The sequence below is a fragment of the Cebus imitator genome, unplaced genomic scaffold (assembly GCF_001604975.1).
Source record: "Cebus imitator isolate Cc_AM_T3 unplaced genomic scaffold, Cebus_imitator-1.0 Scaffold29, whole genome shotgun sequence".
Taxonomy (NCBI): domain Eukaryota; kingdom Metazoa; phylum Chordata; class Mammalia; order Primates; family Cebidae; genus Cebus; species Cebus imitator.
This window is the reverse complement of record NW_016107344.1, coordinates 5,759,177-5,831,265: the sequence shown is the minus strand read 5'-3', so window position 1 is coordinate 5,831,265 and position 72,089 is coordinate 5,759,177. Positions and strand designations below refer to the sequence as shown.

At 35.4% G+C, this 72,089-nt stretch overlaps 1 non-coding gene across 1 annotated transcript; it reads left to right on the top strand.

Moving 5' to 3' along the window:
• Positions 1 to 32,943: 32,943 nt before the first annotated feature.
• Positions 32,944 to 33,050, top strand: LOC119470395. Its single transcript, XR_005199287.1, has one exon. It is a non-coding gene; the product is annotated as a U6 spliceosomal RNA (small nuclear RNA).
• The last annotated feature ends 39,039 nt before the right edge of the window (positions 33,051 to 72,089 follow it).

Here is a 72,089-nt window from a genome sequence, read left to right as displayed (position 1 = left end):
TTGAGTTATTTTAGGTTGGTATATTATATGTATGGTTGGATGATATGTAGCTTAAGTCTCTTTTTTTATTCATAAGTTTCTGCCTGTTATGAGCTGAATTAGTCTCACCTCCACTGCACTCCTTCAAGATACTTACTGTTAGAAACATTTTCTAAAAAGAAGAAAGCTAAAGTTAGGGGAGGTCAACTGGTTTAGCTGAAATCACACGTCTAGTCATTATTGTAGCTGGGGTACGAACTTATGTTCATTTACATGCCTGTGTTCTTTCTGCTTCATCATTGACTTCCTAGAAGACATAGAAAAATATGAAGAGGGTGTTAGATAATGAGAGCAGAGTATATAATAGAAACATTACTAATAAAATGTTATATTATTATAAAGAAGAATAAATGTAGAAAAATGAAAGCATATCGATTTCATTATGATTAGCCTGATTAAAAGAAAATTTCTCTTTAATTTCTAGTGATATTATTATCTTATTTAAATAAAAAATTGTAGGTATCTTTTTTTTTTTAACCACTTTGAAGAACTTTTGAATGTAGACTAATGTGGGATGCCAGCGAAGTAAACAGATCAAAGAGAAAGCAGTCTTTTCTGAAAAAAGATGAATGCTGAGTTGGACTCCCTGGTTTCATCATTCAGTTATCATTTATGGTACAAATTATAGTTTGACTGATAGGTTTTCTCACCTGTGACTGACAGTGGTAATAATACATAAGTCAAAATGCTAGTGCAAAGTATCAGTTATATAAAAAAGGTAAAACAACCCTATGCTTTAGAAACTATATATATACACATACATTTACGTGTGTGTGTGTGTGTGTGTGTGTGTGTGTGTGTGTGTGTATATAATTGGATTTGAAACTCACGGCAACATTGAGATACAGGTACTATCATATTATTAGTTTGGTGCAAAAGTAATTGTTTTTTGCCACTAAAAGTAATGGCAAGTATTTTACATCTTACAGAGCAAGATTAGATACAACAAAAAAATAAGGTTCAGAAATGGTCAAGGTCACTTTGCTACAAAGTGATAGAACCAAGAATTACAGAATGGCATCCGATAATGTTAGATTACAAAGCATATGCATTACACCATGTGTATTATAAATCACGTACTGCTTTACAAGATTATATCTAGAGCTGTCAGTTGCCTGAACAAAATGTTTCTTCAAGTATTTGGATTATTGTGCCTGTGTAGTTTTAACAGCAATACGAAGGCTATATATTGTGTTTTATTTTAAAATTTGTTAAAAACCATGTCACATTTGGAGGAAGAAATTAATTTCATTAAACATCAGCTTTGCAGAGATATCTGCTTTTTTATACATCAATAATTACATTTAATATTGGGATCCATTCATTTTGTTCAAACTAACAAGTTTATTTTCTGGGAATTCTTCTATGATGGAGTTTAACTCTTAGAAGGAGATCTATAAAACCATAATGGTATGTGCTGTGAAGACCTTTCGTCCTATTACTGTTTATTTATATAAAATTCTTTTATGTTTAGTACTCACAATTTAATGGGAGAGCTGAAGCAGAGAAACGAAAGATGAAACCTTGCAAACTAACTAAATCAACAAATGAAAGTATTTTTTTCTACAGAGAGGAAAATCAATAAAGAACGTAAGATTTTAATGCATACCCTATTATGGGATCTCTGGAGTACTGATTTTTCTGACTGATTTCTGGCCAAAAACCTCTGTGGCCATGGTGCTTTGCCTGAGTTCTTTTCCTACGTCCAGGAACAGTGAGATAAGCAGACAAGTGAAGGGTGGAGAAGCATTTTATTTAGTGTTAGAACAGCTCAGAGGAGTGGGTAGTACCTTGGCCAGCAGGTGGTGTCTTCAGCTCTGAGCAGAAAGGGTCCTCCTCTCTGCATCTGGTTGTCCCATTGTCTCCAGCTATCAGCAGAGAGGGTACTCTCTGCTCTCCTTGTCCTCTGGCCATCCTCTGCCCTGCTCTGGCTGAGCCAGACCTGTATCAACCTCAGAGGGAAGAAGTGTGTGCTGACTGGTCCATGGATGGCCATGGGTGCCGGAAAAGGCACCATGTGTCTGAGAGACTGCCAGCCCAGACCCCAGTCTTCAGAACCTCCCTGGTCTGAAGGTGGGGCCTTACGGGGGACCCACCCCTTTCTGCCCAGGAATCAATCTGCTTCCCACTGCCATTCATGACCCCTGGGCATGGCCCCAACTCCCACTCTGAGATCAGAGCAGGTGCTGGGAGTAAAGAGAGGCCAGGCAGACACCAATGAGCCTGCAGGGATGGGCATTGGGGGAGGCCCTTTCTGGGACCCACAAGGGTGCAGGCTTCAGAGATGCCCAGGTCCTGTACCTAGGAGGACAGCCGCAGCTGCACCTGAGAGCTCCTGCCCTGCCAACTCTGAAGAGGCTGTCTCCTGCTTGTCCCCGGTTCCTGCCTGCTTTGCAGAGCAAGAGGCCTAGGTCTGCAGCTGCAGGTCCAGTGGCTGCAGATGCACCCTGGAAGGCAGACCCTGCCTGTTCCCGACTCCACCAAGAGCACAAGGAGGCTGAGATCCACAGTTGCAGTTCGGGCGGCTGTAGTCCCTCCCAGGAAGGCTGGCTCCTGCTTCCTCTTTAGAGTAGGAGGCCTATATCTGCAGCTCCTGTTTGGGTGACTGCCATAGCACGGGGAGCTGCCATCACAACTCAGAAGGGGCAGTGCTCTCACTGGCTTTATGAAGTGTGCAGCCCCAGCTGTTCTTCCCTGCTACAGCCAGCATGATGGCAACGGCCACTGTCAACAACCACAAACCACATATTTCAGGATATTTTGGTATATTTTAGCAATAAACAACATAAAAATAAAGACATCTTGGAAAAATAAATGACCCATAAGTAGCACCTAATTTAAGAATTTGTCATGTGTATATGTATGTGTACATATTCAGTGAATATAGTTATATCAGCAGAATATTAGTACCTCTCTCAGTTTTGTTTAGAAGCAGAAAGTATTTGAATTTTTGGAAAAGAAATAAAACTACCAGTTTGTCACAGATAGTTATAGAGCTACAAGGCAGTTAAAAAGGCTGAGGAAAAGGTCAGGAGGACTGCTGTCAGGAAATGTGAATGCAGAGATCCAGGGATTCAGGGAGGCTGCTGACAACCATCTTAGCTGCCTCTCGGAACAAAAATTGATCATTTGTCACAACAACTAGAGTCCCTGGAGGTAGAGCTGCAAGATAAAACACAGATGCTCAATTACATGTGAATTCCAAATAAAGAACATTGTTTCTTAGAATAAATATGTCCCATTTATTGCATGAAATATATGCATGCTAAAACTTCATTGTTTATTTGAAATTCTGATTGAATTGAGCATCAGTTTCTTTTTAATTTTGGGAAGAAGACAACATGAGATGCACCCTCTGAAAAGATTTTTAAGTACACAATTCAAAATTATTAACCAAAGGCACAGTGTTGAACAGCAGATCTCTAGAAGGTATTCATCTGGCATTACTTATTCTTTACACTAATTGATTAGCAACTCACTGTTTCCCAGTACCCATTGCCCTGGGTGACCACCATTCTACTTTCTGCTTCTGTGAGTTTGACAATTTACTTTCTATAAGTGATATCAAGCCGTGCCTCTTTGTGACTGGCTTATTTCACTTAAAATAAACTCGTTTCATCTATGCTGTCACATATTGCTGGGCTTCTTTCCCTTTTTGTGAAAACCTGAAAAATATTTCATGGTATGTACATAACACATTTTCTTAATCCATTCATTCATCAGTGAACATTTAAGTTGTATCCTTATCTTGACTATTGTAAATAGTGGTGCAATGCCTATCGGAGAGCTCATATTTCTTTGAGATACAGATTTCAATTCCTTTGGATACATATTCTGAAGTAGAATTGCTGAATCATATTAACTTTTTGAGAAACCTCCATATTGTTATCCACAGCAGCTGTGCCATGTTGCACTCCTATTCACAGTTTGCAAAAGTTTCCATTTCTCCAGATCCTCACCAGCACTTGTTTTTGTCTTTTTTTTGTCACAGCCATTCCAATAGCTGTGGAGTGATACTTAACTGTAGTTTTATTTTCATTTCCTCTATCATTTGTGATTTATTGATATCTTTTTATATACTTGTTGGCCATCTGTAAGTCTTTGAAGAAATGTCTTTTGAATTCCTTTGTACATTTTTCAATTGGATTATTAGTTTTTTGCTATTGAGTTGTAGGATTTTATTATATATTTGGAAATTAACCCCAATCTGATATATAATTTAAAAATATGTTCTGACATTTCATAGATTTTCATAGATTGTATTTTCACTCCATTGATTGCTTCCTTTGCCATAGAAGTTTTTTTAGTTTGGCATAATCTGGTTTGTCTATTTTTGCTTTCTTGTCTGTGGTTTTGGTGTCCTGTCAAGTGAATTCACTTTCTAGGTCAATGTCAGAAAATCTTTCTCCTATGTGTTTTTCTAGTTGTTTTACAATTTTGGGTCCTATTTTCAAGTCTTGAATCCATTTGTTTGATTTTTTGCTATGGTGTAAGATAAGCATCAAGTTTCATGCTTTTGCATATAAATATCCAGTTTTTCCAACACAACTTGCTGGGTAAAGGGGAAATTGTGTATTCTTGGCAAACATGTTGAAGATCAGGTGACTTATATGCATGGATTTATATCTGGATTCTATTCTCTTTCAGTGGCCTCTATGTCTTTATTTCAGTATCTTACTGTTTTAATTACTGTAGCTTTGTAATATATTTTGAAATTGCAAAGTGTGATTTGTTCTTTCTTGTCAGAGTTACTTTGTGTTGGAAATAGATGCTCAGTTCCACAAAGAAAAATTATCACTGAGACAAAGGATCTTTCGGTAATGCAGTTTTTACTTCCTGCGTCTGTTTCCAACACTTTGCCTATTCAACATCTATATTAGTCTGTTATTGTGCTACAAATAAAGACATACCTGAGATTGGGTGATTTATAAAGAAAAAGAGTTAAATGAACTCACAGTTTCACATTGCTGGGGAGGCCTCACAATCATGGTGAAAGACGAAGGAGGAACAAAGTAATGTCTTACTTGGTGGCAGGCAAGAGAGACTATATGTGCAGGGAAACTCCCTTTTATAAAACCATCAGATCTCATGACAGTCATTCAATATCATGAGAATAGCATGGCAAGGACCTGCCCTCATGATTCAGTTACTTCCACTGGGTCCTACCCATGACAACTGGGAATTATGAGAACTCCAATTTGAGATTTCGGAGGAGACACAGACAAACCATCTCATTCTACCCCAGCCCCTGCCAAATCTCATGTCCTCATATTTCAAAGCCAATCATGCTTTCCCAACAGACTCCCAAATTCTTAACTCATTTCAGGATTAACTCAAAAGTCCATAGTCCAAAGTCTCACCTGAAACAAGGCAAGTCCCTTCTCCCCACGAGCCTGTAAAGTCAAAAGCAAGTTAGTTACTTCCTAGATACAATGAGAGTACAGTCATTGGGTAAATGCACCCATTCCAAAGGAGAGAAATTGTCCAAAACAAAAGGGCTCTGGGCCCCATATAAGTATGAAATCCAATAGGGCTGTCATTAAACCTTAAAATTCCAAAATCACCTTCTTTGACTCCATGTCTTAGATCTAGGTCATGCTGATGTAAGAGGTGGGTCCCACAGCCTTGGGCAGCTCCACTCCTGTGGCTTTGCAGGATATAGCCCTTCCCTCGGCTGCTTTCAGGGGCTGGCAATGAATGTCAGGCTTTTCTAGGTGCACAGTCTAAGCTGTCGGTGGATGTGCAATTCTGAGGTTTGGAGGATGGTGGCCCTCTTTTCAAAGCTCCACAAGGCAGTGCCCCAGGGGGAACTCTCAGTGGGAGTTCTAGCCCCACATTTTCTTTCTGTACTACCACAGCAAAGGTTCTCCATGAGTGCCCTGCCCCTGCAGTCAACTTCTGCCTGAACATCGGGGCAATTCTATACAGCCTCTGTAATCTAGGTGGAGGTTCCCAAATCTCAGTTTTTGACTTTTGTGCACCTGCATGATCAACACCACATGCAAGCAGCCAAGGCTTGGGCTTTACACCCTCTGGAGCCAAGACCTGAGCTGTATCTTGGCCCCTTTAAGCTACAGCTGGAGCAGCTGGGATGCAGGGTACCAAGTCCCTAGGCTGCACACAGCAGGGGAGCCCTGGACCAGGTTCATGAAACTATTTCTTCCTCTTAGCTCCTGGGCCTGAGATATGAAGAGCTGGTGTGAAGGTCTCTGACATGCCCTGGAGACATTTTCCCCATTGTCTTGGTGATTAACATTGGACTCCTCCTTACATATGCAAGTTCCTGCAGCAGACTTGAATTTCTCCTATAAAATGGTTTTTTTTTTTTCCGTTGCATCATGAGGCTGCAGATTTTCCAAACTTTTATGCTCTGCTTCCTAAATAAGGGACCCTTATTCCAGTTGCCAACATGTTCCTCATTTCCATGTGAGATGACCTTAATCTGGACCTTATTGTCAATATCACCGTGAACATTTTGGTCACAGCCATTCAACAAGCCTCTAGGAAGTTCCAAACTTTCCCACATCTTTCATTCTTCTAAGCCCTGCAATTGTCTAGGAAGTTCCAAACTTTCCCACACTTTATCGTCTTCTGAGCCCTCCAAATGGTTCCAACCTCTGGCTGTTACCCAGTTCTAAAGTTGCTTCCACATTTTTGGGCATCCTTATAGCAGCACCCCACTCTACCAGTAACTTTTACTATATTAGTCTGTTCTCATGCTGCTAATAAAGACATACCCAAGACTGGATAGTTTATAAAGAAAAAGAGTTTAAATGGATTTGCAATTCCACATGGCCACAGAGGCCTCACAGTCATGGCAGAAGGCAAGGGAGGAGAGTCATGTCTTACATGGTGGCAGGCAAGAGAGAGAGCATGTTCAGGGAACTCTCCACTGTAAAACCATCACATCTCAGACTTATTCACTATCATGAGAATAGCATGGGAAAGACCTCTCATGATTCAGTTACCTCCCACCACAACATGTGGGAATTATGGGGGCTTCAATTATAGATTTGAGTGGCAACACAGTCAAACCATATCGACATCTTTTGTGATCTCACATAAATTTTATATATTTTTTCTATTTTTGTAAAAAAAAAAAGCAATTGAAATTTTGATGGAGATTTTAAGTATGTTGATTGCTAAGGAAATTGAGAAAGTAAGCCCATTTACAGTAACATGAAAAATAACACAATACTTTGGGTGTAAATTTAAGATTCAATAGACATATACTGAAAGCTATAAAACATAAATGAAAGAAATTAAATAATACACAAATAAATGAAAAGACATTCCATGTACCCAGATTAGAAGGCTTACTAATTGTTACAAGGCGTCTTGTATTTCTTGTAATTTTTTTTCTTTTTTTTTTTTTTTCTTTCTGAGACAGGGTCTCACTCTGTTGCCCAGACTGGAGTGCAGTGGCCCTGCTCACAGCAACCTCCACCTCTAAGTCTCAGGGGATTCTCCCGCCTCAGCCTCCAGGTAGCTGGGATTACAGGTGCATGCCATTACCACCTGGCTAATTTTTGTATTTTTAGCAGAGACAGGGTTTCACCGTGTTGGTCAGGCTGGTGTCGAACTCCTGACCTCAAATGATCCACCTGCCTCAGCCTCCCAAAGTCCTGGGATTAAAGGTGTGAGCCACCGTGTCTAGCCCATTTTGCATCTTTATTTGTTAAATGTATTAACTCAACTGGAAAGCTACCACAGATTGATCCCAGCTACCCACAACTCTGCAGTGTGTAATATACCAAAGAATTTCAGGAGCCAGAAGAAATAACTGCCAGTGATCTCAGCTGACTATTTACAAGTGCCAAGAGAACAATGGCTTCTCCTACTCTTCTGGCAAAGGAGTTTAAGTTTTTCTTTCTTTCTTTCTTTCTTTTTTTGGCTACCGAGCCTTGCTATGTCACCCAGCCTGGAGTGCACTGGTGTGATCTTGGCTCACTGCAACCTCCTCCTCCTGGGTTCAAGTGATTATCCGTCCTCAGCCTCCTGAGTAGCTGTGGTTATAGGCTTGTGCCACCACACCAGGCTAATTTTTGTATTTTTAGTAGAGACAGGGTTTCACCATGTTGGCCAGGCTGCTCTGGAACCCCTGACTTCAGGAGATCCACCTGCCTTGGCCTCCCGAAGTGCTGGGATTACAGGCGTGAGCCACTGTCCTGGGCCCTAGTCTTTTCTTTAGGAGAAAATGGGAATGCGGCTGATGAGGAGTTGACAAAAATCAATCTACCATTTTATTTTACATATAAATGTATAACATATAAACATAGCTCAAACACAAATATTTACTAATATATTTGTCTTGCATTCATTATTTCTTTGGTTTTCTACTTAAGAATTATTGTTTTGATAAATGCATATCATTTCTTTAGCCTGAAATAACTGCATTATTGGACATTTAGGTTGCTTTTAGAAAGTATTTAAGAACAATGGAATTATACATTAATGAATAGAAAAAGTACAAAAGTACTATTAGAGATGTTTTTCAAAGTGAAATACAATGTGAGACGGTCATAGCAAATGGAAGAGCAAAGTACAAAAAAAGGCATGGCAAGGACATAAAAAATCAGAGTTAGGAATTACAAAACAGTGATCAAATGTATAAAATGACATGAGCAGATGGGAAAAAAAAATTCCATGCTCATGGATAGGAAAAATCAATATTGTTGTAATGGCCATGCTGCCCAAAGCAATTTNGACAGATGAAGCCATCGAATTGAGAAAGAGTTTTTGTGGCAAGCAGTGACATACCTTAATAAACACCCTTTAAAAATATTAATCCAAGGAAGCTATAGAATTAAGAGTTTCCTAAGATTTAGATGCCAATGATATTCAGCAGAGTTAACGTTTAATGCTAATAATTAAAAATATTTGCAGAGTTAAAATATAGCTTCAGGGAGACAAGGGCTCAAGCCTCAGTTCGCTCATCAGCATTATGGCACTTTGCCAGTCATTTTTTTCTGTACTCCAGTTTCTCTCCTTATTAGAACTATAGCCATGCTTCCCCACAGAGAAATTTAATGTGTACAACTCTAGGAGTCACTAAGAACTTTTAGTTCAAGTTGGTCCTTTGTATAGACATTTGTCCAGTGAAGCCTGAGTGGAGGCTTCAAAGTTGTATATGAACCAGTTGCTGGGATATACACAACTTCACTAAAAATTTAGTTTCTTAAAAAGTTTTATACGTTTGTCTCCTAATAACTCCTAATGATCTCTCTGTTTCACAATTAAGCTCTTTTTAAAGTGAAATAGCACCCACAGTATTTAGAAAAAGCAAAATCACCTTTTCATTTTGAAATGTGTCAGTTTTCTCTATTATGTGGTTTCCAAACTTTCATCTTTCTGCACGTCATCTTTCCAAGGATGTCTGCCTTGCATAGAATATAATAACATTCCTTCAATAGTATGACTTGATCAGTATGACTGATAACAGTAGTATGGGTTCAATAGTATATTCCTGGAATAGCATGGCTTGAATGGTATGACTGATAACAAATAGCAATGATTTACATTTTTTTTTGAATTGTCATCCTTAAGTGCAAAATTTGGCTGTAAAAATAACCCAATACAGGTTTTTAATCTTATTTTTAAATTTTAGAATGAATTATATTGTCATTGAAAGTTATAAAGGTTAGTTTATATTTACAATGTATAGTACTATTATCTGGTGTGTAAATAAATTTTAACTTTAAAATTTTTTTATTTAAAAATTATAACTCATTAAAATTTTTAAAATTGTATTTAATTTTATTCAATGTGAATTACTTAAGGCAAGATTTTACCCTGACACATGACTTTGCTGTTGTGTTCTAGTCACCCTAATGAAGTGAGTGTTTTGGAAGACAGACCAATAGATACCCAGTTATTTCTAATACACTTTTACCTTAATGTCATTTAAAATTACCAAGAAATTTATACCTTGAATATAACCACTTTAAATATATAACATTTTCCTTTCTGTCCTTCGAAAGCCAAGATAAAGCATTTATATTTACAATGTCAAATGTAGTAGATACTTTTGTTTTGCTGAAATAAACAGCATTTGCAATATGTTGTTTACTTAACCAATATTTGTTTGAATTTGATGTAGCCAAAGCTATTATAGTCCATGATGTCTTAATTCTCAAGCCAGTTTTCTCTCTTCTAATCACTGTGGAATCTTCGTTGGTTCCACACATTAAGATTTCAAAGTAGATTTCAGAGTGTTCCTGACCTAGTATCTACGGTAAAATGTGGATCTGGACATTTTCATATGCAAAATATGAATCTACTTTAATAGGAGATCACCTGCTATGGTAGGGAAACTGTAGATATGAAATGCAAACCATGTATCTATGTCCCAACTGAAGTTTTCTCCTATATTTCAAATCCACTTAATTGCATATTCTCCAGTGTTACTTATATCGACAGATGGCACTTCCTTCAAGGTGATTCCCCAGGAAGGATTTCAGAGATAATTCTTGATTGTTTCTTCTCCATGATACCCCTCACCAAGTTTTCTTTATTATGCCTTATGTATTTTTTAATACAGTACTAGGTGCATATTTTTGTGTTCTTTGCTTACATTTGATGGCCCTCACCTCAAGTATAGGTTGACGAATAAAGTCCTGCCATATTTCTCTGCCTTGACTCATCTCTCCTTTATTCCATGAATCACAGTGTAGCAAGAACATTTTTTGCTTTAAATAGCAAAACTGATCAAGCCATGGCCTTGCTTACAAATCTTACTCCTCATATCCCTCATTCTAAATACATTTTAATATATATTTTAAAAACTTAGAACCAATTTCATGCTTATTGAAAAGTTGCAAGTGTAGTACAAAAATATTGTTCTCTTCTTGAGCCATATAAATAGTTTTCATACCTGTTGACCCATCACGATCATCCCAAGGTACATTAATTAATAGGTGTTGTCTACAAACAATCATGTTTTTCTACATAACCTCTGTAAAAATATTGAGTTCAAAATTATGTGTAGTATTTCATTGTCATATTCACTTAATTTCTTTTGATATGCAAAGAGTTGCTCAGTCTTCCTCTGACCTCTATAACCTTGACATTTTTTAAAGAATGCAGGCCAGTTTATTTTGTAGAATGTCCCTCAGTTTGAATTTGTCTGACAGCTCCTTATGAGTAGATTTGTGTTTTGGATAATTGGGCAGAATGCCATAAAACTGATGCCATGTTCTCACTGAGTGAGACATGATTTAAATTTGCCCTATAAATGATGATGCTTGCTTTGATCGTTTGATTAGGTGGTATCTTCCAGGTTTTACCTCTATCAGTGAATGCCTTTGGCCCTTTGTAATTCCCAGGCATATCGTCAACAGCTTGTGGGAGAAATTTTGATGTTAATATCATATTTCTGATTAAAATTTTAATTAATTTATTTATTTGAATATATTATATTATTTATAGTTTGGTATTTTATTCCATAGAGTATAAACCATTACAATAATTATTTCCATTCATATAATATTCATATTTGCCAATAGAATCCCGTTTATGCTGCCTTCTGTGACAACTTTGACATGTCTGTGGGGTATCGTGATGATCAATACACGTATATATTGTGTAATCAAGTCAAGGTAATTAGCATATTCATCAACTCGAACACATCATTTGTAACACTTGTAACACTTTGTGGTGAAAACATCTAGAATCCTCTCTTCTAGCTATTTTGATATATACATTACATTATTGTTAGCTTAGAGTTGTCCTAGTGCGCAATAGAACACCAAAACTTACTCTTCAGATCTAACTCTAGCTTTGTGTATATTGATCAACCTCTTCTCATTCCCCTTTCACCTAATCTCCTGAGCCTCTAGTAATCACTATTCTTCTCTCTACTTCTATGAGAACAATTGCTTTAGAGTCCACATATGAGTGAGATCATGTGGTACTTGTTCTTCTTTGGTTTATTTCACTTAACACAGTGTCCCTAGGTTCATCCACATTGTTGCAAATGATAAAATTTCATCCTTTTTTATGGCTGATTAGTCTTCCATTATGTGTATGTATCATACTTTTTTATTCATTCATATATTGTTCATCATTCCTGGAGCACTTCATCAAATTCTCATCAAGAGTATGTTCCAGGGTTATATGATACTGTCCTGTCCCAGCTCTGGAATCAGAAATTTCTTGAAGAAACCCTAATTTTTCTCGTTGGTTGTAGGACTTAAAAACCATGATTTGGTTGCTCGGTGTGCTCATGGTTACTAGGTTGTTGCTGCTCCCACACTCTCTACGTGGAAAGAACATGGGAATGTACACACACATGCACACACATTTACATTTGTATTTACCTGTATATATCTATATATTGAAAATCATGAAGATACAATGATAACTACAATTCTAATACAAATGACAGGATTCATTAGAGCTTTCTCTTTTCATCTTTATAACCCTCTTCTCAAATAGTGAGAAACTTGGCTCCTAATATCCTTATTGTATTTCCTTATTCGATCATTCACCATGTATGTATCTCATTTCTCATTGCTGCTGCCAATTCTTCCTTTGTGATATTCAGACTGTGATACCCCTCATTGGGTCAGTTTCCAAAACTCTGCTGATTCTCTGTTTACTCTCCCATTTTTTTTCACAGGGAAACATCCTGTAATGTGAAAGTGCATCTCATTTTATTTTGCTCTGATAATCTCAGTGCCCACTCCATGAGCATCCTTATCACCCAACATCATTCTACATAAATTTGGTAATTATAATGAAAATATATGAGCTTTCCTTACTGAGATATTTTTTAAACATTTACTGTATACCAGACATTATGCTTCACTGTACTTGTGCTTATTCGACCCACACAATGGCCTTGTGAATTACTGACATCACCCTATGAGACCTTATTGACAACACCACATTACAAAAAGAAAACAGACTCACATAGAAGTGAAGAAGATTTCAAATACTACTTAGTTTATAATGGTAGAGCCTCGATAGAATCCAAACTCAACTTAGTAGATAGTTTTTTATACTGTTGCCTTCAGGCTTTACATCTTAATAGTGAGTTGAATAATATAAAAGTTGAATAATATAAAAATAATATAAAAAATATAAAAATAATAAAAATAATTCAACTATTTTTATATCTACAAAAAAGTTTTCTTCTGTTTTTATTCTCATGTTTCCTGTTAATATTTTTCTTCCTATTGCATTGTAGCCTACAAGCTATGTGATTATTTGAAATTTCACTATTGTGTCACAGCAACACACACCTAGATCCTTGAGAAAACTGCTGCAATAGAAAAATGTTTCACACTTCCCGGCAACTGTTCCCTTGGTCTATATTTATTACTATCCCTGGACCCGACTTATATCTCTGACTCTAAGAAAGTTTTCTTGATTTCTCAGATAGTACTAAGAATCTGCCATATATTCTCAGTTAGTTATTCTATTACTGTATCTACCATCATACATCGTAAACTAACTGCTTATTTTCTAAACTTCCTATTTATTCAATAGGTCTGAATGTTTTATATATTTTTCTACTGAATAGTAGAAATATATTTATTTTCCACATGCACTTTCTTATTCTTTCCTGTGTTTTCCTAAACTCAAGTAGAAAAATATTTTTTTCTCTTGCTTAGCCTTCTGCCTTATCTTCTATTTCTATTCATAACCCAGTTTCTGTTCCAAAAGCTGACTGACAGTTCATATTTACTGAAACTAAATTTCTCACTCTTGAAGAAAATGTAAATATAAATACATTTGCATATGTCCTTATTTCCTCTAAGGGAACAGATGGATGGGGAGATTGTAGAGTAACTTGCATTTACCTAACAATCAATGTCATACACATAAAAGTATATGTAGAATAAACATAGCACTTCCCATATAATCCTACTGCTAGTGGACTTTTTGTACATACCACTTATCCATGAAGATTGAGTATGACCTTTTACAATCTCATTTGGAAAATGGGTAGATGAAAAATCAAGCCTGCTTTATTAAAAAAAAAATACTGTTACAGAACCCATTTGTCAACCAGAATATATGATGCTTTTGTTTCAATCTGTCAGCGTAACTTTTTTAGTGGGCTTGTAACTACACTCATCTATCTTTATCTGCTATGAAACTTCATGTTGTATTAGTCCTATGGCACAATAAAACAAAGGGATACTTTATGGCTTCCAATTGAAAATAAATGTTTCATGAGGATCATTTTTCTCTTCATGGAACCAGCTGAAATACAAGCATAGGATTACATTTCTTTGTGTCAACGGATTTTTAAAGAGAAAAAAAATCCACTAAAGTTAGTTTGGTAACTATTCAAAAGAAACTGCACTGTTATTGAAAGGTGCATACTCCTCAGAGTGGTATTACTCCATTGACTATGGGGAATGAACTTTACAATCTGTGGGAAGTCTGTACTGTTAGCCTTTGGTTGAAGATGAAAAGTGGGAGTGTCACGAAATTTGCCTGAAATTTGAAGTCAATGTAATATCTTTTCCTAGTTTAACCAAATTTTCCTTTCCTTATTGACATAATTTACCATTGTGGGATAGTGAAAAGTATTGACAAAGTAAAAAGTATTGACATAATTTACTATTTTTGGATCTTTAAATTTTATGTAGTATTGAATAAATCATTTTTGAATGAATAAATTATATAACATATTTAAGAAAAAACCTAAATTAGAGAATTTTGATTAACATTTCATTTATCATTTGTGTGTTGCAAAAAATACTTATAAAGGACATATATTTGATTACATCTTATTTCTTCCTGATAAACAAACATGTAATTACATAAATTTGAATATAAATTTCTTATGATCTCAATACTCATATGATCACCAAACATTCTTTCCCATTTTATTTACCTGAAGTGTTTTACACCTCATGTTTAAAATCAGATACACTGATTTTATATATCTTAAGTTAACAAAATATGCATTACCCAAAAATGTAGCTTTTGATGTTTTGTTTGGTTTATCTTTTGCAATCCTCTTTATGTAAGACTCAATAGTCTTTTGTTTACAATTAACATATTCATTATTGCCTTTCAAATCTTAACCATCTGGGGCATGGTTTTGATCATAACACTAAATACTGGGTAGTAGAGATAATAGTTTCAGAACATTAATATTACATATTCGTGCCTATTGTATATGTTTTCTGTAATTCCCATTTAAGAACCAAGTCTTGATTCAAAGAAACTTCCCCTCTACCCCACAAAATGGTAGACGTTTCAACTGTAATAAGTAGGCAATCAGGTAAAATTTTCTAGAAATAATGAAAATAGAAAGTAAAAATTACTTAGGTACAAAAATGGAGGAATAGAACAATCTACCTGTTCTCACCTGAGGAGAATATGAGAAAGGAATGGGTTGAAAGGACAAGCTTATGGTGATCATCATGAATTTTAGTGGATTTGAAGAGCAGCGGTGAAACAACTGAGCAGCATAGATTCAGTGCTATAATTAGCACATTCGACAGAATAAAACTGGTATCTCAGTGTTGCAGTAAAAGAGGCCCAGTTAGCACTCTTAACGCTTTCCTGCATTCTTCAGTTTCACAAAAGGGACTCAGAAATGTTTGTGAGAATTCAGGAGGTAATCAATTATTTAGGCTGGCAAGGTGGCTAAAGGGACTTTGAAAGAGGGAACAAAATAATGTTGCAGATAGAGTTGCTGGACCAGTGCATGAGTCATTGGTGAACTTGGAAAACAACTTGACATCTAGGGTTATCCACACACAGTATAGCAGTGGGCAAAGGTCCAGTCAATCCAGCAGGAGCTTTTTTCAAGGTTAGAGAATAAGACACACATTTACTGTTCATAGATCTCTGTACCAGATGATAGCAAGACACTGGCTATTAAACTTCAAAGTGATGTTGCTAAGGAAATCAGAGGAACCCTACCACACTGATACTATTTAAGCTCCTCACAACCACTATGTAAAGACAATCCAATGCACAGAGAAGCAGCTTGACATGTAGGAAATCTAAAACACTGAACATTTACTCAACTAAGAGTAAATAATCCACAGGAGACTCTTTTTACTGGTAATTTCTAAAATACAATTTCTTGATTTACTTTCCTGATTCTTAAAAGGGCATTGGGAAACACTTTTCTGTGGGACTTTAATAGTTCTACATGTATTGGGAGTAGAGATCATGGTGGGTTTTTATACTGGGCTGTCTTTTGAGAATGCTTAGGTAGCAAACAGCCTTGGAAGAGCGAGACATCCTCTGGGACAAAAGGCAGGTTTGTTTGCTTAACAGGTTAATAAAGATAATCTCTTTGTCTAGGACAAAGATTGAGTAGGTTTATGCTCACCACATTGTAAAAAAATTGGTCTTACCTAAATGTGGGGCTACCTCAGCTGTGCCAAACCCACTGTGTCCACAGAATATACCCAGACTATTTTCATTGTCTCCATGGGGCATGAGGGATGGAGAGAACCAATGTGAAAATAAAGCTCATGTGGCCTGGTGTGCTATGAGCAAAGACTGTTGCATTTTAAATGTGGCATACTATGTTTTCAGCTCGGTAATAGAGAAGAAACTCACAGACCTTTCATTTTTCTTCACATGAAGTAGAAATAGGTGAGGAAGACAGGCTCAGATCTAGTATATATATGAGAAAAATAAAGAGTGTATATACACATTCACATACACACATATAGACACATGTACATACATACCAACATCACAAGAAATAATTTAAAAATACCTCACTAAAAACTAAGATTTGTATTTACTCTGTATGTCCTTTGGTATTGGTATGGGGCTAGTATTTTCCTATTTTAACCATTTAAATTGGCTCTAACTCACAGTGTCATCTCCAATACATTTTTAATGATATCAATGTCTTATTTACCCTTTTCTATATGTTATTAAATCTTTTTGAACATTTCATGATTATAAAAATTGGTAATCATAGAAGAATTGGAGTTATAAAAATTTCGAGAATAAAATATTTTTGCTATTATTCAGAAGAATGCCTATTAATGTCTTTGTTTATTTGCTCCTAGTGTTTTGAATAAATTTTATTTTGATTTTGTTATTGGGATCATTACTCAAACACAGTCCTGTACTTTTACGGCCTTGGCTTCAGCAGTACCTTTGTCCACAATTGAGTTTGAGACATATCCAGGTCCTCTTGGAATCTCTTTGTATGAGTACCTGGGGGAAATTGTGTTCTGAGGAAAAAGGGCTGACAGAAAAGCCTTGCTGAATAATAAAGCCCCAGGTTTTTGGAGGAAATTTTGATATTAAATTTAGCATGGTTTCTGTAATTTGGATTTTTTACAAATCTCATCTTTCATGAATTTATCCCCCCAGTGGTACCTGCAAACATGGTCATTCTTTATTTAAAAGATGGTCAAACTTGGAAAGGGAAATAAATGTTTTGGCATTCTCTCTTAATTGGTTTTCATGTAAATGAAGACAAAGATTATTATCAATTACAGCATTCAGCACAGCAAAATTTTGTCATTTTAATGGTTTAAACATATCAGCAAGGGTGATAGGAGTTTCCAATAGGTGATACATATAAAGCAAAAAGAACACCATATTCTACAGTAAACAGCAACTCCACCGTCACATCATTGGTTGAGATGATATTACCCACTGGTCATAATGGAAGTATCTATCAGCATTGTCAATAACGGGTTTCACTTCAAATAAGGAGGAGCAAATTGTACTTTTTTCTTTCTGTAAANAAAAAAAAAAAAAAAAAAAAAAAAAAAAAAAACTATAAAAAAATTAATAACAACCCAAAGACACTGGGCAGTGAGCAAAAGCATACAGAATCAAGAGAGGATCAATACTTGGAAAAAAGAAATGGCACTGGGCTGGTTTCTCATGATTATACGATTGTTTTGAGAGCTCCTATTGGAGCCCTGCTGAGAATCTGAAACCCGAGTCTTAACTGGCTCAGGAAGTGGATTACTGAATTTGGCATAATCACAACACACGTGAAATATATTTCCAAAATGTTATTGGATGTTTGTTTCTCAAATATGTGATGTTCGATATTGGCTCTGTCTTACTTGTCTCAGTTATAGTGACTATTCAGTTGCACTGAGAAAAAATCAGCTGAGAGAAACCATGCAAGGTCCTTCATACAAGATTTTAATGTTGAATGAAATCAATTATTTTTAAACCCCTAAAAGTCTGCTCTCCTTAAGCTTGTCTTCTTGTACATCATGCTACAAAGAAGAAACTCAGCTATTGAATTTAATTAATAGTGTTGTATCAATATTGTAACAAATGTGCCACATTAATTCAACACATTAACAGAGGATACAAAGAGAGAATAATTTAGAGGGTATATGAAAGCTATGCATTTTCTACTCAATGTTTCTGTAAACCTGAAACTATCAAAAATAGTCTAATAATTAAAAAGTATTCCCAAGGATTTGTAAAAAAATGTCTTTTTCTAAATGGCAAAAAAAAAAAAATCTGGTCTATTTTTAGGTGAATTTGTGAAGAGTAAAGCCTATCGCCAAGGAAAATTGTAATACTGTACAATTCATGTAACATTTAATTATATATTACTTTAAAAACTGCTAACAGTGGTATACATTTGTAACAAGGTTTAATTGTAACTAAAGTTCTTAAGTTTTAAGTGTCACAGGAGTGATAAAAAGCTTTATAACAAAGAAGATAGATACATGAACAGGTAGGCTGATGAAACACCACGATTTTCTATCATACGTATATGTACACAGACACACATAAACACACACAAATGCGCGTGTGCACACACACACAATTCATTTACATGAACAGAAGTAAAATGATGGCAAGACAAATTAGGTCTCTGTAAAAGAATGTAAGTTGAGCAAATTGCCACAATTAACAATGATATCATGTTTCTATATATTTTTCATATCAGGATCTTTTAATATGTAAGTAACAGACTAGCCAATTGATATGGTTTGGCTCTGTGTCCCCACCCAAATATCATGTTGAATTTTAATTCCTAGTGTTGGAGGAAGGGTCTGGCGGGAGGTGTCTGAATCGTGGGGGGCAGACTTCACTCTTGCTCTTCTCATAATAGAGTTCTCATGATATCTGGTTGCTTTAAACTGTGTAGTAACTTCCCCATCTCTCTCTCTTCCTCCTGCTCCAGCAATGTAGAATTTGCTGTCTTCCCCTTTGCCTTCTGCCATGATTGTAGGTTTCCTAAGGCCTCCCAAGCCATGCCTCACATACAGCCTGTGGAACTGTGAGTCAAATAAACCTCTTTTCTTCATAAATTACTTAGTTTCAAATAAGTTTTTATAGCAATGTGAGATTGAACTAATATACCAATTAAAAGAGACCCAAACAATATATACTGAATATAAATATACATATTTATATTTATTTACATGTACATAACCAGATTTCCAGAAGGAAAATAGTCCAGAATTGGTATAGCAGCTCAAAAATATCATGAAAACATAAGATATTTGGATTCTTCTTCTCAGACTTCTCTGTTGTATTTGTTTTTGTTCTCAAGCTTATATGCTCATCTTCACAAGAAGGCTACAGAAGACTGATGCATTATATGTTCTTAGAAATTTATTGAAAAACATGAAAGATAGTGCTTTTTCCTCTTCCATCTTCCTTTTTGATTATGGAAAAATATATTTACCAATAATCTAAAAAATCTTCTTATACCTCATCAGTAAGAATTTAGCCATATGTCTACACCTACACCAATTATAGTCAAAGGAAGTGATATTCTTATCATTGGCTAATATACTATTACGATTATTTCACAAGCCTAAGATAAGGAAACCCTTTATTCTGAATATACTGCAGCCTGATGTCTAAGGAAACTTAGCAAGGAAGATGTCGGGTAATGTACAATAAGTATATGAGATAAAAAGCAAATTCATTGGTGTACTATGATATAAAAGATTTCTTAACAGTAGTTTGGATTCACATAATTATATGAGAAGCCAGGGAAGAAATTCCAGAAGAGCAAGATGGTAAATAAGGCAGTTACTGAATTGAACAGAAGATTTGGTCAAAACATTGTAGATATGGAAGCAAATTCAAATCCAGTGTTTATTAAAAAATAAAACATTTCTGATTAATTGAAATTTTTATCTAATATTTGTATACTATTAAAAAATGTGAAAGTTCTGAAGTTTAAACTGACTTAGACACAGACAAGTTATCCTAGCATAGCTTCATGAATAACAGTTGAAGACATTAGACCCATTGTTCAAACATGAGGGACATATTAGTAGTAGCCAGTCAATAATTTTGTGCTCATTCTCTGAACTTCAGTCCTCACTGGAGGGTGCAAAAACAGCTAGATGACATTTGCACACATACTAAATTGTGTTAATGTAAAGAAAACCCAGACTTAGCAAGCTTAAATAACTTATAATGAACAATAAGGAAATCTGCCCTTGCTCCATATCTAACTTCTAAGGGTGTAAGCAAGAAGACTCTTATTATAACTCTCTTATAATAAAATATCACAATTTTCCAAGGCTGTTGGTTGTAAAGCCATTATGAAAAGTCAGTCCTGAGAAAAGGACACATTTCTTCTTCACAAGAAAGAAATGAAAGAGAATCATCTTCCAAGAATATTTCTAGAGCATCTTGGCTTCCAGTAAATATTCACACATGTATGTCAGTGTGTTAGCCACTCTGACTTACAAAACCTGGGACAAAATCACTACATTTGTCTCATGCAGAGTTTAAAATGACTGTCAACATGACATCAAACAGCAGGATAAAGCCATCCTGCAGCACTGACCTTAACCATGATTCCCCAGGTCTTAGAATGAAATTAATGCATCATTAGAATCTACCTTAGACATACAGGTAGGTCTCTCCCTCAGTTTCTGTATTGACCTTTCTGCTTGTCCCAATATACTAGTCTCCTTAGATTAGGAATTACTAGCAACTTTAAAGACTATAACTTGACTCACAAGGATTAAAAACTTGAATGATTCCATAATTTGTAACAAACCTGGTCAGTGAGTTAAAGCTGACAGAAAAGACCTCCATGACTGAAATATTATCAATACTTACCTCAAGTAGGGTCAGGGACAAATTTTAAAACATCTCTTTAATTTACATGAACCCAATTGTAGGAAAAGTTGTCAAAGGTATGCATGTAAATAATGAGTCATTTATTCCTCCAGTAAGTTCCCATGGATAACCAAAGGTAGCTTCATGTTGGAGAAATCTCCATAGTCATCTAAGGTTTGCATGATTTACTGGCGATGTTTACTTAAACACTTGAAAATGTCTTTTGAACGTCTTTAATGTATAAGTCATTCTATTTTCAGGAGATAGTTAATGCCTTCCTTCCATAATAGGAATACATTCTTAAGGGTACACATGGTAGCCCAGAAAATAAAATGTTAAAATCATTGGGGATCCCCAAGTATTGAACTACATTAATTGAGGTGCCTAGGTTGACACTGCCTCCAACTTGAATTCCCAGCCAGTTTGGATTGGTAGTTGGTAGACTTCAGGGATTAAAGTTCAGTTTGAATAAATGAATCAAATCTTGTTTTGAAGGAGCTGCATAAAGGCAGACAGTACAATCTGTGCTGTTAGTGAATCCTGCCAACTTGATGGCATTCTCCTGCCTCACAGGATGTCTAAGTGATGTCTTCTGGAATGAAACCTTGAAAATATTCAAAGGTAGTTAGAAGTACTTATTGCTGGAAGAACAAGATTTGGGTTTCTCACCAGCTATTTCCAATCAACTTTAGTTAGAAATGAAGGGAGTGGCAATCAAGTCATGGTTAAAGCTGTCTAGCCAGGGACAAAAGAGGAGTTTATTAAACTCAAGGTTTTTGCAACATTTGGGGAGAGCTAGTACATTGTTTCATTTTTATTTATTTATTTTTAATAGTGAAATTTCTTTTTTGTTTTTTGGTTCTGGGGTACATGTGCAGGTCATGCATGGTTGTTGCATAGGTGCATATTATATGTGGCATTTCTCCCCATTTTATCCCTCCCCACCCTTCCCTCCTCCCACTGTCCCTCCCCTACCCCACCCCAACTGACCCCAGTGTGTGATGTTCCTCTCCCTGAGCCCACATGTTCTCATTGTTCAACACCCGTCTATCAGTGAGAACATGCAGTGTTTGGTTTTCTGTTCTTGCATCAGTTTGCTGAGAATGATGATTTCTAGATATGTTTATTTTATTTAAAAAGGCCTGAGGACTCTTCTAAAAAGACAAATATCAACCTTCATACTTTTAGTTTTTTGGTATTGCATTCCCATATGTCAAAGCCCATTACAGGAAAGATAACATTCCTTTTTTTTTTTTTTTTTAAATCACTCTCACTTGGACCCAGAACTTTAATTGGGTAAGGGTCAGGTGCAAGAGGGTTAAAAGCATATTTTACAGAACTTGAAGAAACCCATTCAGTTTAACCCACGTTACATACAGTAGAGTAGCAGGATTCGTGATCAACTCAATTTAGTCATTGACACCTTTGTTATTAGGACTATGTAAGCACAACAAGATAATCAAGATAGCTGATCAAGAATTAAGACTGAATCCTGTAAGTCCCTATTGGGTCATGTTGAAACCTAGAGCTATATCAAACCAGGTTGGCGTGAGGTTGCTATAAAGGGAGAGAGGGACTAATTTTCCCAAAAATGGTCAGGACAAAATTTTAAATTTTCTAAATGTCTGTTTAATACTTCATCCCTTTTTTCTTCATAATTAACCAGAGAGCAATCAAGAGGTGACAATACCTTTCTTGGGACAGCTATTTAATTGCCAACCTGCCTTTCCAAGATGTGTAGATCAAGATGGGGAGATGGAGATAGAGTTGAGATGGTTTTCAGTCTGCATTTGAGAAAGTGTTTCAACAATACTAGATGCCTAGGGAGTGTTCCTAGTAAGTGTGAAAAGTCAGTCAAATACGTTGACTATTGGCCCACTTTTGAATGACTGTTAGGATTAAAGGCACTTCATTAGCATACTGAAAATAATCGGGAAAATATAAAACATAGTATAACATTAGATTCAAAGGTTAAAATGATATGGCAAGATTCAGCAGATTAAACTGAAAGAACAGTTCTGATCTAGGAATAATATGTCTAAATATATGATTTTCCTTAATAAACTATTGGTTCATGAGATGAGCTATTTTAAAAATTAATCCAAATTTTATTGTGGTGTTTCCATATACCGATGATAAAACTAGAAAGAAAAAAAGTCATGTTTTGACAAATTAGATGTAGATTCTCATTGGAGAGAAGTGATAATTGACTAAAATATTTCTTTCAAAGCTGTATACTACATCATATAAAAGAGAGTTAGTTTGAAATTAGCTTCAAATAGATATTTAAAAATTGATCATTGTGTACTTGTCTCACAATATTTCAGTGGTTGAGTATAAATATTTAACTCTTAAATTTAACCATTTTATATTGTATATTCAAGATTATATTGAAAATATTTTACAACTATGGCTACAAAGCAGAGAACCTTAATAATGGACACTGACCGATCAGAATGAATATAAATAGAAAATCATAGCTCTTCTGAAGACTACTGGCTTATATGAATCACGTATGGACAGAAAAATATTTACGTAGACACAGTTTTCTAGTAATTTGGAGTGTTGATTTGCTTTACCAATGGATCTTAAAAGTCAATCAGATGAAAACTCAGCCCACAAATATTCATGGCAACATGTCACTGGGATAAGGCACCTGATATTGAAATGTACAAGCTTGGCAAAACATAAAAATGAGGTCTCAGGTTATATTTTAAATTTTACTAATGCTCTTATATAACCAGAACATGGCTCCTTTAGATCAATTTCATTCTATCTCCGACTCTTGCTTTTTTCCACGTATTTCTTACTAAAAATAGTATGTGTGTATATGCATGTTTGTGTGTGAGAACTTACAGCAGAAGAGAGCTATTGGATGCGTTCTAATCACAGTTTTCATACTGCTGTAATATCTGCATAATGAAAAAGACATTTAGAGTAAAATACCAAGAAGTGTAATTGTAAGTACTTTCAATTTAAACATGAAATTGAATGAGCATAAAAATAATTCATGGTATTCAGAGATTGAAAGGATTACATTATATACCTTTATAAAGCATTAAACTATTCTGCCAATTTATATAATAGTGACAATAGGTATGATAGTATTCAATCATCAGATTTTTATTCTTTCTTGGTTTGAAACATGCATTTTAATAAATAGCATAATGCTGATATTAAACATTACCAAACATCAATCATATCTTAAAATATTTCCAATCAGGCCTAGAGTGAAAGTTGGTTTTTGCTATTCTGACTATGGCATTAAGTAGTTAGTCAGAATAAAAAAGAATTGATAATCTACTGAGCTCTCATACATAGAATACAGATAAAATTATATAAAGAATTTGGGTTTTGCCATTGTGTAACAAGTAGATGTTATAATAGTGAGAGAAAAAATATCATTCTAAGCAAGCTTAGATATTTGATTCGAGGTAGTTTTAACTAGATAAAATGGTGTTAGACACTATTATTATGGTAAATGTAATTTTATATTTAGAATTACTGAAAATGTTCTTTTGATTATTTTAATCTTACGATTTATGTCATTAGATGAATTAAAATGTTTTAATAATTTCATAATCTGTGCTAAGTTTTGCTTATTTGCAGGTAATTTTCCATAAATGTCTTATAAATGAATTTTCTTAAATTATTCCTACAAAATAGGTTCAATGGAAGCTATTAGTAAGATTTAGTGTTATGAAGTAATAGCCCTGAGCTGGGTTCAGATGCCTATACTAGACTGATGAGGCAGCTGCATGACCTTGGGCAAAATCACTGAATGATAATTCTTCTAATTTTTGTCACTTTCAGCATGAGGGAACGTACCATCACATTGAAACTTTTATCCTTTTATGTTCTAAATCATAAATGAGTGTCAAAAGCTTAACAGTCTTTCAGAGTCATAGTTTAAGTCAGGACTATTTAAACTTTAGTTATAGTTTAAATCAGGATTGCAGTAACAGTTCCATTCCCTATTCTGGCCTAAAATATAGTTGTGTTATGTAAAAGTAGCGAGTCAAAAGAAAAAAATAATGATTCCACCTTCCTCTCATGCAGACAGTCTTCTATATTTTGAGTATAGATAAATCACCAACAGAGCTCCATTAGAAACTAGACATTATTTTTTCTCCTGATTGAAGCCTTTTAGGCCTTATGCTAGTTATAAATGTGATCCCCTCATTCCCATGTGAAAAGGTTTGAATGTTTTGGTCCCCTCAAAAATCCATTTTAAAATTTAATTCCCATTGCAGTGGTATTTGGAGGAATGGACTCGAGATAATTGGTGGCATTAGATACCCTTATAAAAGGGCTTGGTGAGGGGAGTTCTTTCTGTTTTGTTCTTTCACCTTCTGTTACATGAGGCCATAGTATTCCTTCCCTCTTGAGAATGCAGTGTTCAAAATGTCATCTTGGAAACAGAAAACTGGTCCTATTAATTAACTTGCCAGCACCTGATCTTGAACTTCCCAACCACTGGAACTGTAAGAAATAAATGTCTATTCTTTTTGAATTACCCAGTCTGTGCTGTTGTGTTACAGCAGCACAAACAAACAAAGACTCCAGGGAATACATATGTTGTAGTACTTAACGCCATTGCATCCCACCAAGCTTATATACCTAGGATACTTTAGAAAAACTAGTCTTCTGGGCCTCTTCCAGAATATTTTCAGGAGCTTCTCTGGATATGTGGAACACATTCTCATATATTTGTCCTTCAATTACTTCTTTAGTCATTCTGACTTTTAGTATCTGTGAAGCGGCAACCTATCCTAATCTATGTCTTCCCTACTTACAATTAACCTTTATTGTCAACTAATATTGTTGTCCTTAGCTAGCCTACGATGTCTGTCACTACTAAAACATTTACACTAATTTCTGATTGTGCAGCAGTTTCCTGTGATCCTAAAATTAGCTCTCAGCGGAGGCTGAGAATCTTCATGCTTAAAATTACTTATTCAACGTCTGTCTTCTTAATTGGCCTTAAGTTCCAAGAATGAAGTAGATTCTCCCTTACTCATACTTTTTCCTCTGAAGTTTTTATGGTGCAGGTGACATACAAGCATTCGTTGAATGAATAAATCAACATGGAAGAAGTTCTAGTAACAGTCTACTCCTTAGACGGGCTTGACTTTTTCCTTGGGTTATTCCCATAGAAAGTTATGTTGTTGTTCTTGCTGCTGCTGTTTCTGTGTACTTCATTAATGACATCATAAATTGAAACTAGAATAGAAGCAATATTTTGGAAAAACATAAATGCAGAGAGTTTAAAGGCTAATTCAATAAAAACTGATCATACTTTATGATATTAAATTGTGGTTTAAGTTTGTGCAACATGTTTTACCTTAGCTCATTTTAATCTCACAGTAAATCTTATAGAATAGATGTTGTCATCCCCTTTAACTTACTAAACAATATTTAAATATGTGGATATTTAGTTTTGATTACCAACTTCTGAATATTTTCATGTATTTATGTTTTGTGGATACAAACATTCTATATTTGAAATAATTCTCCACAATTGTCAGTTGTACCTCTATTTAGTGATTGCTTGTACTTGATAAATTAGGTTTTTACATACATGAAATTGATAATACATTAATACATGATCTGGATAAGGGTTAGAGAAGGGAAAATTTTGGAGGAGTATTAATGATTGTCTAGTTAAACGATATTATTTTAGAGAACAATCGTGGCCCATGAATTATATAGTTAGATGGTAGCAAAAGTGATATTCAATTTATTCTTTCCAGTATTCTACAAACGTAATTTTGCCTACTATGTGATCTTTTTGCAAGTTTCTTTGTTCATCTTTGGCAGCAGTATGATGCCACTTTCTATTTTTAGTGGGATACATATTAAAAGTTCTCTGTCCAAATTGTATCACATGGCAACATTTTCTATTAAATCTGTGAAAGAAGTAGACTAGTGTTGCCTTAACTGGGGAAGGCAGTAAGTATAACTCACCATCAGTGTGCTCTGAGTTCAAGCATCTGAGGGGATCTTTGTTCTTTGTCTATGTGCTGCTCTGGCCAGCATCAGAGGTTTGATTCTCATGTGGCCCAATTAGGTGTATGTTGTTCCATAGCTGCTGGTGGTTCAGGTCATTTAATTATTTTTAGGATATCTTTATAGAGATGCTTTTTTCAGAACCTCTGTTATAGTAAGTTTCAGGCTCCAAAAAGAAATTATGTTTTGAATAAACTGCCTTTATAATAAAGAAATACCATGGAGGTGTTGTTATGCAGTAACTAAAGGATAATTGAGGTATTTTAAATGTTGAACCATTATAGTTTGTGAAGTTAGTCATGTAGATTTAAGAGATGTTTCTGCCATGTTTTAAGTTTGTACCATCAAATTTCTGGAACACATGTTAGGCAATGGGACATGAATGAAAAAACTAAAATGTTCATTTTCAAATGTGAACATTGGAATGGGAATGTTGTATTTTGTTCATTATTGAGATATTTGGCTTTTAATGTAGAATAAAATAAAATCACCATCTATAATATGATTTTACATATCAAGTAGCTTGAACATTTCATAGAAAATAGAACTAAAACTTTAAATTTGTTATTGAAGAACATCTTTTACATACAAATTTTTTACTTAAAAATGGAATCTCTCTCAGGATATTGCATATATCTATGACTGTCTCATAACAAAATGTCGAAAGTAAGCTGTAAAGAGAATGAAATACATGTTATTTATAGAGGTACAAAGATCTCCTTTTATTACAAAGCTAATGCCAATCTTCATTAATACAGATGTCATTTTTAAAAGTTCAATATTAGTAATAAGTGTATCAGTCATTCTATGGAAAGCATTCCTTAATAACACAACTTTAAGTTTGTAATTTATTGATTTTTTTGTACAAAATAAGACATGATTATGAAAACTAATAGCGATGTTACACTATCTGTTCTACAATACTTAAAATACCAAGCAAGATATTTTTAAATGTAGTGAAAATACACATTTAAATTCAGACAGCTTTTCTACAGCGCTTCCATCGGATCATATATCATGTAGTAAAGCAAAAGCATCTAATTGCCATATTCTTTTATAAAGTTAAAAGAGGTCTGCTATAAAAATTACATGTAATCAGTATGAATGCAACTATAAAAGTCACTACATATGGCACCCTGCAATTTAATTCTCTTCGTAATTGCTGCTGATACCAGTTTTATATTTGGAGTGTACATAAGAAATGAATACTTTGGTATCGAAACTCCCCTGTATTTTGCAATGATTTTAACCAAATAGTTAACTTCTCCCACCAATATGTTCATTAAGTTTCTTTGTGAGAAAAAGTAATACTTAATTTTTATTTACTGTTTAACATTTAAAGTAGACATTTCTGATTTTTGCAATGAGAAACATCAGTTTATCCAGGAGAAACATCATAAAAATTAACCGTAACATTAACAAATTTAAATTAATGAAGAGTACAATTTGGAATAAGTTTGAGTGATATTCATTCTATAATGTATACATGTTTCAAAACATTACATTGCACACCTTAAATATATACAATTTTTATTACACCTTATGAGGTGGGTATAATAATAGTTTTTTTTTTTTTTTTAAGAGCTTGTGAGAAATAATCTTATTCTCCTGAAAGTTAACCAGAATGTGCAGAGTTGACTTTTACAGTGTGACTTTCCCAAATTTTAGAATGATTAATTCAGTTTCATGCCAATCACTTCATCTGAAATGACAAGTTGCTTTTGCAATGAATTATCACATGACTCTTCTGGTTTCACTATTTACCACTATTTCACATGGTGAAATAGTGGTTTTCTATACGTTGTATTCATAATTTAGTAGGATGGCTGCAGTTCCTGTATGGAAATTATAAAGTATTGAAACCCACCCTGTGCCACACATTGTACTAAAAATGCTCATCAATCTGTTAGGTAGGTACTATGATTATCAACATGTATTGCAGAGGTGTGACAGATTAAATAAGAGGCTCAAGGTTAGATGAAGGTGAGGGGTGGGAAAGCAGTCATTCAAACTCGAATAGTCTGATTTATTGGATCAACCCATTTATCTCACTGAATTTTAGTTAAGTTTATGTTGTGCATACAATTTTATAGCTTTAAAACATTATTTGAGGTCTTCTTACTTTAATTCAGCATGTTTATTTAAAATAGCAATGTGAAATATTTTCAAAAAAATTAAAACTTAAAAAAATCAAGCAGCATTTATCTGATAGATATACATATATGTATATCTACCACTGTGTTTAGAAATAACATATATATCCTACTGTGTTTAGAAATAAATATATTTTCTGGAGTCCAATATAATCTCATTTGTAATTGGGGCTTTAAAATAACTGGCTATGAAAGTTATTAATATAATTGTTGATTAATAAAAAATATACTTCATCAATATATAAACATATAAATATATTGGATTAATATTTAATAAAATATATTTATAATTTATATTTATAAATAAAGATAAAATTATTTTTATTATAGTTATAAATAAATTTCATTAAATAGTATAATGACATATTGTGTTATGACTAGTATAATAATATAAAATAGCAGCATATTAACATTTTCATTAAAAATCTAAGCTTATCATTAAGACATTAGCATTTCTTAAGCTAACTTACTCTTATATTTTACCCACTCAAATTTTTTAAATTTCCACTTTTCTTTGAGAAGGTTTCCCTTTCCCACAGCTACTCCCAACCTTTCTTTTATCTTCTACATGCATTCTGGTCATTGTTTCAGTATGCCTACTTTACCTTTATATATATTTTTAAATCATTACATAATCCATCGGAGACAGCACATTCATTATTTCCTAAGTACTCTTAGAGTCTTTGACTTTTATGTAATGGATTCATCATCTATGGCCTTTTAAAATGTCCAGTTTTTTCAAAAGCCTATTTTGCTACTGGGGACTTAACCAAATGTTTCTCTATGTCCATCATTTTTCATTGCAGTGCTCTGAGAAATTGGTTGGCATTTTGTATTTCACAATCTTTTTTATTAAAATAATTTATACCTAGATCATCAGTATGCTTCTAATAACCTCTGGCAACTGCGTAGCATTAAAATTTTTCAAGTTACCTCCAGCTCTTCACAACCAAAATATTGTAACTTACAGCTCAGTATACTCCAGGTCTGGACTCTGTGGTCATGTGTCTAAGGCTTAAAGGAAATGAGGGAGAGCCAAAGAAAAATTAGGCAAAATGCCTAGAAGCTTAGATTTCTCCCATTCTGTTTTTCAAAATGACAATCTGCTGTCTCAACAGTGAAATACATGGGCACCAGATTGAACATAATCGTAGAGTTCTTTTGAATTTTGTTTCAGCATAATTTTCTTATTAAATGTTGCCTCTGTTGATCTTCATGTGAAACCCCTTCTACCTATTGCTATTTATGTTTCATTGTTACTGCTTGGAAAGGTATTAGTGGAAGTGAGTTACCGGGGAATTCCTTTCTGATCTTTTCTTTTGCAGTTCAAATGAGCAGGGTTTTGTTCTAAGAAGACAATTCTGACAACAGAAACAGCACTAAAATAGAGGAACCACTTTATCTCCTCCAAAGTTCTAAAAATAGAGACTCTTCCACCTCTAGGATTAGGTTTTTCCTTGGAAATTTTTCAGTTGCAAAGCAGTAAAGATTTAACCTGTCTGAATAATTCTTTTTTTCACTTTTTTTTTTTTTTAAGACTGAGCTGGGCTCTTGTTCCCCATGCTGGAGTGCAGTGGTGCAACATCAACTCACTGCGACCTCCACCTCCCAGGTTCAAGGGATTCTCCTGCCCCAGCCTCCCAAGTAGCTGGAACTACAGGTGCCTGCCACCACTCCTGGCTAATTTTTGTATGTTTAGTAGAGACGGGGTTTCTCCATGTTGGCCAGGCTGTTCTTGAACTTCTGACCTCAGGTGATCCACCTGCCTTGGCCTCCCAAAGTGCTGGGATTACAGGCATGAACCACTGTGCCTGGCCACCTGTCTGGATATTTCTGTATACCTTTTTGTTGTGTGTGTCTAAATCCTGCCATGATACAAACAAAATATTCAGGCATAAGATACAATCTAAAATTGACTATGACTCCAATTATGGTTTAACCATAATTCATTTAAGTATGCTAATAATGGTAGTTGTGTATTAATTTTATAATTTTAATTACATTCTCATTTGTTACTTGATTTGAATCGTATGATATGTTATCAACATACAAAAAATTAAAAGAATATGAAATTAAGTGACTTTGAGCGGTTAATGACAAAATAAGCATATCTAGCTTTAGGCTATGAAATTTGTGTGTGACTGCACCACATCATACCGGTTTACAAATTATTTAAATAATAAGTAATTTTTGATATAGTTCACTTACATTTTTCTAATTAACCTGATATAATTCCATGACAAGTCATTTGTTCTCAATAGGAAGCATAACAATCTAATATTGCAAAGAATTCAAATGACATATATTGATATTTGTTTCATTTTTCCACAGGAGTGAATGTGATTGTTAAAATATTCTTTAAAAACCAGTGATTTAGAAACACATGCAAATTATATCCATTCTTTCCTCTGCACATTCTTCAGATCTTACTTTTTGTTGGAAATAAGTATGTTTTAAAGCCTATATGGGTTTTTCTGTAGCTGTTCTTCCAGTGTCTGGCTTTAAAGAACATGTAATTATACAGAATTTCTGAAGGTCCTTTTTAATTGGAAGTTTTAATTTCACCTTAGAAAAATATTGAATATTCCAACAGCAATATGTAATAATACAATATGTATGTTTTATAAGAATGGAATGATGATTCCAACTTCGTGAAAGTTATGTTTATTTTCTCACCATTGTTGATTTAAAAAATTTCTTTCATTAATAATGTTGTAATTGCTATAGCACATTTTTGTTGGCTAGGCTTTGGGAAAACTTTCTGTCCCTGTCTTCTTTCTGTCTCACTTGTCTTCTTTGTTTATTAGGATGTTAGAGTTTTGCTTCTCTAGCCCAATGGTCAGGGAATGGAGTGGAGAGAGAAAATTTAAGACTCCTAACCATATGCCTAACTAAAAGTATTGCCCAACCCCAAATATTGCCGACACAGAATTAGTAGTATGACCTAAATATTATAGAAGTTATTAAGCCAAGCTTGTTTTTCCTGCTTTTGTCTCGAGGTGTTGTGAACAGTAGCACCCAGAAGAGGCTCTGAAAGTTATATGGATAAAAAAGATGTGCACATTATGCCTCTGGTATTATCATTGTCCTTTCTTAGTCAGAAATTAATGGGTGTATGTTCAGTTTTACTAATTTGCAAAAACTAAACTTTCTCACTTAATTTTCCATTTTAGATTTTTATAATGATAAAGTCAAGGAGACTAACTGGTCTCTGTTTTTCATGTAAGTTACATAGGTTTTTGTGAGATTTAGGCTGATAAAAGAAACATGCTTAAAAATTGGTTGGTGGCATTTCAATGTGGAATTTAAGAATCCTTTTCTATTAAGTATGGAACTGATATAAAATAACACATGGGTAATTCTTTATAAATCTTGTCTAGTATTCTATGTTAGACAAAGACAAAGAGCAATTAGAATTAGGTTTCTCAGATCTCATTGTATAATTAGTAAAAATGTCTAAATTTGGACACATTGCTAAGATATCTAATACCATGAGAAATTTATCTCTGTAGAAGTTTTCTGAAAACTTAAAAGTTCTTTACAGAAAGAGAAATCCTACTTCCTGTCATGCTTTTCTCAAAACAAAATTTATTCCATTTTAAATAGCACATATTTTGTTGAAAACCATAGTTTCTAATGATTTTGAATTGTTCTGAATAGCTTTTAAAAACACATTTATTAACATTGGTTTGTTCATATATGATTAATGTAATATGGACATGTGGTGCTCACTTCAGCAGCACATATACTAAAATTGGAATGATACAGAGAAGATTAGCATGGCCCCTGTGCAAGGATAACACGCAAATTTGTGAACTGTCCCATATTTTTTAGTGTAAATTAGTTCAACCATTGTGGAAGACAGTGTGCCAATTGCTCAAGGATCTAGAAATAGTAATACCATTTCACCTAGCAATCCCATTACTAGGTATATACCCAAAGGATTATAAATTGTTCTGTTATAATGACACATGCACACATACGTTTATTGCTGCACTGTTTACAATAGCAAAGACTTGGAATCAACCCAAATGCCTGTCAATCATAGACTGGATAAAGAAAATGTGGCAAATATACACCATGGAATACTATGCAGCCATAAGAAACGATAGTTTGTGTCCTTTGTAGGGACATGGATGAATCTGGAAACCGTCATTGTCAGCAAACTGGCACAAGAACAGAAAACCAAACACTGCATGTTGTCACTCATAAGTGGGTGTTGAACAATGAGATCACATAGACACAGGGAGGGGAATATCACACACTGGGGTCTGGTGGGGGGTGGTGGGGCTGGGGAAGGATAGAAGAGGTTGGGGAGAATGGGGAGTGATAACATTAGGAGAAATACCTAATGTAGGTGATGGGGGGATGGAGGCAGCAAACCACCATGGCATGTGTACACCTATGTTAGAATCCTGCAAGATCTGCACATGTACCCCAGAACTTAAAGTGTAATAAAAAAAAAAAAAAGGACGTGTATTTTCACAGATGTCTCATTGAAAACATATAGGCATAACACTGATTTATTGTGTTCCTCTTAAAATTTAAACACTCTATTTGCTTTTTTCTTTTTTAAAAATTTATTATACTTTAAGTTCTGGCGTACATGTGCAGATTGTGCAGGTTTGTTATAAAGATACACACGTGCCATGGTGGTTGATTGCTGCTTCCATCACCCTGTCATCTACATTAGGTATTTCTCCTAAGGCTATTCCTTCTCAATCCCCCCACCCTTGCTATTCCTCCCCTAGCCTCCCCACCCCCAGGTCCCTGTGTGTGATGTTCCCCTCCCTGTGTCCATGTGTTCTCTTTGTTCAACACCCACTTATGAGTGAGAACATGCAGCGTTTGGTTTTCTGTTCTTGTTTCAGTTTGCTGAGAATGATAGTTTCCGGCTTCATTCATGTCCCTGCAAAGAACATGAACTCATCATTTTTTATGGTTGCATAGTATTCCATGGTGTATATGGGCCACATTTTCTTTATCCAGTCTATGATTGTTGGGCATTTGGGTGGGTTCCAAATCTTTGCTATTTGTCATCTGGAAACAAATAAGAAGTGAACTCTCTTTCTTTAAAAATAACTCATTTATATTTGGGTCAACAGAATTAATTTTGGGGTATAAAATATGAGGAAATTTACTGGGTGATGTTATAGTAATTATTCACAATTCTAAGTAAGCTTCAGATGAATGAACTTGGTGCATTTGAAGGAGGCTCATTTTTTGTTTCTTTTCTTTTTTGAGACAAGGTCTCATTCTGTCACTGAGGTTGAAGTGCAGTGGCAGCATCTCCGGCCATTGCAACTTGTGCCTCCCAGGCTCAAGCCATCCTCCCACCTTAGCCTCCCCAGTAGCTAGGATTACAGGCACATATTACCATAGCCGGCTAATTGGTGTATTTTTTGTAGAGACAGGGTTTCACCATTTATCCCAGGCTAGCCTTGAACTCCTGGCCTCAAGCAGCCTACCTGCCTTGACCTCCCAAAGTGTTGAGATTACAGGCACGAGCCACCACACCCAGCCAGGGGGCTCATTTCTAAACATGTAAATGTATTTTAATCTTTAATGTTTATAAATGATGTTTGTATTCCTTAAAGTTTTCTGAAGATTTCAAACCTATCAATATAGGTTTATATTAACTTATCCATATAAGTCTCCTTTAATGAAAGTGTAGCAGACAAAATGAGAAAAAAATTTTGCTATAATCTCCTTAAATTTATATGAAAACTTTGGTAAATTTTTAATACATTTACATTAATGTAATTGAAGATGTGCCCAGTGTATCATGGGTAACCAGTTTCACAAGATAGGAGTAAAACGTGACCATGTACAACTCTAAAAAATATCGAAAAGCAGCTTTTTCATAGTCTCTTTGATACATTCCTTATTTTTCCCTATATTAATATATTCATGCATTTCTTCTATAATACATCCTGCAGTACTGACCTCTTTAGTCCTTATTTGTGAGTAAATTTTGATTTCCATTTTGGTTGTTATCGTGGCCTCCATGAAGCAATGATTTCTAATCTTGGATTCTGCACAAGTAATATAAAATCTTAACAAACTAGTTACTTTATTAAAGATAGAAATTATAACAATATATCCATTATTTAAGAAATTAAAAAATTTTAGAATGTATCAAAATGATATATTCTAACTTATTTTTTCTCAGTGTTTCACTAAAATGTAGTACATTCTGCTTCAAAGTTACATTTTGAGAAAAATCATGCATAATCATTGAGATGTTAATGCAGTTATATACTCTAAGTGTACAAAGTGTCATATTTGTCACATAATTAGGTTTTTCAAGTTATTTCTAGCTTTTTCTTCATGATCCCTTACATATTTTTAATTTAAAAAACGTATTGAGCATAAAATGAATGTGATTCAGAATATTATATTTAATACTTGTTTATAATACCTGTGAGATAAAACGTTGAACATTGATGGACAATGTAAGCAATCAGTTTTTCTTTCCAAGACAAGCATTAGCTGATGACACTAGAACCTCCTGTAATTAGCCCTGACATGACTCACCTGTTATTTAGTTTATAGCATGTAGTATTGTAGCTCCAAACAATCTGTCACAATTAAACTCTAAACATTAATATATAAAATTATCAGAAATAATGGAGTGTACATATAAAACTCTAAGGTCATGATTATTCCTACGGAAATGGCAATCTTTATTTTCAGCAGCTACTTTGACAGAGTTGTTTTTTGTGTGTTTATTGAGTAAATAGATAACACTACAGACATCATCCTTAACATAGAAAATAACCTTGCTCGTGATTATTAGCTATTTTGGAATCTACAGATTGTTTCACATTTTTGAGGGCATTTCTGTAACACTGAATGTTTTCCCTGCTTAATTTAATAAAAGAAACCCACTGAAATGTATCCATCAGTTGTGCATGACATTACTTGTTTCATTGTTTTAGGTTTTTTTTTTTTTTTTTAATTGTGCTTTAGGTTCTGGGGTATATGTGTAGATCATGCAGGATTGTTGCATATGTACGTACATGGCCATGTGGTTTGCTGCATCCATCCTCCCGTCACCTGTATCTGGCATTTCTCCCCAAGTTATCTCTCCCCAACCTCCTCACTCCCCTGCTGTCCCCCCTTAAGCCCTCCCACCAACAGACCCCACTGTGTGATGCTCCCCTACTTGTGCCCATGTGTTCTAATTGTTCAACACCAGCCTACGAGTGAGAACATGCTGTGTTTGGTTTTCTGTTCTTCTGTCAGTTTGCCGAGAATGACCATTTCCAGATACATCCATGTCCCTACAAAGGACATGAACTCATCATTTTTTATGGCAGCATAGTAATCCATAGTGTATATGTGCCACATTTTCCGTGTTCAGTCTATCATTGATGGGCATTTGGGTTGATTCCAGGTCTTTGCTATTGTAAACAGTGCCTCAGTGAATGTACATGTGCATGTGTCCTTATAATAGAATGATTTATAATCCTTTCAGTATATACCCAGTAATAGGATTGCTGTGTCAAATGGAATTTCTATTTCTAGATCCTTGAGGTATCACCACACTGTCTTCCACTATGGCTGAGCTAATTTACACTCCCACCAACAGTGTAAAATATTCCTATTTCTCCACATCCTCTCCAGCATTGTTGTCTCCAGATTTTTTTAATGATCTCCATTCTAACTGGTGTGAGATAGTATCTCAATGTGGTTTTGATTTGAATTTCTCTAATGACCAGTGTTGATGAGCATTTTGTCATATGTTTGTTGTCCTCATATATGTCTTCTTTTAAAAAGCATCTGTTCATATCCTTCGACCACTTTTGAATGGGTTTGTTTTTTTCCTGTAAATTTGTTTTAGTTCTTCGCAGATTCTGGATATTAGCCCTTTGTCAGATGGGTAGGTTGCAAAATTTTTTCCCATTCTGTTGGTTGCTGGTACACTCTAATGATTGTTTCTTGTGCTGTGCAGAAGCTCTGAAGTTTAGTTATATCCCATTTGTCTATTTTGTCTTTTGTTGCCAATGCTTTTGGTGTTTTAGTCATGAACTCCTTGTCAATCCCTATGCCCTGAATGGTTTTGCCTAGGTTTTCTTCTAGGGTTTTTATGGTATTAGGTCTTATGTTTAAGTCTTTAATCCATCTGAAGTTAATTTTAGTGAAAGGTGTCAGGAAGGGGTCCAATTTGTGCTTTCTGCACATGGCTAGTCAGTTCTCCCAACACCATTTATTGAACAGGGAATCCTTTCCCCATTGCTTGTTTTTGTCAGGTTTGTCAAAGATCTGATGTTGTAGATGTGTGGCGTTGCCTCCAAGGTCTCTGTTCTGTTCCATTAGTCTATATCTCTGTTTTGGTACCAGTACCATGCTGTTTTGATTACTGTAACCTTGTAGTATAGTCTGAAGTCCCATAGCATGATGCCTCTGGCTTTGTTCTTTTCGTTTAGGATTGTCTTGACTATGCAGGCTTTCTTTTGGTTCCATATGAAGTTTAAGGTGTTCTTTCCAGTTCTGTGAAAAAGTTCATTAGTTACTTGATGGGGATTACGTTGACTCTATATATTACTTTGGGCAGTATGGCCATTTTCACCATATGAATTCTTCCTAACCATGAGCATGGAATGTTTTTCCATCTGCTTGTGTCCAATTTTATTTCCTTGAGCAGTGGTTTGTAGTTCTCCTTGAAGAGGTCCTTTACATCCTTTGTTACTTGTATTCCTAGGTATTTTATTCTCTTTGTAGCAATTGTGAATGGGAGTTCCCTCGTGATTTGGTTCTCTGTTAGTCTGTTATTGGTGTATAGAAATGCTTGTGATTTTTGCACATTGATTTTGTATCCTGAGACTTTGCTGAAATTGTTTAAGCCTTGTTTTGTAGTTTGATTAAGTCTGCTCAACTAGCAGACAGAAGTTATCTTTGAAATTGGAGCCTGACTATCCCCTGCAGGTATGCACTTCTATTCAAATATGCCATGATGTGGGAATAATGAATGGAATAAATATCTACAGCCCTGTTCGTTGAGAAGTTGGCATCTCAACTATCTCCATTGACCTCGACTTTCTCTGTCTTCTCTAAATTTCTTTGGTTCCCCGTCCTTCATTGCCATTAGTGAGATGAGTAATGAAGACTGTCCTTCTTGGTGATTGCCTAGTTATGTTAGACCAATTTCTGGTGGTGTAGTTTTAAAGACCTGGACTTTTTTAGGGAGATAGCTGCCACAGGCTGTTTTTTCAGGACAGGTGTGTACATAGAGTAGACTTCTGGTTTATTTGCTTCCAGTCTCAAATGCAGGCAACCATTGGCAAAGAGCTTGTGTAAACAGATTAGTTAAGATTAAGGAATTTTACATTTCCTATTATCTGCAGTTCCCATCTGCAACTGTCTGAAAATTGATGCCATCTGAATCAATGAGCTTGGATAGAGAAACAACACCCTAAATTGCCTCTTTGCAGTGGAGTAATAGTATTTCAGTAACCTGTTACTGTTAAATTTTTGGCATTGCTATCTATCATCTATCTTTATTGTGCTTAGTAGCATCTCTCCAAAATTCACATCCTTAGGAAATCTCAGAAAGTAATCTTATTTGGAAATAGGGGTTTTGCAGATGTAATTAGTTAAAATTCAGTCATACTGAATTAGGGTAGGTCCTAAATCTAATGATAGCATCTTTTTAAGAAGCCCATATTAACACAGAGAGAAACACAAGGGAAAAAGTTTATGTGGTCATATAAGTACAGTGGTGTGATTTCAGCTACAAGCCAAAAAATGCCAGGGATTACCAGTAACCACCAGAAATCAGAAGAGAAACAGATCAGATTCTCCCTTAATGTCTCCAGAAAGTACTCATCCTAACACTTTGATTTTAAATTGTTAGCTTCTATAAGTGTGAGATAATTATTCTTTTTTGTTTCAGACCACTAAGTTTATGGTAATTTGTTACATCAGCCCTAGGAAACTTTATCTATCTAACTGTCCATGCATCTATTCATCCATCCATCCATCTATCCATCTTTCTACACATGCACAAATACATGTCACATGTAGGACAAAAGCTGTTGACTTTTTAACCTACAAATCTGCGATATAAGAAATTCTTATTTCTGCTTAAAGGTAGACTTCTCTCTTTTTTTTATTGCATTTTAGGTTTGGGGGTACATTTGAAGAACATGCAAGATAGTGGCATAGGTACACACATGGCAGCGTCATTTGCTGCCTTCCTCCCCTTCACCTATATCTGGCATTTCTCCCCAGGCTATCTCTCCTCAGCTCCCCACCCCACACCGTCCCTCCCCTATTTCCCCCCAACAGACCCCAGTGTGTAGTGCTCCCCTCCCTGTGTGCATGTGTTCTCATTGTTCAACACCAGCCTGTGAGTGAGAACATGCGGTGCTTGATTTTCTGCTCTTGTGTCAGTTTGCTGAGAATGATGGTTTCCAGGTTCATCCATGTCTGTTCAAAGGTCACGAGCTCATCATATTTTATGGCTGCATAATATTCCATGGTGTATATGTGCCACATTTTCCCTGTCCAGTCTAACATCAATGGGCATTTGGGTTGGTAGACTTTTCTTATGTTGAGTCCACAACCATCTTGTAGGATTTTACCAAAAGCAACAAGCTGAAATCACAAAGTGATCCTGTGAATCCCTTTACAATTCTACTTAATAACACCACCTTAGCCAGCCTGCAGTTTGCCTTCCAAAGAGTAAAATATAACAGCTTACCAAAATTGTTTGCCAATGTAAGACAAATGTCTAGGCAGTTAGCTTTCAAGGCTATTATTCAGCATCTGGGTCTTCACTTGCATTGCTTTTCCGCAATTAATGAAGGTCCATTTTCCTTTGTATTACTGCTTTTGTATGTTATTGCATACATATTGCAGCTAGCAAGTAATAGAAGGAGAGAAGGAAGACGAAACACTGTTTCTTTAAGAATGATTCCTGAAAGTAAAATAAAATTGGCATATTCATTTACCAGTTTTTAGTTAAATGGTCCCAAATAGCAGCAAAGTATAAAATTTTGTCTTAGTTGGGTCAATTGCTGCCCTGAAAAAATGAAGTTCTCTTACTAAAGAATAAGAGAAGATTAGACAATGCATTCAGCAATTTGCAATCTATCTGACATATGTCATTTTATTATTGCTTGAAATAGAAAAACCTAAATGATAAAGTAGTGATTAAAATGGGGATTAAATTATCAATTATAAGAGATGAGGTAGCTATGTAAACTTCTATAAAACATTTAAAGAAAACTGAGGGCTAAAAAGTAAATTGTAAAACAATGAACAAGTAAAAAAATTCAATGAACAAAAAAATGTATATAAACATGTACACAAAGTAAAATTATAGGTAAGGTAATAAAATTGAGAGTGCTGGTGGACCAAGAGGGGACATTACATAATAAGAAGTCCTAATTGCTTACAAAGAAAACTTTTTAGTACCAGAAGGGTGTTTCTTCCTAAACATGAGATGTAACATAAAATACAGAATTTAATGTATATGTTTGTATGTGTGTGTATCCATCTAAATTCATGTAATAAATTTCTATATTGGCATATGTTTGTTTCTATACTTTACACTTTCAAATACAGGTTTTCATGTATAAATTTTGATAAACCATCTGAAAATGTTTCTTTATCTGATGAGACCTGACTTTATGCTTTATCATATGACTATTGAACATATTAATAAAGAAAGACAATACAAAATAATCAATAGAAAAACATAACAGAATAAGATTGTATTTTTATTTTTTTATTACATTTAATTGACAAAGAATAATTGCATGCATTTACGGTATACAGTGTGATACAACGTGGAATGATTAAATAAAGCTAATTAGCATATACATGCCTTCACTTACTTTCTGTGGTGAGACATTTGACATTTAATCTCTAAGCAATTTTGAATATACAATGCATTATTAACTGTAGTCCTCATGTTGTGCAGTAGATCTTAAAAAACTTATTCTTCCTAACTGAAACTTTGTACCCTTTGACAACCATTTTCCTATTTTTTTTCTCCTGCCTCCCGCCTCTCATAACAACCATTTTACTCTGAGTATGATTGCTTCAGACTCCATATATAAGGAAGATAATGTGGTATTTGTCTTTCTATGCCTGACTTATTTCACTTAACATAATGTTCTCCAGTTTCGGCCATGTTGTCACAAGTGACAGAATTTTTGTCTTTTTTAAGGCTGAGTAATATTCCATTGGGTTTATAAAAAACATTCTCTTTATCCAGTTGCCTGTTGTTGAACATGCATTTTGATTTTGTATTTTGACTATCATGAATAATGCTGCAGTGACCATGGACATGCAGATATCACTGGGATATGCTGCTTTCAGTTTCTTTGGATTCAATTTTTATTTTAAAAAGTTCCCTCTGGCTACTGAGTGAAGGTTTTATTGGTGCCAAGTAAGAGTGGAAATAGACTCTAGTTTCAAGGGTAGAACCAACAGTGGCTTAGAGGTAGGTCGTGGCAATTGGGATGAAGGAAAGCAGATTGATTTGAGCTATATTTCTGTGGTTGATAGAATTTGCTAATGGATTGAATGGGAGAGATACATAAAAATATATTTCAAGGATCAATCCCTAATTTTTTACTGAGGTACATACTACTAAGCATTTTTGCATCTTCTGAAGTTTGGCACCTATTTGAAAACTTCATAATTTGTGGGTTTTTAACTGAAAAATTTATGAAGTTTGAATTAATGGATTGTATTCTGGTAAAGCTTCATCCCAAAGAAATATGTGTTAAGGATATTAATTTCTAGTGGATCATTTACTATACAACAACTAAATTCGCTACCAAAACACCAGGGATTCGGTCTAGGCCCTGCTTCTCACCATACAGACAGTCCATCACTGTGATGACAAGTATCCAAAGAGGTCTTTAATTGGGTGCTGCAGCTGAAGAGAGCGGAGCTCAGTCTCAAATCCATTTCCCTGACCCACTAAAACCAGGGGCTTATATAGCAAGGAAGAGATTCAACAATGTGTAAGAAAACAGGATAGGGAGGGGCAAAGAGACAATTATGATGAATGACGGGTTGGAAGTTTCATTGCCTGGATGTGGTGATCTGGTGAGTTTGAATTATTTGATACTTTTTTTTTCTTTTGAGAGGCCTGAAGGTTCTTTCCTGAGGAAGGAACTCAGATAAAACAAATAAAAAATTTAAGCCTTAAGAACAGAAAGGTCAATTTCTATGTTTATCCAAAAGAACAGCCTATGGGACCATTGGGACAGTTTCAAATTCAAAGGCGAAACATAAGAAAAACTGATAATTGAAGTCTAATGTTTCTGAAGCAACACTTGGGTGAGCCAGGGTTAAATAAATTTGCATCTATAATATTAAATAATTATATTTAATTATTAATATGAGACAAGCCTTAGTGGTTAATGTGTATTAGGCAACTTTTCTTACATGTGCTCCTGGACATATATTTGGGAAAAATGTTCTGGTAGTAAAGGGATTCATCTCTACTTAGAAATCATTATTGTCTTTAATTTCATTGTTCCCATGTCTGAATTTACAAATCAAATGAAATTAAAAACTAAGTGACCACAATTAACACAATACTTCTGTCCAATGGAAAAGTTAGCAGCTCTGCCCATGGAGACCACCTTTATTTGGAACAGAGTATGGAAAACTGCATGCCTAAAGAATTGTCAAAAATGACTGAGATCTTGGTGGAAAGCATTTAAGAGGAGGATTTAATTGGGTGCTGCAGCTGAAGAGACCAGAGCTCAGTCTCAAATACATTTCCGGATTTTGCACATCCAAGATGTGCAAAATGTCAAAACAGTCATATGTTTAATAGAACGAGGAAAAAAGCCTAAAAGAGTCTCCCTGAGATCCAAACTGACTGTGTGTTTCTGAAAGACCATTCACCTTCTCTAGGCTGCACCTACTTGGGAGTAAGCGGAGAAGGAATGGGACAGTCTTGAAAGCATTCACCAAGCTGTACACAGGCCCATCAACATAAAGTGGAAATTTAATAACACAAGGCACTTAAAAGCAACCTTGGACAAAACACTGAGTGAAAAATAAGCTGCACTAACCCAGTGACACAGGATTCTTTCAGTTCCACTTCACTAGCTGGAAGCCTCTGTGGCTAGTGGCACCTCTGCTTGAATTTTGCTTTGGATAGCTGGGCTGCCTCCACCCACTCAGCTTGGCAGGCTGTGCTTGGTTCACGATGCCAGCCCAGATCCCACACCTCCCCACGGTGAGCCAGACGTGGAGCGACAAGGGATGTATAAGCAAGGGTGCACGGGTTCTGGGCACTGCACACAGCCAGGCATACTGGCTTCTGCAGTGGGGTGGCAGCTCCATGGGCTGGCATAGGTGCAAGCTTCCACGCTAGACTAGCTAGACCAGCTGTGCCTCAGGCGGCTTCTGCCTTGGGTGCTGGCATCTGGACTAGGGGAATGCAGTGGTGCCCAAAAATTCAGAGAGAGTAGCAACCATGGAGCCCCAAGAGATGTTACAGTATTTCACAACTCTGGCTTGGGGAGTCCCAAGGTCTGGGTACCCAGAAGGGTCACACAGCTCTTCTTTCCAAGCCTGGAAAATAGGAGCATGTCACTGCTGGCAGCTCAGCAGGCAGGCCAGGATGTGTGTCAGCGGGTATGTGTCACAGCTCATTTGGTCCCGGTGCCCCACTCAGCCCATGGCTACTGGCCTCGCCACTGTTTTTCATCACGTGGAAGGGCTGCAGTGTTACAGCTGCGTTTGCTCCTGCGGTTCTGGGTTCTCATCCTGCATCCAAGAAGAATGATGTTACATGACAACTAGAGCGTGAGCAAGGTAGAGAAGAGTCTAACTGAGCCATGGAACAGCTCTTGACAGGAGAGGGGATGCAAGGTGGGTTGCCCCTACCCCAAGGTGAAGGCAGGAAGTCCCCACGTGTGACTGAGTCTAGAGTTTTTATGGGTTCAGGATAGGGGAGTGCATGCTGATTGGTCCATGGGCAGGCCTGGGAAAAGCACCATTCAATTAGCTAAAAGACATCAACAAAGTTCTCACTCTGGGTAGTGGACTTCACCCAAAACGATCGGCCCAGTTTTCTGACTCCAGGCTGTCTTGGGCTTGAAGGTCAGGTTTCACTGGGGAGCTGCCCTTTTCTGCCTGGGAATCTGTCTGCCTTCTGCTGCTATCAGAAACAGACAAATTAAGTGAAAGGAATCCTATTAAGTGAGAATAAAAATTAAGTTACACCTGTCCCCTACTGTCTGGAAGATTGTATACCCAAGACTGTGCGAGTTTAGAGATGATCACAGAGCAAACATCCAAACGTCTACTTTCTAGGGAAATGTGGGGCAAAAGTCAGCAACTGCCAGAGCTGTTTGTGTGGCCTTCAAGCCATACAAACATCCGCTAGTAAGAGTAAAACTTCAATGAGATAAAGTAGTTTAACAACAACTTTTGACCAATAAATGCTTATGTCAACCCGGGGAAATTTCTAGGTAGCCAGAATAAATGATAAAACAATTGAAAAGGCAACTGAGCAGATATATGAGAGGCTGAACACTGCAGGGGATGTCCACTATAGATTTGTATAGCCAAGCCTCCAGACAAAAACATGACCAAGCAAAGAACATAAACAACCTCCAGGAAAAAATCATTATCAAGTATTATTGCAATATATATATATCTAATTTTTAGCAACATATACATTGAGGACATGTAAAGAAACAAGAACGTGTTGTAACCCATACACAGAAAAAACAAACAACAGCAAAAACAGATAATAGAATCTCTAAGTAGGATAAACTCAGAGATTCACACTCAGACACATTATAGTCAACACTGAAAGCCAAATAAATCCATAACAGAAGGAGATTTGATGAATTCCCAAATTAGTAGAAATTAAGTTGCTCAACTTTATTACTTATCAGGTGAATTCAAATCAAAACTACAATGACATACCACTTCTTACATAAGCAAAAAGACAATAACAAATGTAGGCAATCCTCACCCTTTTCTGGAGGGAATGTGAAATGGTACAGTGACTTTGGAAAACAGTGTGGCAGGTCCCCAAATGGTGAAACACAGAGGTATCATATTACTCAGCGATTTCACTTCTAACTGCTTAACCAAGAGACATGTGAATGTATCCACACAAAACCTGTCTGCAGATGTTCATGGCAGCATAAATTATAATGACACAAAGTCTTATAACTCAAAAACAAATGAATAGCCATACAATGAAATATTTAACTACAAAAAGCAGTGCCCTACCAATACATACAAAAACATGGATGAACCTGAAAGCCTTAAGCTAAATGAAAGAAGTCAGATACAAAAGCATATGGCATAACTCCATTTATTTGAAATATCCAAAACAGGCAAATATAAAAAGTGAAAATGTAGACGAGTAGCTGGTTGGACCTGGAAGTGGGAAGTGGAAGCGGGAAGGGGAGTGGCTGCTTATTGTTCGTAAGATTTCCATTTGGAGATATGCCAATGTTCTAAAACTAGATTGTGATGATTATTGCACAACGCTGTGACTAGAGTAAAGACACTGAATTGTACACATTAATAGGTGAATTATAAGCTATATGAATCACATCTCATTAAGCCTATTAAAGTTGTAAATAAGCCAATTCTGAAGTTGTATTTATCATGCCTTTATCATGCTTGCAAAGATGTTAGATTTTTCAAAACACTAAAAATTCTTACACATCAAGAGATGTATGAAGACAATCAGTCCACAGTTCTGAGGAAGACAAATGGCTCCTACATAAAATGTATCAAATTAGTTAATATGTATGTAATTTTTAAGCAATTTTATATATTAATCTGGCAAATGTTATAAAACCTATCCAAATTTTACAAAAACCATTAATGTTTATAGATCATTGATACCATATGAAGTCAGTATATTGATATCTGTCAAAACTAACTTTTAGAGACCTATTATATGGAGAAAACTGTACTTTCTAAACCAATTTCATCTTATTTAAAAAATAATTTTGCAAGTTTACTTTTCCGAAAAAGCAACTGACACTTTGCTTTTACTTTATGTATTTAGCAAAAAAGACAAACTGGCATTTTACTATATGCTATGTCTTTCAAATGTTAACATTTGCTCTTAAGCTAGAGCATAGTACTATGAAAAGGTGTGCTTAAAGAATGCGCAAAATTTGCCTGATTCATATTTTTGGAATCATAAGTATTTGAGGTAATTACCTATTATAATAATAAACTTTGATTCCTAAATTAGGTAAACTGTCAAGAGTTCATAACATTTTTATATGTCAACTATGTAAAATAATTTGTTACTCAGTATTCATATTGTCAGGATTGAAGGGCACTCTGAAAAAAAATCTATGTAATACTTCTCTGTATTTCTAAATGACTCTTTAGCACAAAGACTGTTAAGCACTACTTTTTCTGTGATATTTAAGGGGAATTTACTAAGTATGTGTTCTTTCTATAAAATAAACTGTTAAGATTCTGATAGTTATGCTACAATAATAGCCATACAAAGGCACATATATTTATGTAGTACCACATGATGGAAAGACTAAAATTTTTATGTTCTGCATATACAAATCCATTTCCCATTCTCTTTGTTGTTTACAGAACTAAGGATTTAGTAAGTTAAATTTTGTTTCCCACAGCGAATTAAAATCAATTAAATCCTTTTGTGAATTGCATAAGTCCACATAAACACCTTTTGTTCAACATTCATTCATGCAGAGAAATGGCACATTTAAGGGCCTGCGTGTTGGAACCACTGTTATAGTCCAATATGTTAGCCAAAATCTAGTCTGATGTTTTAGAGATGAGTTAAGGTTTGTCTCAAATTATTATACTTCCAAACTTTTTAAGAGAATTGGTATATACCCCAGTACCATTTGGGCAGATACATAAAAACAGTCCGGTCAGAGAAAGCTGAATGAGGAAAAGCAATGAAAATGAGAGAAGGCATGCTTATTTTCAGGGAAATGGAAGTAGCTGAGAATTCAAGGAACACCAAGTTTCAGGAATACACAGGTAGAAGATTAAACTTAAGCAATAGGCAAGAGCAGATTAGGAATAACAGGCCCTGTCATGTAATTTTCATCCTTACATAATGGAAGCCAATAAATGACTGTGAGCCGGGATATCATATTACAAATTTTCTATTTAGAATAATTAGTATGACAAGAGTTTTGAGAATATTAAGAAATGAAGCTTAAGACAAAATCAGATAAGAAAAATATGGATATATTAATAACCCAAGCAAAACATGACGAGGTCATGAACTATGGAGCATGAATGGCATGGGTAAAAAGAGAATTTTGATTTTTAAGATATAAAGTGAATATGGATTAGGTATCATGGTAGCTTTGTTACTGGTGGCAGAGGTCTGAGTTACCCTGTTACTGTTTGCCTATCCATATTGGTCTGTAGCAGCTTCAGTCCTTGTCTCCTCAGAAAAAAAAATTCGACTGAGGGGCGTCAAGTGGAAAAAGGTGAAGGCAAGTTTCAGAGCAGAAGTGGAAGTTTATTAAAAACACGTTAGAATAGAAAATAAAGGAAAGAACCCTTGGAGGCGATCTATATGGGCACCTGAAGGTCAAAGAGAGAAAAAGGGGCACCCTTTAACCTTGATTCTGGGACTTTAAAGGCGCCCCTCTTTCCCATGATTCTTCCCCTAGGGTGGGCTTTCCACATGAGCGGTGCTTTCCTTACCCTTCTGATTGAGCATGCACAGTGTTCAGAAAGTTACAGGCACACCCATCTGAGGTTTTTGTCCTTTTTCTGGTGCCATGTTCCCCCAGAACGTCTTACTTCGCCATTTGTCTCTTCATATACATGCCCAAGAAGCTGCTTTTCCCTGGGGCTTGCATTCAGTGAACACTTTTAATATTAACTGGTGTGAACGATCAAGAGGTTGTCTGTCTCTGGCTGCTGATAACATTTTTAGAGAAGCAGTGTGATAATTGCTGAACCATCACCTAACATTTCTAGTGGGTGGGGGAGAGCCCTCTTCTGCTCTGCTTATGCCTAACTACCTGTAACAGCTTCATTGATTCTAAATTGTTTTCCAAACTGAAAAGAATACTTAAGGTAATAGAATCTAGTTGAGAGTAGAGAGGATGATTTTTGAGAGGAATATGTTGAATTTTAAGTGGAAATATCATTATGATTTGGGGAGTCTGCATTTCACTAAAGCAATCTGAGTTGGAAGCATCCAACTATCAAATATGAGTCGTAGAAAAAGATATGTAAAGTAGACATTATCAAGTAGTAGAAAATAATAGAACCAAGTTAGCAAAATAAGAGAATTGAAAGTTCCTGCTCTCAGTAAGTTCCACATTCCTACCCCTCTGTCCCTTCTTCTAGATATGTCAGTTGCTACAGTTGACTTCTCCTTCCTTGAAATTTTGTCATCATATAGCTTCGCTTCTGTGATACCTTATTTTCTTGTTTTATCCTATCTCATGTACAATTTTCCTTTCTAGATTCTCTCTCTGTGACTAAAAAAAGCCAAAGGCTCAGCGTTCTGATCTCTTTTCCACTAAAGCTATTTACTAAACAATGTCTCTTCCCAACATATGCCCTCTCAATCTGTTTACCACAGAGTAGTCAGTGATAGTTTTAAATGCAATCCAGATAATATTCCTCTGTTTAAAATCTCCAATGGCTTTCAAACGCATTCATAGGGCACTGTAAGTATTTACAATGCCCTGCGAGGCTCTGTGTTATCTGCCCTCTGTGAATCAGGTTCACTAATAGCCACTCCCAAGGAAACAGTCTCACTGTGTAAAGCACAGCAGAGATCATCACTAGGTGAACTACCAGAAATAGGAGCTGAGCACTTCCACCCATGGCATCCTCCTCTGCAAGGTTGCCAATGCGAGTCTGCTGAGACAGAACACTCACATGCCACAGGTTGTATGAAGCGAGTTTACTATGTGCACATGGCTGCAAGAGAGAAAAATAGGCTCGGGATCCCTTGTGAGCCAGTCCTCCAAGGCTCAAGAAAGCTGTCTGGCACAGATAAAGGCCTGAGGGCATGTGCCTCCACTTACACTATAGCTGAAGGACCCTGAAAGGCAGTCTGTCCACTCTGCATTAGATACCTGATGGCCCATATGACTTGCTGTGCAGAGATTTCAACTACATCCTGCTTCCAAGAGAGAAGCAAAGCCTGGGCTGACCTGAGCATTTCCTTCCTGACTCAGAATGGTGCATTCCCCAGCAGGGACAGTAGAACAAAGCTTGGGCTGTTGCATTACCAGCACATTCTATAGTTATTCTTGAAAAACACCAGAAAGAAAGGGGAGAAGAACTGGGTTGATTCAAGACCACTGGAGAACTGTCCTGCACTATCAGCTAATGTTCTTTCTGATCTCAGCTCCTTATTTCCCCCTCACTCACTGTCTTCAGCTGCAGTGGAAGCCTTGTGTTTTCTAAGCACATGACTCACAGTGACACATCAGAGCCTTTTCACTGTTTACTCTGTCTGCAACTTGCTTCCTCCAGAAGGTCACAAACTATTTTGGAGCCTTAGGTTTCTCATCAAATGTCCCAAATAAGAGAAGTGTTCCATACATATCATACCTTAAATAACATCCTTATGCCACCAGTACCTGACTACTCACATACTCTACTTGTATTTTCTTCTGTATAATGATCATTAGGAAATACTATTTTCTCTCTCAGCCCAGAATACGATTAACACAAGGAAGGAAATGTTTGTTTTCTCCTCTAAAGAATTCCTGGTATTTACAGCAATATCTGATATTTTAGATACTCAATTGATATTTATAGCTACTCAATTTATATTTCTCGAGTGACTAAATGAACAAATATAATTAAGGTCCAGGTATAAGGAGAAGAATCTGCAAAAGCAGCTGAAAAGATACAACTCAAGATAACAAGATAATTCTCTCAGTGCTCATAGCTGCACCAAAGAACACCCACTTTAACTTGTTTAAACAGGAAATTAATTTATTTAAGGACATCTGGTAACTCAAAGGATCTCATAGAAGACCAGATTGTTAGTCTCAGAATTAGGAATTACGTAATACTAACAACACACTGTGGTGGTTCTCTAGTGAAAACTCCACAGCTGGGCACAAACAGGCCAGAGAACTCTGCTTACACTGGGAACTGGGTAACAGAACCTCTGCATTGTTGCCATAAGTCTTGCATGAAGAATGGATTGCATGTGGTGCCTATTTCTTCACATTGTTGATTGTTATATCCAAATCTCACTTAAATGCATCTAGTTAGTAGATCCCAAATAACAAGATAACATCGGTATGTAGCACAGGCAGGGAAAGTGAAATATCTGATTTCTACACTGGAATGGCAGGCTTTATGAATGGAACTATTAGCAAAATTAGGAAGAGTATTTGAATAGTGTTTGAGAACCTCTAGAGGAAAAATAAGGAGAGTGGAAACAAGTTTTAAAATTGCAATACAAAGGAGCTTGCCATCAAAGAAAAACATTAGGGGAAGCAGTTAATTCTTTCAAGCAATATTTATTGAATGCCTCCTAGCAAGAAGCATCTGGACCCTATACTACGGTAGCTGGTAATGATGAAAAAGATTAATATCTAAGCAAATAATTGCCACAGGGGTATAAATTATTTGCCAAGAGAATTACATTGTGCTGTAGGATCAAGTCTGTAAAGGTAAGGGAAAACTTTTTGAAGGAAATAATATTTTAGCAGATCATTAAAAATTTTTTTTTAGTTAAGTACAAAGGAAAAAAGGGAAGGGGAATTTAAGTAGAGGAAGCAGTGGTGAGATTTCATGTAGGTTTCAGGTACAAGAATCTATCTAAGTTCTGATAGTGGGGACTATGTGGAAATTTTTAGTAAATGATACAAACTCATTATGCCGGCACTTTGGGAGGCCGAGTTGGGCAGATCACCAGGTCAGGAGTTCGAGACCAGTGTGACCAACGTGGTGAAACCCTGTCTCTACTAAAAGTACAAAAATTAGCCGGGCGTGTTGGCGCACATGTAATCCCAGCTATTCAGGAGGCTGAGGTAGGAGTATTGCTTGAACCCAGGAGGTGGAGGTTGCAGTGAACACTCCAGCCTAAGCAACAGAGTGAGACTGTTTCAAAAACAAAACAGAACAAAACTCATTATTTCTGATGAGTTTTACAACTAAGATGGGCTTGATGCCCTCTTTCCAGAACAGTTTTAGAAAATAATCCTTGTAGAATAATCCAATGTTTTAAAAATTAACCAGATAATAGTGAAGGGAAGGTGGATCATTTATTTTAAAGGCTTGAATAATAAAAGAAGGGAAAATACAGTGAGACAAATGATCAGGCTGATTTTAAAAGAGTTTAATATGCTAAGAAAAAAGAACTAGGATTTCAATGTAAGAAACACTAGGAAAGGAATGATGAAACCAAAATGATAATTAAAGCAAAAGAAAGATTAGGCCATACCTAGGTAGTAGAATTTGCTTGTGAATGAAAGGGGGATGACTCTTCATGGAGATAAAGAAAATGAAACACGTTGATGAAAACCTTTGTCAAAACAATCTATTACTGAATAAAAGTATGGAACTCATATCTACATGTTATAGCATTTTCATAAAAAATTCATTTTCTATCCATCCACGTGTACGATATTTGAAAAGTATATACTTATATATATATATTTATTATATATATATATTTATTTTATTTATATATATATATATATATATATAATAACTTATGTACCAAAGCCTTAGTGTATGGCAAACCACAAATCCTGAGATTATGGAAATTTTACAAACAAATTTTAGTTGAAATCTATTCAAGTAAATGGACTGCAAAGCAAGGGATCATGATCAGCTCCTGAAACAACATCCACAGTATTATGGACTGGAGGCTGCTAGGCATTTGCCATCTTACCATGTGCTTTCCTTAACACTATAAACATGTCAAAGGCTGCTCTTAAAGGATAGGATATTTCCCTCTTGCAGTCTTCGAAAGGTACTTTTGATTATCTTTCTAAGATGTATCCCCTTGATAGATACGGCTTCTAGTATTAAGAGTAAACAGTGATTTATCGTTTTCTTTATGCCATATGCCCTTTTATTTATCTCCATCCCCTAATTTTCGTATCTGCTGTGAAAGCTTCACATATATCTCATTGATGTATGACGCCACATCACGTTATTTCTCCTGAGGTTATATTTTAGATTTTTAACCACCTTTTTAAAATTAATGGCAAACAAAGGTAGATGAGGGGAGAGTAAAGGGGTTATTTGTACATATACTCTACTGCAGCAGCCTACTTTTTTCCAAAAGTGATGCTCACCTCCAACGTGAGTTACTCATTAGTTTATTTAGAACCTGTTTATTAGGCCAGGCACTCTGGCTCATACCTGTAATCCCAGCATCCCAGCACTTTGGGAGACAGAAGGGAGAGGATCATTTGAGCCCAGGAGTTTGAGAGCACCTGGACAATATAATGAGGTTCTATCTCTACTAAAAAATTTCAACAGTAGCCAGGCATAGTGGTGGTCATCTGCAGTTCTAGCTACTCAAGAAGCTGAGGTGGAGGATCAATTGAGCCAAGGGATTCGAGACTATAATGAGCTATTATTGTGCCACTGTACTCCAGAATGAGGGATAGATGAAGACATATATATGTGTTTGTGTGTGCATGTGTGTGTGCATGTATATATGCACACACACACAGACATACATATATGTCTATGGTACTATTCTAAGCCCTGTGTGTATGGCAACAGGATGCAAATAAAAGTAAGTTATCTATCTATGCTTAAGAACTATAGAGTATATGTACCTAGGGTGAAGAATTCACCACTTACAGCTAAGAATTCAAAAACAATACATCAAAAATCAAGAGAGGGAATTAAGCTGTCTCATTGTATAACTCTTTAAAAATCTTGGTATTTAACCTATAGTTCTTAATTCTACAATATAATAAATTACAATTCAGTTCATGAATGTTATTAGAAATTGGAGGCATGACTATTTTTTGGTTTAAAAATGATATTTGGGTGACTTATGTCTGTAATTCGAGCATTTCGGGAAGCGGAGGCGGGCGGATTGCTTGAGCCTAGGAGTATAAGACCAGCTTGGGAAAACTGGTGAATCTTTGTCTCTCCAAAAAAATACAAAAACTAGCCTGAGCAACAGAGAGAAACTCTGTCTAAAAACCAAACAAAAAAGCAATATTTGGTCCTAAAACTCATTTTTATGTAATTTTTCTTTTTCTTTTTTTTTTTTTTTTTTTAAGACAGAGTCTCGCTCTGTCACCAGGCTAGAGGGCAGTGGCACCATCTCGGCTTACTGCAACCTCCCCCTCCTGGGTTCAAGCAATTCTGCCTCAGCCTACGAGTAGCTAGGACGACAGATGTGCACCACCACGCCTAGCTAATTTTTTGTATTTTTAGTAGATACGGGGTTTCACCATGTTGGCCGGGATGGTCTTGATCTCTTGGCCTCATGATCTGCCCACCTCAGCCTCCCAAAATGTGAGGTTACAGGCGTGAGCCACTGTGCCTGGCCAACTTACTCCATTTTTAAGAAACATGACAAAAAATAGGCAAATAAAATTTTTAAATACATATCAGTTTGTATTATATTTGAGTAATGTAATTATATAATACATATTTTAAAATATTTTCTACACAATCAGCTATGTGTGTGGAAGGATAATAAGAAATGTATGAAAGAGTTAAAAGCCAATAATGCATCTTAATTGTGTTTGTAAAGGTCATGTGCTTTTTAAAATTATATGCAGCAGGATGCTTTAGGGACTTGCCTTTCTTTGAGGATTTTTTATTTTAAACTTGGTTAGGAACATAATGACATAATAAATAATAAATGAATTATGTATTAATATCATTAACCTTTTAAAACCACTTCCAAGACACCAAGCTTTCTATAACTTGCATAATAAACAATTTTATACTTTTATGTAAAATGTGCATTTATTTTTTTCAGTATTTTCTGTCAAAATATATATATTAAAAATTAATATTTTAATGTTCAACAAAGACTATAGACACTTATAAATTTGATTACTATGCACTGTAGACCATTCTTTAGGAACTTTATTAGATGTTATTTCCCAGATTTAATAAATACAGTCTTTGTATCAATACTTTGTTCTTTGAGAATGTGTTCATTTTCTATCCATTGTTCCTTTCCTGATTGGGATCCTCTTGGCTTACTATCTGCTAGGCTTTCCATATACAGATGCAGTCTGTGGTAATACGTAATGAAAAATATGGAATACCTTGAAATTGAATATATTTGTACATATTTTGTTTAGCATTCCAATTGACATTGAATGAAAGTGAATGTAACAATAATGTCTAAATAATTATGGTACAGTAATGTACATCAAAATATGTCACCAGCCTTGAAATTCACTATAATAGAAATATGACACATGCAAATATTGTAATTAATAAAAATCCCATTGGGTATTTTGAAAGCATTAGTGCCACAGAGGTGAATGGGATATAGCTGCATGTGATGTTACCTTACAGTGAACCTTTCCGTATGATATTGCAATTAAAATATTTTATTAACATTTCTGTGTTTGAGGACATAGTTTTGTATAATTATGACAGATGAGGTTGAACTTTCAAAGTGTTTTGCATAGGTAGGTCAACAGATTTAATATTTTAAATGAAATTATAAAGTTAATGTGTATTGTACGGCTATGCCAGGAAAAGGAAATGATTCACAGCACCTCTTTTTAACCCGTATTCATATGTGTGTGTGTGTGAGAGAGAGAAAGTGCATGTGTACGTTCTTGCATGCTACAGAAAGAACTCATTTGAGTATCTGAGGAATATTACTAGCCTCATTTACCAGTCAGCAAACCTTAAAATACTGGCTTTATTAATTGTATCTCAGAAATTACTTTGCTCCTTATCTCTCTCAAAGACTGTTTATATCTGGCAAGATCTTTATAAAGTTGAAAGGTCTTCACCTTTCCACTTTACAAAACAGCAGGTCATTTCCAGGATACGCTTATTTATCATCAAAACTCTGCTTTTATGGTTTGAATGGGATCCTTGACTTTCTTTTGTATTCATTTTTGCTGTATGTGGTAAGCAAGTACTCAACGGAAGAGGAACACAGTCACACAAAAGAATATGTGTGTCTAGCTTGAGGAAACATTATATGTTTGTGTCAGTGCTGGTGACATTTAAACGCTTATTCCACAGTGTTCCACCTGTGCCAGAGTCACCAAAAGAAAACATAGTACAAAACCAGTGCAGTATGCGGCCACCATTCCCTGCAAGAGACAATACTATTTGTAGTAATATAAACATAGGCAGTTTCTTTTCTCCTTATTTCTAGTAAGTTCTACCTTCAACTAGACCTGAATTCTAAATATTTTCTCATTTCCCTACTCCATAATTAGCTCTTGCCACAGCAATGAAAATGTGAGGCATGGCACTTTTCTCTCCTTCACTAATATTTCCCATATTGCCACTATTTAGAGATTTCATCATATTGCTGAGAGTAAAAATTATCCCATTGTGACAGATGGGAAAAATAAAACTGAAAATGTTATATATTGGCTTCAGTTAGTAGTTAGAACAAGAGCTCAAAAACTCAGACGTTCCTTCCCAATCTGTAAAACTCAGTAGGCCAAAGGAGTAGTATTTTGGATTTTTTTGTTTTGTTTCTTGTTTTACAAGTTGCTATTTTAAACAGTCTCAAAGTTCACATCTGGCATGCTGGAACGAGGTCTTTAAAATGATCGTTTCACTGTGTGAACCTTCACTTGTTATCTTTGAGTAGCATACAGTACATGTCTTGAGGAAGGAAAAAGCTTCCGAACCATAACAACCCTTGAGTGAAAGGCTTTGGCTCTACCCGCCAGTGTTAATTCCACTTTATTTCAAAGGCTATCCTGGTGAGAAAATTTTAAAAAGGAAGGAAAAAAGCAATATCTTAAGACTACAATCTGTCACTCTTTATGAAACATCCAAGAAAGTAGGCTGCAAAACTCTAGGAAAGATTGTCTGTATTCATAAAATCCTGATTCACTTCCAAAGGTGCGTCCTAGTTATTAATACTACTGTTCTAAAATTTTCCCTCTAGTCTACTCAGTAAAATTGCATGTGATAGCATTCTTACGAATTTGTTATGGTAACAGACAAACCAAGAAAAAAGAAACCATGTATTTTCAACATATATTTGTTAATTAAAATCAATACCTCAGCTTTAACTTTGAGAAATACAGTAAAATACCATAATAATAATATACCCTTTTGAGGGATGTCATGAGTAGTCATCAATGTCATATGTTTAATATAGTCTATTCTACAGTTTCTTCTTAACCATTTTAATCCCTTAGTGACAGGTAAAGAAATGTGAATCTGCAAGAATGGTAACAGAGAGCCACTGTAATAAATGTAAATGACTATATAAAAAGAGAAAATAATTACATGCAGGATAATATATGCACTTCTCTACTAAGCATATCTTTCATAATTATGGACTATGTCATCATGCACCTTCAAAAATGCTAAATCATTTTACTTGTGGGAGTCAAAGGTGGGCAGGGAAGACGCATCTCTAAACTTGGCTATGTGTTGTGCATTGTAAATGCCAGATGGTATGTACAAAGAAAGTGGCTAAAACTAACAGTGTGTTTGCTGTTGTCCATGTGTCACAGGGAAGAAAGTACTCTAGCATAGAAAGAATTTCCTAATAATTCTGTGGCCCAAGTAATGAGATTGAGAAGGAGGGTGAGACTTGAGGGGATTATCCCTAGCACACTATATATGACCTCAAGAAATCTGGAATATTTGATTTTTAGTAAACAGTTCATTATATCAAGTAATATTTAGTATAAATAGATTTGAAAAATTCACTCTCAGAAGCTGTTAGTAAGACTAACAATGAAGAATCTCCAGGAGCTGATGGGGTTATTAAAGAGCATGCATTTAGCTGCTAAATGAACCATTAATGCATCCCTGAGACACTGGGAAAGGAGGGGAAATTGATGTGATAATAAACACTGAAGAGCTTCACAAAAGCACCCTGTAGATTTATCTTTTTTTTTTTCTCCTTGATAGAAGAAACCAAGAAATCATAAGAAAAGTAACTTAGACAGTGACATCTTTTTTACCTAAGTAAAGGAGAGAGTGGGTACTGAGAAAGGCAGAGAAAGACGAGACACACAAACCATGTTATAGATGAGCCTGTGTAAAAATGTGCGAGCTAATTGAAGGATGTGTCTCCTGAGATTCTATTGCCTCTATTCCAGTTATCTCAATTTAAATTATACTCTATATCTGAAGACAGATAGATATGTATGTGTGTGTGTGTGTGTTTTCACTTTATGGTGATAACATCAGTAACTCTGTAGTTTATAAATGAGAGAAAAGTTTTTCCCTCTAAGAATAATGGTTTAATTCGTTTTATTAGGTTTCATTTAGTGGTGTTAGTGTACCAAAATGAACCATGTATATTGATGTTTTTGTTCATTTTATGCTTTAAATATTACTTCAGTATCATCCTCCTAATAACAACAATTATTTTCTTCATCTTGTAGGTATTTTGAAGGCAATAAATGGCAATAAACTGCCTGAGAAATGTATGAATTTATTGAAAAAAATTTTAAAAACTTAAAAAGTCAATGTAGACAATTATATACATTAGTAATAGGGTTTGATTATTTTATTACATAGTAGCTATCATTGTAATTCATTTATATATATATACTTAATGCTTAAATTAATGTGCCTAGTTTTCTGCGCTTTGAACATAAGACAATAATACAATGTCTGTGGTGTAAGTTTGTTTCCAACATTAGAAAGGGAGGTCTGCATTCAGGGAATCCTGTTTTCTGAAATCTCAGATTATATATTAATGCTGGCCATTATCTTAAAACTTCTATTTATCTTATGAAGAAGTCATAACAAGATGTTATACATACTTTAGAATCAATTCATTGCTGCATGTTGAATATATGCTGACAGCAAAAACATTATTGTTTATTACTTTGTAAAATATGGATAAGAACTCCCATAGAGAATAAAGAAAATTGGGATTCCTAATGTATGAACAAGTAGAATGTGTATATATTTTAAAAGTAATAAATCGACTAAAAATATTTTAATACTAAGAAAATAATAATTAAAGACTAGATCCCAGTTTTCTCACAACATATGTTTTCAGCATTTATATAATTTAAGTGTATGCATATCTTAGGCTTTAGCAATTGTAATTATATCTAATATTTAGTGTTTTCTAAATGTTTTACTTACATTGTCTCTTGAAACATTTACCAAATTCCTGTGATGTAATTATTACCAAATGCATTTCACAGATAAAGAAACTGAATTCTGTAAAGTTTAAGTATCATCCAAGAAACAGATGTAGAAAATTTTAGACACACTCTAAGCTCAGATGTTTCTGATACCCAAAATCCTCTTTCATCATTGGGGTGGGTGTAGAGGTGAAGGTAAATCATTAAAACAAAAGAGCACTGGCCCATCTTAAACAGGCTAGGTAGAGCTTCTCTGGGAGTCTTTGTTACCTGACTGAAGGGCAGCTAGAGTTTGTTGCCCCTCATAATTGTATTCATAGTAACTGCAAAACTGGGCATGCAATAATACTTTTCTCATTAAATGAAAATGTTCACTGATGCCAAAGTCATTCCTGCATGTTGGGTTTCAGAACCATGATCTTAGATCCACAAGCTATGTAAATATATAATATTTCCAATCACCATTAAAAGTGTAAGAGATAAAATTAGAAATCTACATACTACTTTGCCAAAAATATATTACTATTTTAATAGTCAAGCAATAGTATTCTCATTGACATTTTCTTTTCAACAGATAATTGTTCTATCTTGTGAGAATATAGATTTCTTCAAGTGGGTATCAATAAAATGATTGTCAATTCAAGTAAAAAATATTTTTAACTCAAAGATAAAGAGAGTTCATGTGCTGCATAGTTTCAATGACAAGAGGCAGAAAAATATTTATAAACAGAGAAAATTGGTAGAAATGGCATAGTGATCACTCACACTAATGACTAATGACTTTGTAACCAGTATGTTTCAGAGCAAGGGCAGAGGTCTCACCAGTAATGAGAACAAGAGTTGAGAATTTATCAGAAAATAGGAATCCAGTAATTGTCAAAACATTTCAATGACAGACAGGGAAAAGATGGAAACTATCATTATCCCTGAGAGTTAAAGCCAAGAATAAATCAATTGTTATCTACATTTGCTACAGTTATGCTAAGATATATTAACACTAGGTGTTGCTAAACAGGGGAGTTCCCTGATCCTGTCGTAGGACTTGCTCATTTGTTTGGCTGCCATGTGCTCAAACCCATTATGGGAGGGGGAGCCCATAGACAAACAGGTATAGGAGCCAGGGTGAGCAATACTGGGCTCTGGCCCAATGATAGGATCCAAAGATGTGTTACAGCTAATGCTCTTTTAGCAATTGCCATCCGCAGATGACTAAGTGTTAAACCAGCTCAGTGTACAGTCAGGGTGACAGCGTTTTACACCCTGCCCTCTTGGTACCTGAGTCCTTGTCTGGCATCCAGGAAGAATCAGGTCACTTGAACTTGACAGATGGTAAATTCAGAGATTTTCTTGAGTGGTTGAGGTGGCTGTCAATGGGACGGATGGGGAGCTAGAAAGGGGTTGGAGTGGGAGGATGATCTTCCCCTGGAGTTTAGCCATCCTACAGCTCACCTCCTCTCCAACCATCCTCAGCCGAACTCCTCTCAATGTCCAGATGCCCCTTTTCTTCTCTCCTTCTATGCCACACTGCTCTGCTGCTCTTCTGCTCTTCCACTTGTGGAGCCTAGAGTTTGAGGTTATGTGAGTACTGGATGGGGGACATAGTATTGCCAAAAGTCAACATTTGGGTGTAAAAACAGGAATGCCTGTTCCCATTTAGGGTCACAAGTTTCTGGCTTAAGGGTGGGGTTTTTGCCAAGAACTGCCATCTTCTACCCAGTATTTCCCTGCCTCTGGTCCATATCATTACAGTTAGATAATATATAACTAGGTATAGTTATTTGCATTCTCACTGCCTCTTTTCTATTTACAGTCCATACAATCTGTTTCAGCTTTTGCAAAAAATCTGTGGAAAGGAATCCATATAAAATTATTCCTGTTACTCAAGCATTTCTTAGAAAATGTAGTTGGAAAACAGGAGCAAATATGTGCAGATGTGTTAATTGTAACATTTTTTGTAATAAAAATAAACAGTCTAAGTTTCCATTGGTGGTGGACCAGTTGTGCACATTCTGATACATTAAAAATATAATTCAACCATTAGACAAATATGGTAATTACCATGGGCATCCAAGCAAAGTAAAACAAACTAATGATCCCAAGAACTCATTGCAAAGTAAAATTATAAAATAATCTAAATGTTTATATAAAATGCAACACATTGTGTTATACATAAATGCATTTTCCCTGTCTTATACATACCATATCATCCACTGTTATTCCACTTAATTTTTTAACATTATCTCTTCTCTGCCTGTATACCTGGGATATACATTGCAGCTACTAACCAAGCCTTAAGCACAACTTTTACTATACAAATAATGAATATTTTCATTTTTGGTGGGGGACTGTTCAATAAACATAATAAATTTATTAAATTTTTAACTCAAGTCTGCCTTTTGAAATATTGGAAGCATAATCCCCTCTTACCCATGAGTGATACTTTCCAACCTGAACCCATAAATAGTGTTAGATCCTACATATACTGTATAGTTTTACTATACATACATAAGCATGATGATGTTTAATTTATAAATTAGGCAGAGTAAGAGATCAACAACAGTAAGTAATAATAAAATAGAATCAGTAAGTAAAAATAAAAGTTACTGGAACATAAGCACTCCATACCACAGCTGTAGATCTGATAATTGAAATGGCTACTAAGTGACTCCTGAGTGGATACATTGGAGAAAGAGATAGTTAACATCCCAGACTGGATGGAGTGGTTTGGTGCAAGAATTCATCACATTACTCAGAACTGAACACTATTAAAAAGATATAAATTGTTTATTTCTAGAATTTTTTTACTTAATATTTTCCCACCATAGTTGACCATGGGTAACTGAAACTGAAAACTGCAACGTTGGATAAGAAATCACTACTGTGCTTTTCAGCAGTAAACTCAAATGTGGCCTCTTTCAGGAAGTTGGGCAGGTGAATGGCAGAATGGTGCAGGAGAGAAGGATAAGAGAAGGTGCATCTGAACACCAAGAGGAATTTGGCTGGGGATGATTAGAGAAGAGATTGGCTGCTGGATGGCCAAACTCCAGGGGAAGATCATCTTCCCACTCAATCCCCCTTCCAGCTCTCCATCAAGAGTCACCTCCACCACTCAGTAAAATCCTCACATTCACCCTTGAGATCTATTTGTGACCTGGTTCTTCCTGGATGCCAGTTAAGGACCTGGGTACTGAGAGGATACTAAGCAGGTTAACACTTAAGCTATCTATGGACTGCAAAGCTCAAAGATCACACTGTAACACACATCCACTGGGGCTTTGTAAGTTTCAGACACACACCCCTAGACACCATCATGGGGCTGGAGCCCAAAGTGCTCACCTCGACTCCTGCACCTGCCCATCTGTGTGCTCCCCCTCCAGTAAGACGTATGACCTGGAAGCAGCTGAACAGAGAGCCACAACCCTGTCGCATGTCCCTCCTGCATTGAGGGTACAGGGAACTCTTCCCCTCACATTACTTGGCACAAATGATGCTGCTCAATCATTAATCATTGGCTTTCTTCTCAACATAGTAGTCATCTCAGTCCCTCTGCCTCTAGAATCCAAAGCCTGAAGTGATTTCTTCTCTGAAATCCTGGAACTAATTATATTAAGACATATATGACAATAAATCATCTTTTAACATATATTAAGCATTGATTTAAAAACTTAATTTTATTTGCTTATGTTTTTTATATGATTATCTCTTCAGTAGGAAAAGTGTAAATATTAATGAAGACCAGTATTGTCAACATCAACATCTGGTATAATTTTCAGAGTGAAGAGTCAGAGGAAAGTCTCCTATTAGAAAACAAATTCCACATGACCACCCTACATATTTTCTCTTTTCAATGTTTATATTTGGCACATATTTGTGATTTTACCAGATTGTCCTTTCTGGTAGGCAAACAGGTATTTATTTATATTTATCCATTAATGGACATTCCCCAAATTTATATTTCATGCCAAGAGCTAATGTGTCAGTTCCATAAAACATACAAAGATATTATGTTTGATAACATTTTTTTTTAGTTTTAGAAACTGCATTACTTTTCCTGTGTTGGGGAAAATTGTCTACTGGTTGATATCATTTGGATTTAAAGTCTCTTTGTTAATAAATATTTTGAAGGGGTATTCCTGGCTAAACAGCTAATTCTCTTTTTCCACTGTCCTAGTCTCTCTAAATTTCTTCTGTTTTTTCTGACATTAAAAATAATCCTCTTCATTTGTTCATCTCAGTCTTAATTGATTCAACTTATTTTGAATACAATAATAGTTATTTTTGGTAAATTACACCTGGTGTGTTACTTAATATTTTTCTTACTTGAGTTTATATTATAGTACAGTTTGATTGCTAACCACTTTACAGCATCTTGAAAGCAAAATAGATTATATAGAAAAATATTAACTGATGGTCCCTGTTTTGAAGGAACTTGAGGAAAACTGAATTATTTTCAAAGCATAAGGATCTTTAAAATGATAGCATATGATGTAGTACATTATAGAATTGCATGTAGAATGAGAATTCATTTTCTAAGTGGAAGAAAAAACTTCATAAGCAATTAAATTTTGAATTGAGGCTTAAATATCAGGTAGAAATCTGATAAGCAGAGGTAGAGAGAACATATATATTTATTACCAAAATGAAAAGCTGTAAGTAGACTTGGAAGACAAATGAAATAGTAAAGTAGAAAAGTATTTGCAATGATGCAGGAGACAAAAATTTTATGCCTTCAAAATAAAGAGATCTAATAAATAAGAAAAGCATGAGTAACTCAATAAAAATGGTAAAAAATAATTTGTGATAACTAATAAATACACTAAAGAAATGTCAAAGAAAAAAATTATTAAATATGTTGTGTTAATCTGCATGGCTAGCCCAAAAAAATAAGGTTATAATATTTATGACTGATGAGCCTTCTAGATGTAGGACATTAATTGGTACAATGGACACATACACACACATATAAATAAATGTAGGCTTTATTTAGAACTATAATTTAACTTAAATTTTTTTCTTTTTTGAGACAGAATCTTGCTCTGTCGGCAGGCTGGAGTGCAGTGGTACAATCTCGGCTCACTGCAACCTCTGCCTCCCAGGTTCAAGCAATTCTCCTGCCTCAGCCTCCCAAGCAGCTGGTACTACAGGCACATGCCACCATGCCCAGCTAATTTTCGTGTTTAGTAAAGATGGGGTTTCACCATATTGGCCAGGATGGTCTCAATCTCCTGACATGGCGATTCACCCGCCTTGGCCTCCCAAAGTGCTGGGATTACAGGCGTGAGCCACCGTTCCCAGCCTAATTTAAGATTTAAGCAACAGCATACATAAGCCTGAGGTCAGGAGTTCGAGACTAACTTGACCAACATAGTGAAACCCCGTCTCTAAAAATATAAAAAATTAGCGGGGCTTGGTAGCAGGCACCTGTAATCCCAGCTACTTGAGAATCACTTGAACCCGGAATGTGGAGGTTGTGATGAGCTGAGATTGCGCCACTGCACTCCAGCCTGGGCAATAAGAGCAAGACTGTCTCAAAAAATAAATAAATAAATAAATAAAAATGAAAAAGAAGTTCAGTTTGCATCTGAACTGCTCAAGTTTAATCCCAAACCATAATTTTCCAAAATTATTTTTGATCACGTATTTCTCTGATATTGTGTTCTAACTTTTAACATGATTATATTATGTTTTATAATTTTTCATTTATTTTTTTGAATAATGAGTAAACCATGTATCATCTGTGAAAAAAGTTTTCTTTAAAGTGATTTCTTATTAAATATTTGCTACTATGAAGCAATTAGAAATATTTGCTTTTAAATTTTTAAATAAAATGTGCTAAGGTATTATTTATATACAGTATTCTCCATTCACTTAAAGTGTAAATGCAGTGGGTCAGGAAAGTTTTATACATCATCAACTCCCTTCACAATGAGAGTTCAACTCCAAACTCAGGAAAGATTTCTTGTGCCCCTTTGCAGTCCATTTCTCCCTCCACCTCTGACCCGGGATAACCATGATCTACTTTTTATCACTGCAGCTTAGTTTGCATTTTCTAAAATTTTATGTAAATAGAATTAGAAAATTTGTATTTATTTTTCTCTGGCTTATATGTCTTATGTCTAACAAAAAATTTATGTTAAAATAATTTTTGTATTATAGTTAATTTACAAAAATAGCATCAAAGGTTTCATACACCATTAGCCCAGTTTTCCCCATTAACAACTTACATTACTATGGTAAATATTTTAAAACTAGGAAACCAACTTTTGATACGTTGCTCTTATTTTTGTCCTCTTTTCTCATTAATATATTTTTTCTGTTTCATAATTCAATCCAGAGTATCACATTGCATTGAGCTATTAGGTTTTTAACCTCCAATGATAATCTGTCAGTTACTCGGTCATTACTTTTTTTCCTGTGAAATGTATAGGTTTGAGGTATAGTGGGCAGATTTTGTAGATCTCTAAGCTTCATTTTAGATTATTTTATTGCCCAGTAGGCTGTCGTTACGGGTTTCAGGTTGACTATCACAGTGGTTAAGTGCTCCTCTTCACATCATATTGCTATGTGTCTCATTCCATTTGTATTGTTGTAAAGGAATGCCTGAGGCTGGGCGATTTATAAAGAAAAGAGGTTTATTTAGACCATAGTTCTGCAGGCTCTACAGGAAGCATGGTTCAGGCATCTGCTTTTGGTGAGGGCCTCAAGCTGCTTCCACTAATGGTGGGTAAGGAGAGCCAGCATGTGCAGAGATCACATGTTGAAAAAGGAAAGAAGAGAGAGAGTGAAGAGGTACCAGGCTTTTTGACAACGAACTATCCCAGGAACTAACAGAATAAGTCAGTCACCCCATGCCCACCAGGCAGGGCATTTATTTATGAGGGATACATTCCACTAACCCAAACACCTCCCATTAGGCCTCCACCTTTTACATTGAAATCAGATAGCATGAGGTTTGGGGAGACAAACGCCCAAACTATGGCAGGGTGGATATATGGTGAAGTTAACTTTGATCTTTTGGTTTAAGTAGGTTTAGGCAGATTTCTCTACTGTGAATTTGCTATTTTTCACATACTGTATTCTGTTCTTTGTGAGTGATTCACCGAATCTAGCTCACCCACAATATAGAATGGAGAACATTGTTTCACTTCATGGTGGTGGGAAAGGGGAATATCTATGTAAATTATTTGATATCCCTTTGAAAGAAAGATATCTTTCATTCCACTACTTACTATATGAATATGGACTCATGTTCACTAAACTTATGATGATGAGTTACAATCCAGTGCTGTGTTCTTTATTGCTGGAATTGCTCTAGATTTGGCCATTCCTTTCTGACTTTCTGACATGACAAGATATCCCACTCTTATTTTGTATTTTTTTCCCCAGTGCCCTGAATCAACCATTTCTCTAATCACCCTTATTCTTTTTAGTTGAAACTTATCTTTAGAAACCAAGTCTAGGAACTGAGTGTGTTTAATAGTCTTACAGTATCATCACTTCTTCGCCTCCTAGGAAACAGAACTAGGTAAAATTGTATGTATGTACTAACACATTTATATGCATATACCTATAATTATTTCTGTATCTGTCCAACCATACATATTTTAAGCTAAAGATATTTGTATATTTTTAAACATGCCTCTGATAGAATGCACTTATATGAGCCAGATTTTATTTCATTATTCTTCACAAAAACTGTATAGTGTGGGTACTATTCTTATCCCCATTTTATACATGATGAAAAATGAATTTAAGAAGATTAAATAATGTTGATGGAGGAGTAACATCTGGTCATCAAACACAGTATGGTTTCAAGTTGGGGTCAAATTGCAGATAGGCAAAAACATACAAGAAAGGCAAAGGGAAAACTTGAAATTTTTTTGTTTTTAAAAATATTATTTTTGGCCAGGTGTAGTGACTCATGCCTGTAATCCCAGAACTTTGGGAGGCCGAGGCAGGCAGATCACTTGAGGTCAGGAATTTGAGACCAGCCTGGGCAATACTGTGAAACCCCATCTCTACCAGAAAACACAAAAATGAACCAGCTGTGTTGGTGAGTGCCTGTAATCACAGCTACTCAGGAGACTGAGGTGAGAGAATCCCTTAAATCCTGTAGGTGGTGTTTGCAGTAAGCTGAGATTGCACCACTGTACTCCAGCTGGGGCAACAGAGCGAAACCCTGTCCTGAAAAAACAAATAAATATAAAAAAGAAAGAAAAAAAATATATATATACATGTATATATATATTTTTTTTTAAAAGACTCTGAATTTGGGGTAAAAATATTTAGCCAGAGTGTAAGCAGCCTAACTGAATTGCCAGCAAATGTTTTTTGATGGGCAGAAACTATATAGATTGTTGTGCTGAAGGTCACAAGGTCATGCCTGGGATCTCAGCATAATGCTGTGATCAATTAACAGCCTGCCAAGGACACCAAGGACAAGCGGCAGTGTGTTGTATTTAGTAACTCTATAACACCCTATTTTCTGTATTCACAGCTTTCAGTCAATCATTTAATTCTCACAACCTAGAATTTAGTGCACTAAATTAATGTTTTCCCTCACTTATATTTCCCACAAAACTGTAAATGTTATGAAAAGTAATTATATTCATCTAAGTTACTTTTGCACTCAGGGTGTCCAATTTAGCCAGACTACATAAGTGGATTATAATTTGCAAAATAAGAAATAATAAAATGCATAGCTTACTTTGAAATCGCTTGTGAACAAACAGAACCTTATTAGATGAGCAATACATATAGCCAAGTTTAAATTACTGTGACAGTACTATGTTCTAAAGATCATCTGTAGATTGCCAGTATCCTTACTGTAATTTAAATTGAGATACATAATGACAGGTGAAAGTTTCCATCACCAAATCTTTTAACATCCATTGTGGCAGTAGTCCTATATAACCTCATTATTGCTGCAACAGTTATAAAGTCAATGGCTTGTAAAGTATATGATGTAATGAATATTCATGTTGCACAGATTATAATGGAAATGCTCTAGAACTCCGCCTCCTTTCTAATACATTCTAGTCATGTAGTGCTCTCCCTGGGATAGTTTTTTTTTTCTTTTTCTTTTTTAACCATATATTGGTTTATTCATGAATTTACACAAGCATGGAGATGAACGTTGTAACCTGAACAGATACTATGTGTGTCTGTAAAGTATTAAGACAGAATCACTGTACAATCTTACCTTGTTTTAGGAATATGCTACCTCTTTATGGGAGAAAACAGAAACAACTTTCATCACACAAATACAAGCATCTATATTGCAGAGTAAACGGGGACAGAGAAAAATAAATATTGCATTTCTGTATCTGGAATAAATGCATAATACCACAGCCAGTGACATTTCATTTATTTATTTCAATATGTTAACCACAGCATTAAGGTATTAGTGTTAACATTAGGATGAATTTCTTTCTTTTTCCAGAGACTTGAGATAAATTCATGCCTTTTGTTCTGTCTCCAACATGACCAGAGGAAATTGGTATGAATTAATTTCACTTTTCTGATAAACTGGTAAATAATAAAATTATTCACAATTATTGATACTGAGTAAAAGAACCTTGCATATTAGAACATATTTCCCATCGTACTTTTGCAACTTATACTACATTAGGATATGTAGAATAATAAGAATGATGGTAAAGCTAAAAAATATACAAACTTTGAAAAATAATGCTGATCTTTAGTTTTCTTTGAATAACATTTTTAAAAATATGTATTTTCCAATTTTTGAGGAATTATGACATTAATTCACAAAGAAGGTTGATATCTATAGTGAAGGCACAATTATCAAGAATACAAAATCAAATATAATTTATAATTGATAAAGAAGAATATAATTAATACGTGAGTTTAAGTAGATAATTTAGTAGACACAGTATTTAAAATATTTTTATTATGAGATGATATAGTCTGGCAGTGCTAATTTTATTGGGAATTAAAATGTGTAATTAATCTATTCATACCATTGTCATGTTTGCTTCTGCTGCTGTAATTAAAAAGTAACATTAAATATAAAATATGTCCCTGGAAATGGCATTGCTATTAGCCAATGATATGGGAATGTAAAATTAAAATTAGTTGAAATAGAGTCTATTTCTATCAAGAAATAGACTAGAAGACCTCTGCAGATTATTTAAGTGTTTCAAATTTAGCATATCTTGCTCTTACATCCAGGTGTGTAGTTTTATGTTGCTGCTATTGTTTATTTTTTAACATATGCCAGTAAATTCTCTGTAGTGATTTACTGTTGAGAATATTTTAAGCTTCATTTTTGTGAGCCTGGAGGTTAACACATTTTTTTCAGAGTTTCTAGTCGCTCTTATTATCATTTTTATAACCAGCAGCAATAAGCAAGGCATGTTCTTTCTCAGCTTGTAAATGCCAAGTGGGGTGCTGTTGGATAACATGTTTTCAGCTATATACTAAAGTGAAGAAATGGTTATAAAATGTTTCAATTAGAAGATATTTATCATGTTTCTACCTACAAATAGCAGCGCATTTGTGTGAAGAATTTTTCAGTGTCTATTTTAGATGTGTAACTGATACAGTGCTTTTATTTACTTCTTTTATTGTTAAGATTTTTATCTTGTAATTGATGATATAACAATGTCAAAATGTAACCTGAAGGCTATGACAGTAACCTTTCTTTTCAGCCATGTGAATACACTAGTAATTTCAAAATAACATTTTTTGAGAGAAAAAAGCTACTAAAATTAAAAAGCAGCTTGCAATTACTTTAAAAGATATTTAGATCTATCTACAGAAGTTCATTCAAATAACCAAAATTGGCCAGGTGCAGTGATTCATGCCTGTAATCCCAGCACTTTGAGAGGCCAAGGTGGGCATATCACTTGAGCCCAAGAGTTTGAGAGCAGCCTGGGCAACATGGTGAGACCTGATCTCTACAAAAAAATGCAAAAATTAGTCAGGCATGGTGTCACACACCTGTGGTCCCAGCTACTCAGAGGCTGAGGTGGCAGATCACTTTAGCCCAGGAAGTTGAGGCTGCAGTGAGCTGTGATTGCACCACTCTGCTCCATTCTGGCTGGCAGAGCACGACCCTGTCTCCAGAAAGACAAAAACAACTCCACAAATAACCAGAATCTGTTTTGTGCACAGGAATATTAAAAACAAGCAGCCTTCCTTCACACAGTATAAAACACTAACATATAACAGCACACTTTTATTCTCTGTACTTTTTACTTGTCAGTGTTCTTTCACAAATATTTCTTTTGAACATCACAATTCTTTTATGAGGTAGGGAAATCTAGAATTATTGTGACCATTTTATTCATGTATGAACTTGAGGCCAAAAGCTTTGACCAAATATCAATTGTTTAAACAAAACTGAAGTCTAAATCTTCATATTTATATTCTAGTAAGATTTCCCTAAAAACACTGAAGTATTAAATGACTCTGCTTTTGATGTTTGACTGCTGACAAGTTTGAAGCCCCACCGCAACTCCTTCCCTGCTACCCCACTTCATGGCAAGCTGGTTAGAATCCCCAGTGCACTGTTCTTTGGCGCTGGTGGAGGGAAGTTGAAACCATGCCTTTCCCAAGCCCCATACCAAAATCATAAAACCCAGGCCAGTCTCCTTTCCCTTCTCTCCTGAAGCAAAGTTTGGACAAGTTTCAGAGACTGCCCTGCTTTTACCTTGAATCCTCATTATGTGAGTAACAAACATTTTCACATGTGGCATCATCAGTCTCTGCGTTCAATCACATTTCAGGTGTGCGTGAGAGTATATTTCACCTTTACAAAATGGCCACAGAAAAAGACACAGACCAAGTTTCAATGTATTTTTATATAACAGTTCCTTCCCAATCTCTAGGAATAAAATTGTCCTGCTGCTTGCTTCTCCTGTCCATCTCTTGCCTGTATTTGCACCGCTATTTTGTCTTGAAGATTCTTCCTTCTGAATTTGCCTCTTGGCGGTACCCCTCTTTCCATTCTGTCTTCCTTTCAAGCCTGCAGTCTTTCCCTGTCCTATTTTAAAAAATGTGTGACAGTATACATTTCTTGGTCTTCTTACAGTAAGAAAAATTGTTACATGGGAACATATGGATTTGCATTTTTTTAAATTAATTATTTTTGTAGAGCAGGGTTTGGCAAACTTTGTAAAGAACCAGTTAGTGAATATTTTAGGCTCATAGGCCATATCGTCTCTGTCATAACTATTCAACTCTACAATTGTAACACAGACAATACATGAAGCTGCCACAGGCAGTACATGAAGAAGGAGGTGTGACTGTGTTCCAATCATGATTTTTAAAAACAAATAAATAAGTTGCTTTTATTGTCTTTTTTTTTTTTTTTTTTTTGTTGTTTTTTTTGATCGGAGTCTTGCTCTGTCACCAGGCTGGAGTGCAGTGGCGCAATCTCAGCTCACTGCAACCTCTGCCTCCTGGGTTCAAGCAATTCTTGAACCCAGGAGGGTACCCCCGAGTAGCTGGGACCACAGGCGCATGCCACCATACCAGGCTGATTTTGTATTTTTAGTGGAGATGAGGTTTCACCATGTTGGCCAGGATGGTCTCTATCTCTTGACCTCACGATCTGCCCACCTCGGCCTCCCAAAGTGCTGGGATTACAGGCATGAGCCACTGCGCCAGCCTATTGCCTTTGAGTTGCAGTATCATAATCCATGTATTAAAAGGTGAGGTTTACTGTAATGAGGGAGCAAGCCAAAGAGAGACAAAAACTGTCTCAACTAGTATCAACTTATTTTAATTAGCTGTCTTAAGTCTTCAGCACAGAAAAGTCACTTGAGAGATGGGCTGAATAACAATATAGATGTTGGAAGTGAACATAGTCATGCTTTTAATTTAGTTCAACACCATATTCGATAGTGTTCATGGAACACACTAGGTACTGAATAACTACTTATTAAGTAAACGAAGGGAAAACTCATCACGCATGACTGGAAACACTGTATCAGTTTTAAAAGTATATATTTAGTATTTAAAATGAGAAATCAGTAAATTCAGTTGAAGTAACTCAGGATATATCCAACTAAAAATAGGAATTAATTAGTTTAACTTTCTGGTGTGCTATAATTGTGAACTAACTGATCCATGTGAACTGAGAGCTGATGTTCTAATTAAATAGCTCTAGCAACGTAATTTTCTTTTTCAAATAAATATTGTCCTCTATTATTCTAAACACATTTATGGTTTCTAAGAAAAATTCACTCATTTTGGCAGATTTAAAACATCATTTTGTAACTGCAATAACACATTCCATTGAGCAGTTCTGAAATAACTTTAGAGCTTTGCTAGTTAAATACGTTTGGCTTTGGTTTATGCCCAGTAGCACATCCAAAAGATTAGATCTCCAATAAAACAAGCCAAGGGCTTCAGAATGATATTAAGCTAGCTGCCTACTTTTCTTTTGATTGTTAATTTCCTAAAAATCCTCATTGAGATCTAAATGTGATCTCTGAATAAGGCTTTATTTTAACTGTAACCTTAAGGTATTTGATCATTTTTGTGAAGATTTTGGTATCAGAGTCATGACCTTCTTTATCTTTATTCTGAATTCTACCTTTTATCTGGACTCAGGAATAAGCAATTTTGTCACAAAAACTCATAAGGAATGTATCTGCATATGAGGAAGATAGAGAAC